We start from the raw sequence: 70,490 nt of genomic DNA on the forward strand, positions 1-70,490 counted from the left end.
AATGCACTGGTTGGCTTAGGAGCCGTAACTGGGTAATTCATTTAGAAGTTGCACGCCAGTACAGAATAAAATGTTGTACCCTGTCAAAAAATATGATTATGGGTCCCAACACAATGAGGAATGATTTTTGAAGACTTTTTTTTTTAACCAGATCTTATTAAATCCCTCTGCAGATGTTACCAAGCAATGTAGGTGTTCTAGGATCACACTCGGATTCCATTTCAACCACGATTCCATCAGTATTCTGGGGATTTTGGGGATATTCATTCCCAGCAGGAAAGAGGATCAAACAAAGTGATCGTTTTCAATATTAGACTGAAGACGTGAGCTCACTCTGCAGCTGCATTTCTGAAAGTGATGAACATTAATGGCATTTCAAAGACTATTTTCACCTGTCATTTTAAAAAGAATAAACATTTCATTATTTTCCTTTTTGCCATGTAAATATCTAATATCTCTTGTCATGCCGTGATTTCAGCATTGTTTGGGAATTTCCCCTGAAGAAGCTCGATCTTGCAGAATCCTATTAAGCCTCCAGACTACATGAAATCTTTGGCTTTGGAAAAAGGTAGCGCCACCTCCCCCCACCCCCAACTGCCACCCCCACTTCCCCACTCGCTTCAGCTGCTACAATAATAAACATCGGCATTCCTTTCTTTATCTGGTTATCGAGACTATCGGAGACGTTGCCAAAATGAACCTTTTTTTAAAAAAGCGTATATGATAAGAGTGTGCAGATAATGATTATAGACACACGTATTTATCACATCTTGTCATTGTGGCTGTATTTACCTGTAAAACTGAGCGATAGCTCAGAGCCAGGGATTGGCTGGGACATTGTAGGAACTTATCAGGAAAGGGAACAATCAAACATATCTGCAACAGTACAAGTTCTGATTAAAAGAAACATGTTGAAGTGGAAATAATTACGGGATGCGGTGGGCTCCAGTATCACTGTACAAACTGACACAAGTGATTGAAAAGAATCTCCTTCAAATAAATCCAGGGCTCGTTAAGACGTCACCGACCTAAACTGGATCACAGTGAGGATTAAGTGCTGCAGATTAAAGCCTGCAGCTGGTTCTCGCTAATCCTTCGGAGGAAGTCCGCTCAGACTTTAAAACGAGTGACCTCCGTCCCCACCTGCTGGCTGGCTGCGATATCCAAGATAAAGGATCTGCCTGAAATCTTCTCTTGGAGAGGGAGATGCAAACGCACAACTTTCCCTCTCACGCCACACTGAGATCTGACCAGCCGAAGGTTCTCCCCCCGTCCCAATTTGAGCCAGATATCATACTGCACAAGGTTTTGTTGAGGCACCTGTGTTGATTCTAACAGATGCTGGATAAATAAAATGGCCTTTTGTGATGGACCTAAATGTGTCTTTGGACTGTGGAAGAGAACTTCATGCAAAGACAACTTAGACTGGTGATCCAAACTTCAGATGTTCTATCAGGTGGCTGCAATTAACCAGTAAACCAGAACTATTATTGGGGAAAATGCCCCAAAACACAAAATAATCAGAATTGGGACTCTATTTGACTACCTCACCCACTAAACATACTGTATCCTGGTGGGTTTGAGAGCTCTTGTGCAAGATCAACAACCAAGAACAAACCTCATCCCAGCTGATTGCCACCAGCTGGAGAGGGGGGAGAAGGTCCCAGGTGGGCTGCTCCTGCTCCTGATGAGTGGGGGAACCTGTCATCTCCTCACCAGGATGGAACGAAAATGGAGCCATACTCTTTAAGATGTCTAAATAAAATATGACGTCTTGCTGTAAAATCACATCTTTTTAGATGTGTGATTGTGGAAGTTACATTTGAAAAGTCTCTATAGAAATGCATCCCTGAACTAACATAATTAGCTGCAAGCTAACTCCATGGAAGCACGGTGACAGCATCCCCCCACCCCGACACGCCAACACTCATCTGTGACCTCTGGCGGCCCCGCTGCTGTGTTTACTGTAAACTGAAGCGTCCTACGTGCACCCCACAAAGGATCCCGCCGCCTTTGTTTCCCAACTCGCTCCCAGGAGAGGCTGTGAGGTTGAAACGGAGATATGAGCGGCTAGGGTTACCTCTGTAATGAAACGTAGCGACGCTGCCAATCGTGGCAACTTGGAGCAACAGCGCTCGGCCATGACTGGAGCACAAGGGGCAGCAGGCATGAAAGAAATCCATGAACCGGCCAGTATCCAGTGTTAGCCAGTGAAACTGAGCACATTGTGATGCGGATTAGCCTTCCTTTCTACTGCAAGGATTTAATTTAACTCTAAATCTAACATAAGGTTAACATGAAAGAGCTCTAAATTAAATCAAACTGAATCCATTTTTGCTTACTTTAAAAAAAAATAAAAGGCTTTGCACTTTTATGGAGGCTTAAACATTCTAGATTAGAGGTTTCACTTGTAGCATAAGATGTTCTGTTGGCATAAAACTGCAGTTTAAATCTCTCATGCATGTTGGAGTTTTAATGAAAACAAACTGTAATAAGAGAAATCCTTCAGTGACCTGTCAGGGAAGGCAGGTTAATGTTGGCTGTTGGATCGATCCCCTTGCAGAAGATTTATTTGAAGTCTGCTGGGCGTCACCTTGACCCGCCGCTGCCCTACAAACACCACAAGCTACAGGCTCCGCGTGTGTGTTTGCGCTTGTACCTGTTCCGACACAGAGGTCAGCCAGTCAACTAGGTGCTGAGGGAACAATTTTTCACAGGCTTTGATTTACCCGTGAGTAAGTTGACAAGTATGCTTTCAAAGTCCAGTAGTCTGCGGTCCCAGCAGACCACCACAAAGGAGTTAATCCCCTCTATCACAGCCAGCGCAAACACATTAGCCACACAACATCAACACGGCACTCAAGAGCCCCATTGACAAATCCTCGCTGCATTTTCAATGAATTCAGAGCTACGATGGTCCTTTCCCAGCAAATGAGGGAGCGACAAATACTGAAATTGAATTGGTTTTAAAGAAGCAAAATGAAGTGTGTGCAGGTTAAGCACGGCTTAGATGAGATTTCTCACCGGACAATTTGCACTGTTCTCTGCATTTCCTACCTCGAACTGCTCTGTTGGAGGTTCAATGAAGGAAGTTTTATTTTGAAAGTCACCCCGGCGTTGGCTACCTCGACGCCCACACGTGCAGGACGCCTGGGGAGTTGAACCAGAGTGTCATAGTTTGAAATCAATGATCCAGCAGCTGTATTGAACATGATGGGAGCGAGAACATGTTGGCACAGACTCGCGAGGCCCGTCTTCCCACCTCAGCAGTCTTTTCCACATCACTCACGCTCGCTCTTCTTTTTGCGTGTCGACAAACTGCACCTGAGAACTCGAGATTTTTGTTGGTTTTGTACACAGACGCCGTTTAAATCACATTCAGAATTTATCGTGTCTCTCTGCAAGCGTTATTAAAAACTCAGTCTGGCGAAAATATTACAGGAATGTATCAGAGGGAGTGATGGGAGTAATGTTTTTGTTAAAGTTTGCTGTCTAACATGTTTACACAGCTACACCAATTTCAATACAGGCACGTAATATGCAATATAATACCAGAAATTATCAGCAGAACTGACTGGTGATAGATTACAATCTAGAGATTCTAAAGAAATGTGGAATAGAAAAGCACCTTTAGATCTTCTTACCATGGTCTTATGAACCATGTTGTATATAGAATGAGTAAAAATTTGGTGCTACCGGACGTCCAATTGATGAAGGAGGCAACGCTCCGGTGGCAGGTAAAGGCAGGACTAAAATAGATACTGATTGATGGAAAGAGGCAGCTTTCCATCTCTGTTTAGGTTGGTTTCAGTCTAGTTTTGCAGTGAGGGCCAGACTGTAAACAATTGCTGGACGTTCTCCTCTTGTAGCCAATCCCATCCTGATACTGTGTGACATACTGCCTCTCTGTTTCTCCTCCAGCCCCACACCTTGCAATGAGGCCACTGAAAAGTAGAACACCGATATAGCCGCTAGCAGTGTGAATTAACACAGGACTCCTGAGAGGATGTCATCAGTGGCACAATGGGGGAGTGGGCAGAGGGCCTCGGGCCTCTGTGGGGGATGCCGGCTCCCAAGCAGGAGGCCTGTGGACTCCCAGCTGTTCAATGCAACATGCTGAACAGTAGGGGGTCACCCTGTGTTTGTTTAAAACTAACAGGAGTCCCATTAAAGCCCTGACTCCCCTCATTTAGGATTGCCATGGGGACACAAAGGACAGCCCTGGGAAGCGGCACGTTGCAAGGGACACCAATTATTGAGGCAAGGACACAGGCCAGCTTGTTCGTGCTCAGGGACATGTCAACTCGTTGGATGACCCCCTCCGTCAAACCCATTGACCAGAGCGTACAGAGAGGCATCTTAATTGGTGTTGGGCAAACAGATTTTGTCACAAAGTTGCAAAGGAAGCTAAGTAGCTGAATGTTCACATTGTCCAACCCCTGACCTGAGATTCAGGGGCCATTCTGAGACATCATTATGCTCCATTACTTTGAGTAATCGTCTCAGACTCATCCTATACTGCAGCAGGGAATCCAGGACAGCAATTAAATGCAATGACAATGACGTAAATAAAAAATGAGCCCTTTTCTTCTTGTACAATGATACGATGGTGGCGAGGGGTTACATTTGGCACAGGAAGTAGATGGTGGGACCTTTGAGATGCACCATATTGAGGGTTTTATCGACCAAACGGGGTCGTCTGACGTGTCTTCTTTGCTATAATCTGCCTTGCTCCGCTCCACTTTGACAGCATCCCGTCACTGGACCCCTCTCTTCCCTCCCTCTCTGCCTCTTTCACTGGGTTTTAAAAGGGAGTCTGTTGGAGGGAATCACTTGACATCATTAGTTTTGGAGAGCGGCCACCATGGCAGGGTTGCTTGTCTTGGCTCATGAAAACATATGTCAGATTAGCAGCAGAGGACGTGTGTTTCGACCCCAGGTGAAAGGTCCGCATGGGTGTTTGGGGTTTTTACAGTTTCCTCCTGCTCTTCATCCCCTCAGATAACAGCACAAGCTTTTATGTATGTAAATGATTCAAATCGACCCCTCACTCCCATTTAATGATTTCTGCTCTGCAGTTAAGAAGTTTTGCATAAACATGAAAAAAACAACTGTAAAATGATACTGACTCTTCTATTCATTTATCAGAAATATTTTGTCTTTACCCTACTTGTTAAATGTGTGTCATCATTTTCAATTAATTTAATTTAATGTTAACACAGTCCTTGTTGGAATTTCAGTTTTTCATCATCTAACCAAAATAAGGTAATTTTCTGGTTCGCCAACTTTATTCTCTGTAATACGTGAATAATAACACACATGGATTTAGTAGTTGGAGCTCCAGTCAGGCAGAAATCCACACTTTTGATGATGATTGAAGTGTGGAAGGTAGTTAAAAACAATATCTCTGGGTTTTTGCAACCAGCGATGAGGCTTAAAAATCATCACTGTGTCCCCACATTACTGGAAAAAGGCGTCACAACTTAAAAATTTGGCCTTGATAGAATCAAGCGGCTCCAGCCAATTGGTGGGAAAGTGCTGATTAATTGTGTCGTAGCCCTGTGAGAAAGTACGCCCAGCGCAAAGCACTAATTATGGGCCTGAGAGAAAAGGGGGCAAAACTCTCAACAAAGGCTCATCTCATATCTCAAGACAATGAGGAGCCCAAAGAATGGCAGAAAGGAGAAGTTAATGAGCTGTGTCACCTGGCATCTGTTGCTGCTGGGACGAGCTCAGCCTCTCTGTGTGTGCATGGAAAAGAAGACGAAGTTTTTGATGTCTGCTGCGACGCTGGTTGTTCCCTCAACACCCTGCATTGCAGCAGGTAAAGGGCAACAACCTTTTCCTCACTTTATTTGCATCCTGGAGTCCATGTCTTTCTCACACATACACAGGCTGTGGCTTTTAATATCTACTTATTATGGGAGAAAAACAACTGAATTCCAAAGAGAAATGTCTAGCGTCACATAAAATTGGAGTCCTTCCCAAAACCATCGCTAAGTATCATCCACATCCACCTTTTGGAATTTTGTTGTGGAAACAGCTTCCAAATGTGCAACATTTACACGAGGTGTCAATGTGTACAGATGGAGATATTCTCTAAACAATGCATAAAATCATAAATTAAATCCTATCTGAACTGGATTAGTGCTAAAGAGGGATGTTTTTTTGGTTTGGCCCCAGTGTTGTGAATAATGACCCAGTTCATATTATCCAAGGACCTCTAAATGTGTTTTCATAACTTAAGGTGGAAGCTGGATCAATTCTGAGTTTGAGTGATTTGTCTGCCCATTTCTTCTGTTGATATTAGCCTGAATGTTTCTCCACTGTGGTTCTACGGTACTTTGGCCTGGAAAAACACCACGGCGACGTTGAGTTTCACGCCGATCTGAAGATGCCATCGCATTTATTCAGTTTTGATATGAAAATGGAAACATGGCCAACACTTACCTTACGTTTGGCCTTCTGGGAGAATTGTGCTGTGGAGAAGTCAGAAAAGTTCTGGCTCGGCAGAAACTTCATGATGAGGAACGCTGGGAAAACACGACTCAGCCGCATGTACAAAAACACAGAATCGCAGCGTTGCCCCGGCGGATTTCAGTCCTGGGAGGCGACTGGTCGGCTGTGGTTTAGCATTCTAGCATGAATGAGACGGGTGGGAGCAGAAAGCCTGTTTTGACAGCAATTGATGTGATGTGAAACTGCCTTTAATGACACGAGAAGCACCTCAAAGTCTTGTTTTATTTGGCATTTGAGATTTGTTTTTCACCAAAACTGACAGACAATTTCAGTAATATTGTGAGAGACAAAACGTGTTTTATGCCTCACACAGAGCACTTTTCTGTTGACAGGGCTAATTGCTAAGTGTGCGGTTGCTGATCCTCTGGCCAAATAACCAATTTTGGTCATTTCACCAAAATTTGTCTTTGAAGCCGCAGAGTTTTTCTTTGAATTGATGCTGGTTGCTGGTCATACTGTAACCATTGTGAATGGCTTCGGGACTCTGAGATTTTTCTAATAATAGAATAGAAACTACTTGGCAAGCAGAGCTGCATTTAAAGATTCCACCTCCTGTGAAAGGGGGCTGGCCTTTGCAAAAAGGGAATTCTATGTTTCATTTTGAAGTTATTGGTCCAGTTCCAAGACCATCTAGCCTCCACTGATCAAAGGTCGTCTCAGAGAAAAGCCTAGCGGGAGGCTTATGCAAAAATGTCTTCTCCTTGTTGCGAACGCTCCGAAGCCATTGGCGCTCTTTTAAATGCCGATATGCTGTTTGGCTGTGCTTGGTCAAGTTTGAAGTATGTGGGTGTGGAAAAAAAAAATAACAAAGCTTTCTAAAACTGCAATTCCTCCACAAGGACCCTACTGATTTAAACTCGCAGGACTTCGGAAGGAATTTTAAAAATGGTCAGAATTATCTCTGAGAATTCTAGATTGCTTTACTAAAACATTTATTTTTCTTTAAACACACAACCGAGTCTAATGTGAGGTTGTTTGTCTTCAGATGTTGGCTGTGAAGTCATCAAAATAGCATGACGCTTACATTTCATTTCTCGTAATTCCCAATATTTGCTTGTTTTTCTCCGTAAGCTCAGTTTTCTTGTGCCCATGAGATGATGAGCAGCTGAAGGACGGTGAGATGAAGTTGATGTTTGTGGTAATAGTGCATCTCCGGGGCTGTAGGTATCCCGGTGAGGAGCAGAGTGGAGGAGGTGGGCTGATAGCGTTGCTGGGAATTTAAACAAAAGTATTTTTTTCTCCCTCAAAGCCGCCATCTTTCAGTCTGACAGTTACTGTAAACATCATTCCTGCACACAGCATCATGAGACATGCTATTCTACATTCTTTGGATGCTTTTAGACGATGGGAAATGTTAAATATTTCATGTTCGATCCAATAGCTGCTGGAATTTTTTTTAAATGACTGCTTCACTTTTTATTTTTAAGACTAAAAAAAAAATGGTATTAAAATTACTTCTGATTATATAATTTCATCGCGATAAAAGACAAAATAAATTAAACTGATTTTAAATTTACATATGTATATATCTTCAATCACATCTGACCTTATAACACATAACAGAACATTCACCAGGTCAAAAACTCAAGGAAATAATTGAAAAGGTCCTAAAGTAAAACGGTGGCTGTAATATAGAAAATAAACAATAAAAACAATCAAACATGGTGGTGAAATAGTGTCGTCATCACCTCAGAAATGGAGGTCGCTGACAGACATTAGAAACCTCAAAGTTAAAGGTTAATAGCCTTTTTGATTAAACATACACTAATTATTTGCTATAAAGCTCAAACCCTTCTCACTTATCATATAATGTCATTTCTGGGTTGATGCACTGCAGCTTCTGACACTGAGTTAATACATGTTGTACAGCATAATGTTATTTTTATAACTATGCCATGAATATCTCAGCAGTGACACAAGCCTTCAGTCACATTGCAATCTCCTTGTCTCAATTTAAAAAGCCCTGACCTTAAAAGTAGCCCTCACACTTTGGGTTTGTATATAAAAATGCATACCTTGGCAGTATGTGGAGAAAGGAATGTACCAAAGGCTACCTGCAGCATTTCTCTTTTAGGCAGCGTGATAGTCTGTGTCCACATCATAAAATTCCAGTTCAGGCTTTCACAAAAGAAGGCTTTTACCCTCCTCCACGGTGCAATAAAGACATAAAATAGGGCTTTCTTTAAAATATAGTCCTCATTTTATTAACAGAGGTCAAATAAAACTCACATTTTATTTACAAAGGGAGGCAATAAATATCTTAATAATAGTCATAAAATTATTTTTGCTTACATTTGTTTTGTTGTTTTTTTTAAAAAAAATCATAAATGTGTCATGTTGTTAGTAGCAACTCATACAAAAAGCCTGCCAGCTTGGCAGGTGAATAGATACTACGGTGAGGAACAGAGGGCTGGTGGGACTGGGAATGGGACGTTCCGCTCTGGGATTCAGACGCCACTGCTGAAAACGTCCCTGCCGGGGTCGTCCGTCTCGTCTGAGGAGCCGTGGGTCTATAAAGTGTTTAAAGTTGCTTCGGGCTACAGTACTCCTGCATTTCCCCAGACGAGCCGTTTGACACTTTCATCCAGTGAGAGCGAAAACTAGAGGCGACGGGATTTTGGACAGTGAAAATGAGAAGAGCCCAGATGGGCTTGAGATTACCACAGATAGAGATCAACCAAAAAGAGATCCAATAAAAGCAAAAGAACAAAGGAGGTAGAGGAAGTCTTCAAATATCATAACTAGTTCACACTCAAGAGAATCCGTTTCCTGGAATTGCTTGAACACACGTGAGGAAGAACTGTCCAAAAGGGGGGGTCCAAAGGTCAGGGGACAACATCCACACCCCAAGAAATCACCAGAGATTGCGCTGGTGTATCTTCACGGGTGCATTTCGTGTGTTTTAACAAGACTAAAGCCGGGGCTGGTGCCTGACTAGTCAAAGCATGTTGTGTTTTAGCTGAATCACAGGCTGCATGGAAATGTCAAGGAAATCACACACAACACTCCGAGGGTTCAGCGCATTCCTGGAGCCGCGAGAGAAGCCGAGGTTGAGAGATGTGTGGGGGGGGTGAAAACAAGGAGGAAGAGAAAGGGAGAGACCTGTAAAAATATTGCACTCAAAGCTACAGTTATCCCTGGCGGTCGCGGCGTCACCTGCAGGCCGCCACCTCGCTCGCTCGCTCGCTCTCTCTCTCTCTTACTCGCTCTCTCTCTCGCCGTTTTATCTCCATGGTGTCTGATTCCAGTGGAAAGTATGGGATCCTGTGTCGTGAAGGGAAACACAAACAAAAACCGACAGGTATTCCAATAAATCTCTAGTTGGCTGATTTTTATAACATTGCGTCAGCTCTCGCTTCAGCCCTCATTGTCAAAGAAAAGCGTGCCTTCAGCACCGCAGTTCAGACGCGGATGTCGACGAAGGCGACAGAAATTCTTTCAGAGGTCCTTTAGTTAATCCAGTATAAATAACATGACAGACACGTTAGCACGATGACATCAACCCAGAGGAATCCAAGAGTTGGGAAATACTCCTCCTGAAATACAAAAATAAAACATCTTTGACTCTTCCGTCGTTCTGTCTCTTTACAGAAGTGACGTCTTTAGGGTGATTCACTTTTAAGACGACGGCAGGTTTGCAGATACAGTTTAATTTAGTGCTGTCCCACTAGTCCCTCAGTTCCTCTTGGAGTTGGCTTTTAACCGCCGGGCCCTTCGTGTCCGCTTAGTTACAGGCGTGAAGCGAAACTCCTCCAGCGGGTCCACCCGGCCCTTGGGTTGGCGCTTCATGAAGTGAACTTCCTGCTGCTTCTGCGTGGTCCGTGAACCTTTCTTGGGCCATCCCTTCCTGTTGAACCCCAGGTACCAGCCTTTGTACTTGGCCGACACCAGAGCCGTGTAGTTGTTCTCCAGGAATTCCTCAACAAAGACGCACTCTTGCTTCCTCCCATCGGGCTAAAAATGAAAGAACAGCAGAACTGGAATTATTAACATGGAAATGATCTTGTATTGTTCTTTGACTTTAGAATTATGTTTTAATTGCCAAGTTCAACCAGCATCACCAGTTCAAACCAGTACTGTTTCCCTGTTAGCTTCGCTCACAGTAGAGCTAGCTTTCATTTGAAATTGAATTCCTTTAGAGAATCCCATTTTGTTCCACAATAAGAGTGATTTAGTTGGAGTTAGCGTTGTTAAAAGATGACTGAGATTGAAAATGTGTGAATTTCCACAGTGTAATTATCACCAACAACAAATCGCTCGTGTACATTTTCCTCTGGGGAATCACACGCAGCCATCCCACACTCGGGGCCACCTGGTGGGACCAAGTGATATAATTGCAGTGGCATTCCTCCTAAGTGACCATTAGTCTCTCAATGCATTGTGGTGATTGCAGTCAGTAATTGACTGATCGAGTGTCAAAGGAGTAGGCTGATTACGTAATGGAAGAAGGGCTGCGAGTTATCAAAGGGGTTTTGTTAGGGTGTACAAAAACAGCAGGGGAAAGCAGATCTGTGGCTGGGTTCACCTCAGCCTGGATTAAAGGGTCTCTTTTAATTTTTCATATTGGGAAGCAGCGACCAAAATGCACTCACCCTTCCGACAATTTTTCCCTTCTTGTTCATGCAAATGTAATGATCGCTCTCTTTTCCTTTTATTCTGATGTGGCTCCCGAATGTTTCTGTCTCCACAACAAGGAGAGCTGCAAAGGAAAATAAGGGTCAGTTTTTAGTTTTCAGCACGCGTGGCTGAATCTGGTTGGATCATCTCAAAACTTTAAAGTCTGTGATGCTAAACATTTCAAATATCAATTCATAAGGTAAACACAACTTTATTAGCATACCAATAGCTCTAGTGTATTAAAACAACAATGGCACTGTCGCTTTGCTCTGACACAGCAATAATCCACTTTCAAGGCGCATCCTGCCGCCTCTTTTATTCCTCCAGCCTTCACCACCACCACCCATCCTAAATGTTAACCCCGGTAAGGTCACCTTTGTCTTTGCTCGCCCCTCAACCAGCAAAGAGATCTGCCAAACATTTGTGAAGCGGTTATGTGCCCCTCGGGATTAGGTTTCAAGTTCCCTTTAGTCTGTGCTCACTCAATCAAAAAGTTAAGATGATCCATTTGTTTAACACACAGGGCCATTCAGTAGCGCTCAAGGGAACAGAGGGGAAAAAGGGGATGGGACGGGCTCGAGGGCAGAAGTAACTACCCTCCTCCTTCTCCTCCTCTTTCTCTCCACCACCCTTAAATCCAACAACAGGAGTGGGAAGGAAAGCCTGTCTCAGAGGTAATTCTGAGGACCTCCTACTCATGTTGGGGAACTAAAGACAAGCACTTCTTAAGCGGAAAAAATAGTTTTGTCAGTGTTCATACGCGCTGTCCTGCAGTACCGCCAGAACTGGTGGAGGCAGCGTTGCAACCAAAAATCCAGGTTAAGATGCTTTCCTCACTGTTGAGGAGCGCTCTTATCATCGAACGCATCAAGCAATTTCATTATTTAATCTCCTTCCACCTTGATTTAAGTAGCGAGTATTTAAATCGCAACCTGATTCGTGCGTCAATCTGGCTCCAGTTCATAATCGAATTGGTTCATCCTCCGACATATGCCCTCACTCAAACAGCGCACCTTGAATTATTCTGCCATTATTTAAACTTATATACATGAAAACACAGCCTACTTCATCTGTGTTGTCGGAGCTAAAACGTGGGAGGTGCAAAAAAGCCGAGAATTCTGCAGTTCTGGGTCTAAATTACAGAGTTTATCATGTTAAAAGCCTTTAGAGAGACCCAGAATCAACAGGCATCATTTTGGATGGACTGTTCTTGTCCATTAGATGAATACATATGCTGGAGTAACGCATTCAAAGAATGATAACACTCATGCTTGGCTGCACTGTGTGAACTTTAAAGGTCAGGAAGCTCTACACTAAAGCAATATATTTCCCATGTGCCACCTTGTGACCTTCTGATGCGAAGCTTCGCCGACTGACAGTGGATTAGAGTGAGGAGAGGCTCTTCCTTAGCATTATTAGCGAGTGCAAAGGAGTTCACAGGTGCCAGGTACTGCAGCTGGATGGGGAGGAGGGGGAGGAAGAGGGAGGCAGGAAAGGTGGGAGGAGGGGCAGAGGATAGAATTGGCAAGGCCTCATGGGAAAAACTGGATCTGCTTCCACTCAAGCTCTAACAAGCAGCAAGGAAACTTCGCCTCGGCGCATCTGCGACTGAACACATTTCGACTCAGAGGTATTCGAGACCGGCAATTTTCAAGTCGTGAGTCAGCTGTTATGAGCAAAATATCTTCAGGAAAGCACAGCCCCCAGTACTCGCTGGTGTTTGCGCCGTGGCATCAAAGGGCTCCACTGACCATCAATTTACTCACCCGCCAAGTTTGCTTGGATTCGAATTTCTGAACAAGTCGGCGCAGAAAGCAAAGGGAGCGCAGAAGTTGGCGGAAGCGTAAAACCGGAGTGGAATTTGCCACCTTCAAGTTAGCACAAACTACTACCAGGATGCATCCAACCCTGGTTTGTCCCAAGGCCACGTTAAATGTAAAAAACGCCATTAACTGTTATGCCAGCCAAGCAGCCTGTGGCTCCTGAAACGAACGTCCTGCTCCTAAGGTCAAGTATGTGACCTCAAAAACACCTCTAAACGAACAGGAATAAAAGCAAGAGTGAGCGTTTCCTCACCCTGCTGCAGCCAAACTATACGTAAGTGTCAGGTGAGATGCACAGGAGTTCTCCCATACCATACTTGCCCCCATCATCTCCATTGGCGTTGATATTCTTGCCTAAGATCTGTACGTGCTTCCCCGTGGTCCTGCTGTAGAGCTGGTAGATCCGAACCTGCTTCCTGCTCAGTTCGTCAGGGTTCTTCGTGTGGTTCTCGATGTAAAACCTGAAATCAGCAGAGCTCTGCTGGGCCTCCTGTCGGGGAGGTGGGAGGAAACAGAGGCAGAAAAAAATCCAGAAAAGAGGAAAAGACAGATGGTTAAAGATTAGGACAGCACAGGTGTTGATAGTGACATATGCAGTTGCTTTTTTCTTTTTTTATCAGAGCGGTTTCTGAAAGACGGTGCTTCAGCGGCTTAAACAAAACCTGGTGCTTTTGGTACTTCATGTTTTTCTTCTTGCTTTTAACAAGCACATTTAGACACATTGTATTTACAAGCTGATAAGTCTCCTGCAAGATGTGCTAATTAGATCATAGTTTCAGCGAGATGGGGGGGGCAACAACCCAGAACAAGTGCAAAGCCACAACAATCTCTCTTTGCTTGCACAGAAACGGTGTGCTGCAGGCAACTGGGAGACCTGTGCTCCATTTCCTCAAGCCACTAGCAATTATACACCTGAAGCATCCAGACCTGTTGCACTATCATCAAACAAATACCTGCCCCGGGCCAAGTGGGGTCCATAAATTAGGAAGCCCGGCAGTCGGAAAACATGACTAAAAGTAGAAAAGCAGCAAAAACAGGACGTTCTGATCATATTGTCCAAAGCCACCTTCCAGGGTTTGCTAACCTGCTGTTTACGAGTCACCTTAGACCTGACATAAAAACAGCGGAAACGGTGAACGGCGTGTCCGAAGACCTAATGTGTCACACGAACATGTGAAAGAGCGAGAGGAAAGGTATACTTTCAGAAGCCCTGGAATCTCGCGTCACACTGAGATCCCGTTTCTGCAGCTGTACGGCGTGGTAATTGCACAGTAATGGCTTTTTATGTGGCTGCTCTCAGGTGGCTAATTATATACACATTACATACCCTGAGTTCTTGTTCTTCTGACTTCAGTAAATTAATGACAAGCATTATGGGAATTTTCTGCTCCAGAAGAGCCATTCCTTAAACTCGGGGAGTTAAAGAAAATGCGCAACTTGTTGCAAACCTTGCCGGGTCTGTAATGTGGTCTTTATCAACCAGGTGCTGTAACAATGATGCACTAATTCAGGCACTTAAATCCTTTGAAGAACACTGCCAATGAACCTTCAGGCCCTGCACACCATCCCCCAAAAGAGATGATTTAACCTCCTGAAAATCAAAGCTGATAGTCAGTTTGGACAGCTTTTTCCAGGTTTTTAACTAGAACCTTCAGATGCCCGGTAAACTGTAAAATCAGACAGTTTTTGTTGGCTCGTTGGCTCGTTATGACATATCTGCGTGAGAAATGTGGACCTTGGAGGATCCATCCCCTGAACTGGGACACAGCTTCTGTATCTTGACATTTAGGAAACACGCCTATAATATTACTTTTGGCAACTGGCACTTCAGAGAAAGTGCAGGCTGGATAACGGAACGCCGTCTCCTTCTGTTACGACTTTATGGATGAATCCCAACGCAACCGTCCATGGCCACCACATATATGTGACACATTGGTATAATATCTCAAGATGTTCTGGCTGAATACCTGAAGGCCCTGGCACAGTAACACCAGACACTCCACAACTTTAGCGCCTCATAACTGGTGTAGATGCCACGTGTACAGTGAAGACTGAGGAGTGCACACAGAAGCTTCCATGCACGATGGCATGGAGGACATATCTGAGGTGTTCCTGCTTCTGATAGAACAAAGACGTACTGCAGGAACCTGAAGCATCAACAATTCAAGCAGAAAAAAGAGGCTTAAATGCAAAGAGCCCGTCGTAGCAGCTCATCATTGATGATTTTGTCGTGCTCCATGAATACCTTGGTTTAGCACAGGAAGTCCTCCATTTCTTTAAAATCACACTGCTGGGATGCGCACGCCTTTGTAATGGCACCAAGATCCTGGAGGGCCGGGCTCCAAGTTGAGACTTTTTGCCCAGGACGTTTGCTGCCAGCGCCTGACCGACGGGTGATCTCCACAGTGGGAACGATGCAAATGTTGGCAGCCAAAAGTATTTCAAGTCTAAAGTTAACTCAACATTCATCCCAGTGTTTAAACTGAAGGACACACAACAGAAGGATGCGTCTATTCAAACATCGTCTGTTGTCACATCTCCCTCGAAAACAAATCTGTCGACACCGACGAGCGATCAAAGCGCCAACGTGCCAACAAAACGCGGCCTAAGTGGGCTGCTGTTGGATTTATCCCAAATCTCCCCATCTCTAAACAAATACAGAGGTGTGTTGGGTAGACAGTCGCACTTTGCATCAAGGGAAAGGCAAGCCTAAGCACATGGCTGAGGTGAACGCTAGTGACAACAGCTTTTTTTATCCCACCGTCTCCGTTCTTCAAAGACGCGGCATGAAAACGGATATGGTTGAAACTTCAAAAGTCTGGCACCCGTCTTCACCCAGGAAGCCGAGTTGTCGCATCCATCTTAGATACACCTTGCTATCTGCTTCACAGACACACACTCAGACGGGGCCTTGCACACACACGCACGCCAATGTGGCGAGGCCTGTTCCCGTATTTTGGCAGTGCATTCAAAGTGAACCTCCGGCTGTGGTTACTGCTGTTGTTTTTCCTTGTGAAATCACGACCGCAGTATGACATGCAAGAGCCATTAGCGGCGGGTAGCACAGAGGGCCAGCAGCTCGGAGAAGAGGAGTGACAGGAGGACATTATTCCTGCTTTTCCCTTTATCGCCTTTGATCATCAGCCTGAAAGCACTCAAGCAGCCATTTCATTGGTTTGATAAAATGCCTTTATCTAATCTGACTCTTCCGCTAAACCACAACAAACATGCCAATCACATAGAGAGCAGACATCACAAAATATGATTCATCAGCACAGCTCATGTGAGGAGAGCTTCCATGCTCAGATTTACAGGAGACAAAGGACCCAAACAACCCTGCTGATTTTGAATTTGAGAGCTGCTTTTGGCGCAATAAATTGTGTTTTTATTTGCAGGTTAGCAAACTTTCCACCCAAAGGGTTTGTGCATAAATGCTTTTTGACATTCCACTTATTAGAGAATGCCAGTTTGAGTATTTAAGGAGACATCCACATGGATTTTCACGCCACCTGATGATCCGGTCACGTCAGCTCAATAAAAACTGATCAGATGATAGGTGGAGCGCGCCCTCATCGAAATCACTGCGCGCAATTAGGCGAGTGGATGCCTGCAAATCATTACGCTTCAAAGTGAGACGCAACCAGTAAAAAAGTGCAGGCAACGAGCGCCAAACGAGCCCATCTGCTCCGGGAATTAACTGCAAATATTTATTACAGCAACTCTGCTGTAAAATACCCAACCTGCTACCAGAACTCCACATTAAAGGGAGGAAAACCGGTCTGTGAAAGAATATTGGAATAATTCTCCCCGTGTTTGTATGAATCGTAGTGTACATTTATTGGGAATATCTCATATGTTTAGGCTGCGACATACCTGCATATTTCAGTAAAATAATTCCTTTAATTGCCTTTTTAACTGTGAGCATATTTCACATGTGCAATATTGGAATGCAGTTTTGTTTCATTTTGCTGCGTCTCCGTTTAATTGTCCTTTTATTTTAGTTCACTGTTTTGCTAATAAACATATTTCAAAATCTTTGGAAGAACAACCACGAATGTTTAGGGAAATAAATCAGACGCTGTTGAAATATCCTATATTTAAATAATATTCTAAAGGGAAAAAATCAAAATGCATTAATATTCAACTGAAAGTGAGATGACACGTACCTGAAGCTGTAAGAGTACCAGAAAATGTAAAGACCTGAGTGGAGAGAAAGAAAGAAGAGAGAGAGGAGGGCAGTGAATCACACAAGCAATTACACGAAGAACCAACGCAGCCTACCTGGATTAAAGCAACGCACAAATATGAAGCTTTTGGCGACTTCTGTTGGCAAGAATGTCTGAGATTGCATGCAAACGAAAAAGTTGTGGAACACTTACACGTATATGAGCCTCGAAGGCAGCAGATACATCTTGGCTTGCAGAAATACACCTGAAATACACCTGCTTCCAGAGATTCGGGAAAGGTTTGGCGAAATCGCCCACCTCTCTCACTCTCTCGTCTCCTTCGCCTTCGTTTCGCTGTGCGTCCTTTACGCACGCTCCGAGTGTAAGAAGACTGAATCCCAGTTTGAAGATAATTCACTGGAGAACAGCAGGGGAGTCGCGGTGAACAACATTAGGTGCTTCCTTGTTGGGGGCGAAAGTATCCACAAGGTTTTTCTACTTTTCTCTCGCTCTGCTCAGTCTCCTCCGCTCCCCGAAATCCCCCCGGCGTCTCCGAAAACCAGTGCCAAGTGTGGAAATGATACAGAATCAAACACCGAGGAAGGGTCCCCTCTCGGAAAAATATCCTCCGAGTTGTGCGCACCGAGAGCCAATCCTGCCGCTGCAGAGGTCCCTCAACTCCGTCCGGATACCTGCGGGGGACTCCGACACCTTGCACGGCTCATTTTCTAAGTGCTGCGGTGAAAAATAAAATCAGGTTCTTCCACCGAGCACAGAGAACCACTGAAAGTGTGAAACTGTATCCAAGTCCCAAAGTTAAATCTTTTCAAGCAAACGTTGAAAACGCAGCAGATCCCTGGAGAGGCTGAGGGGCTGCTGATGGCGCAGCAGTGCCTGTCAGTGGTGTTTGTGCGTCTGCGGCTTCAGATTTGGGCACAGAGAGGCTTTTTTGTTGTTGGTGGGTGGAAACATGTCAGCGGTTTGCACCTGATAGGGTAATCTCGGAGAGAACATCAGCTTTCCATGTGTTTTTTCTGTCGGCGGGCAAAGCGCTGCGCAGAGGATTGCGTTGATCGTATTAATCAATTTAATTATTTCTATTCAATTATAGACAAACAAACTCCATTAGTTGGGCTAATTTGTCGCAGAGTCCCATGTGACGGTTTCCCTTTAACGCACCCACAATCATTTCACCTTCCGTAATAATTAAAAAAAATAAAAAATCTCTGTGAAGCGTCAGAGAAAATGAGCCCCGCTCGAGGAGCCCCAGAAACTGCTGCTCTGCCCTGTTGCTGCATTTTTAACTGCTGCTACTTTGTGGATTGGCCTCGGCTCTGCCAGACAGCATTCAAATGCAGGTTGCTGCCGAACTCGAGTTTATTCATTAATGTGCTATTACTTATCCCGCATTTAAATGAAAGAGGTGCGAATGTGTTTATGAGCTGCCAGTAGTAAAGTGAGCCCACATCCCTGCTGCCATTAAAGAAAAAGAAAACCTTTGTGGTTGGCCTTTATTGTCCCATTAAAACAGGATCCTCAGCATTCCTCTTCCATTCATATTTAAAATCATTCTAAATGATTACATACATAACTTCCCATTCTGGGAATTTCAAAGCGTCTCCTGTAGGGATTGGAGTGGAAATTAAAGGGAGTGTTTGGCTAATAGACAGTGAAATAAAGACAACAAATATCTGGAAAATTAATTTGTGCCTTTTTATTTCCAAGTGTTTGTGATTTATACTGACACATCAGACCACAATGTGATTTGTACTTCAGTACAATGGTGGATGAAGCTGGTTGATGTGGGTTTAAGATGTGATTCATGGCTGCCTGCCTAACAATAAAGGTTTGATCCTGTCAACCACAGAGCGCTTTAATGATCCCTGTTATCCAACCAGTGTGTAATGTAATTTTAATGACTAATTTGTCTGCCTAAGGGAGGGAAATCACATCAAAAACAGAGCAAACACTAATTATAGACTCTGCTGATGATCAAATAGGGTTTCCATTAGCTCCCCTTAGAGGAATACTTCTGAGTCCACCTGACACCTGATTCATGCAAGGCAGGATGATAAACAGCAACTGAGCAGCTCGCCGCCATCTTCTGCACGCGTGGGTCGACCTTCTCCGAGTGCGACTGTGAACCCATGACTGATGGAAGAGTGCCGCACCAGGCCCAGATGCGAGCAGAGACCTTCGATTCCTACTGCTAATCCAGCCAGGATTCCAGCGTTTTATCTTTCTCTAAACTTGGGGGGGGGGGGCTGTGAGAAATGATCCAAAGCTCAATTTAGCATGAGTCACACTGGCTGCAGGCGGATCGGACACATCTCGCAAAAAAAGAGAACCAAGTTTTCATTTTGAAAGCACAAAATGATTAAAAATATTCCTACTTCCCTGGTGAACGTCAAGGACATGCCCTCATGAATCCAATCAAAAATCTGTTTTACCAAACGTGCAAATACTTTTCTGCAGCATTTCATTGTGAACAAGCAGGAATAAGAAACGACTGCGCTGCAAATTTGATAAGCATCAATTTTCTTTGTTCATTTTGTCCCCAGCGCTTTCCAGGCATCGATACAAATTCAACTGGCTCCCACTGTAACAGCTGTTAAAAAATGGGACATTAAAAAGAAAAATAGGTGTTTTTGTTTCAACTGAATCGGAGAATTTCTGATCATTGTGAAGAATAAACCATCCTGCAGAGGATCAAAACAGCAAATAGATGCTGAAGCTATGACAAAAGCATAAAACGGCCAGGGATCAAACACAGAAAGCTGCTGGTCAAGCATAACAAGAGTGAGCTTTATGAATGGGGAGAGCTGTTTCACAGTCCAGTTTCTGAGGCTGGGGGAGGAGGAGGAGGAGGGTTGGGAGGGGGGGGCAGCCACTCAAGAGTTGGGATAGGGTTACCCACAGAGATTAGCTGACAAGAGCGAGGGGGTGAGAAAAACAAGCAAGTGAGTTAAAGGTCTTGGTTTACCTGGCTCGCCGCGCTTGGCAGCCATTGAAAGTGCTTCTCTCATTCCCAAACGCTGCCTGAAGTGTCCCGCTGCAGGAACGGCCGCCGGCTCGGCCCGCACCGCAGCACATCTCTCACTTTTCAGCCGAAAAAATGTCTCTCGCGCCGCTGTGAGGCTCCTTTCGGGGCCTTTGAATTCGAACCTCATCGGGTCCGCGCAGCTATGCGTGTCTGTCTGCAGCAACGAGGAACTGTGGGAACGTCAGAGAGGACATCTCATTGAAGCTAAAGGAGGAGGCTTCTGAGGACGGGCGAGTGCTCGGCGGTTCAAAGGGCCCTAGCAGCCATTTAGGACCTGACAAAAGAACTTGGCAGATCAGTAAGTGAAGCCCAATGTACTACATTAGTGTCAGGACCCCCTCCGCGTTCCCTCCCACTTTGCACTTTCATCTCTGACACGGACATATTGACTTAAAGGAAAGGAGGGGTGCCGGGAGGGAGGGGAGGTGAGTGTCAGCGGGGGTCATAATGTGTCCCATTCAGTTCTCAAGGTGAGGCGATTAATGCAGAGGGGTGACCACTGACTCATATGTGCCACCCAGAAGCCTTTTTTGTTAACTAGAAGTCACAGCAGGAAGAGTGTGTGAGAACTTAAACAGCCCATCCAGAAGGTGCAAATTCAACCGACTCTTGTGAATTCTGCTCGACCCGGAAATTGGATCCAATGGCAGCAGCCGGAACGTCAGGGCGGGATCCGTGAGGGGTATCTGCGAGGCCAGCGCTCCATCGCTCAAAAGGTCAACCCGTGTGTCACCAAAGCCGCTTCTTTGTTTGGTTTAGTTTGTTTAGAAGCGGCTTTATCTTGTTGACACATTCGATGCCAATGATCGACACAAACGGGAACTATTGCTAACTATTGCTAGCGGTAGCGAAGCACGTAGCATCTTTCATCTGCGTGCCACCGATAGGACTGGTTTTGCCAACTAGAAGTCAAGTGTGTAAGACCCGAGCAGGACCCCCCTCTTCCTCTCAACTCACTGAAGTCAACCTCACCCCATTAGCAAACCCTGACCCCCCCTCTCTAAACACCCTCGCCGTGCCCTTCTGCAGGCTACTGAAGTCCACCCTAACGTGGGTCGTAATGGGGTCGCGACACCTTGACATTGTGGAGGGTGACAGTGAGAGGAGCCAGAGGACGGGGAGCACACCGGCTACCTCAGGGACCTTTCAACTCTCACCTGAAGCGGAGGAGAGGGCAGCAAAAAGCGGGAAGTGTTCCAGTAATTTGTCCTCCGTCACACATTGTTTGCATGGAGTCATTAAGGCCCATTTAGGATTTTGCCTTGAAGGGGAGAAAAAAAGCATTTTTGGGTGCAGGGGTGCACTAATGGGGGGTGGAGAGGGGGTGAAAGGTGAAAATTGAAGCGCTGCTCTTCAACATCATCCCTGAGCTGCGAGTACAGGCAGAGTGTATTAACGTTTCCACTGACTTCAGTTGCCTGTTTGACATTAACAATGATTTGCTCCATCTCATCCAGCGGGAAGTCTCGAGTCGTCCAAAAACATAAACACAAGTGCGGGCTCTCCTGTTGCTAACACGTGGAAGAACTTAATGTGACTACATGCGTTTTGAAGACGGTGTTAAACTGTAACGGCTTGGACAGATTCTTTGGCCATTGCTAAGCACGGAGGAACCAGCCAAATTGTGTCACCCTGCTACAGCTGGATAACAATCAGCCCAAAGACCTGATGTGTTGGAAAGTTTTTGGCCGCTGTTGGACAGATAAATGTCAAGTCCCTTGGACGAGCAGAGGCAATCACGATGTTTCTGTTCTCAGACTTTTGCTGCGTTCATGACATAATAAGCTGCCAGATCTGGGCGGACTGGTCACTAAGTGACGCAAACGAAATCCTCTCATTTCACTCTGGTTTGAACGACTCCAATTCCATCGTGTTGCCACATTAAGTGTGTTTGTTTGTAAAATGCTGGGACTCTCAAACTGAAAGTGTGTGATCAGTCCCCGAAAACACCTCGCTGCCCTGCTGGGTTTTAAAGCCCCAGGCTGCTGATGAATGGCAGGCTGTTTTTTAGGGCTCCTTGATGACAACAAAGACCCCGAGCAAATTAAAAATGAGCCTGAAAAGCAGGTTTGGAGAGGTGATGCTTTGCAATCGAAAGGATGTCGAAGGCCACCAAGAGTGTGACCCGGACTCCCTAATAATTTGATGAAGACTTTGAGTTTTAGGTTATTACCTTCACATGGAGGGTGAGAAGAACTAAGTGAGTGTTCAAAGGCGAAACCTGTCAAGTCCTTGTTTGTCCGAACGTCGTGCCGTCGCGGAAGAACTGACCACACAAATGTATCGGAGGTGGTCACATTTACTTTTACAGCATTTCCTATTTTATAAACTTTATGGACTCATTGGATGTTATATTGACACCAATTATTGGCCACCTTTTCCCAGACTGATAACACACATGGGGAATAAATATTTTACTGAGCCAAAATGTGTCCTTTTAATGGTTATCCTCTACAGCGTAGTTTTGGCTTTTAAGGCCTCCGACCCGATCGAGAGCGAATCACAACCTCAGTTAGTTTCACCCAGAAGGTTTTTACAAGTACAACCCATGAATAAGTTGCAGCTGCCGCAAATACGTCTGCATTTCTCAGGTATGAAAGTCCCTGAGCTCTTGGAGTGGAGCCCCTTCTTTGGTAAGCTAGCCTGAACCTGCAATACCAGTCATCCTAATCGCCGAGCCCAATCCATTCCCCTGTCTAGCACCTCTTCTGAGGCCGCTCGCCCCTTTGTTCTGACAATACACAAACGACCATTCAAATGGAGGGACTCTGTAATCAGTGAAATACTAGCCTCTGGGCTTTGTCGAATAGAAAAAAGGAGAGGGAGAGAGAGAAAATCCATCCATGACCAATCAACTCTAACAACCTGTCTGGCTTTTTTGTGCAGATGTTATTTAGCAAACAGGAGGGGAAAATGTGCCTGTTCCAAATGTAATATTGACAATAGGGGAACCAGGCTGGTACCTCCACCCACCGTGAAAAAGGCAGGGCCCTTCCACACCCTTCCAGCTTTGATATGGATGATGATTCCGCACCGGGTTACGTCACCAGGAACTACATTTAAGCAGGTGTGAAAGATAAAATGTGATTGATGCAGGCTGACTGTCGAGGCACGCTCAGGTCTGCTGTTCAACGCCGTTTGGGGATCATTCGTGCACTGAAACAGGGGATAAATATTTAGATTTCAATTTATAGAGGATTATAATCAATTCATCCATGCATTTTTTACATGCATACAGTTCTTAAAGCGTAACTCCAATTTGGGTTTTGTAGTGATGGTATTAAATTTTGTGTGTGAGTCTTATTGTGACCTGACTTCAAGGTTTTCATCCCGTCATGTTGTGCAAAAGACACAATGATGTCACTAAATCTCATTAGGGGTCTCGGGGGCTTTCCAATTAACCCTAAACACCACAACTTACACTTGTTACTCTGAAATATTCATGATAATAAAATTATTAATTCCTTAAATACCCAATTTTCAGTCATACTGAGAAATGTTGGTGTGTAAACTATTAAGGCTAACGTTCACAATTTTGGCATAAACTGTTTTTTACTGCGAGGGCAGTTTTTACTGCTGTGGCTCATTTTTTTGTGCTTTTAATGAATGAAAGAAAAAAAGAGAGAAGCTTAGCTGGAAGCTGTCAAACCAGTAAATCAGGCTCCAGCTGGCAAACGTGTGCTAAAGCTCTAATAACCTGATGAATAAGGTCAAATGTGATAAACAACAGAAAGATCGTTGATTTCACCTCAACTTCCGCTTCCGACATACACTCAAAAAAATCTGCCCAAATCAACCGACTGCCTTGTTTGTTTACATTTTGGTGCCATTGATTCTGCCGTGGCGTGCCAATAATGGCCCACGTACCTCAGGTTGCTGAACCTACTGGCACATTTTATCCTTGATGGAAGTCGGGAAAAGATTGCAGTTTGGGTGTAAAGAAGTTCAGTCATGTTGTGCGTCCTCTTGAACGTAAAGTCTCGTACGATCCCCCTTATCAGGAAGCCGAAACGGCGGGTAAGAAGCCCGACAGAGCTCAGGGGCTGAATTCATTACAGATATCAGGTTCGAGATGCTTGGGAGCTGACAAATTACCTTGTTAACCACACAGGTTTGACTGAGGCATGTCTGTCAAATATGCACTAAAAGTGGCGCCTGAGGCCGGAGGTGATCGGACAGACAGGGAAGGCGTGAAACAGACAGACGTGTCTACAGTGGAGAAAACGCCTCTCCTGTGGCCCATCTGCTACCACGGAGCGGCTCAGACTCGGGACTGTTGTCGATGCTTTTGCAGACTCGGGCAAATGCCGGCGGCGAGGCAAAGAGCCGAGGCCAGGCGAGCTCTTCATGACGACTGCCCGAGCCTTTTAACTCCTCCACATCTGAACCTGACACTCACAAGTTTCTCCTCTGCATGGGGGGGGGGGGGGGGGGCGACGCGAGTCTGTGGGCAGAGGAATGCAGCTCACATCTCTGCCATAGCAGCCGTCGAGGTATTACACTCGCGTGTTGGCGCTTGTCGAGGTGTGCGCACCTCCCCCTCCTGTATTAATAACCGCATGTCGTATTGCTGTACCGACCAGGCGGTGCTTCACTAGGCCGGGGTTTGCTTACGGGAAGATAGATGATGAACTCCCACACCTCTTCCTCTAATTTCCACAATTACTTCCCCTGATGTCTGCCTCGCCGAAGCGTTCCCAATCCCTGCGTGAGCAACCCCTGCACATCATCGCGCCGGCCCCTCCCCGCAGATGTTCCCGCTGCCAAGAACAGGCTCGTGAGGGCAGGAAGGAGGGCGAGGAATTCATTTATCAGTGGAAGAGTTCATAAAAATAACTCCAGACTTTTCACATCGACGCCGCAGAGTTCGCAGGGGGAAAAAAAAGGAGATGCACGTGGAAGTGTTCACATGAACGCATGGCGGGACGGCCGACCTGTCCGCACGAGGGGTCGCCACTAAGATGGAGTTGGCTGTGAAATTGCAGCGAAAGAGAGGCCTGCTGGTGATGACAATGACGGCTTCCTTTCTGTCTAATATAAACATACCAGCAGGATCACTTTTTCCCCCGGGGCAAAGCCATTGTTGCAGTTTGAAAGCTCTCCGAAGGCTTGAAACCTTCCCTTGATATTTCCCCCCCCTGCTCGTTTATTTGCTTGTATCCAGGTGACGTGCCAACCTGTCACATCAAGCTCAGACGGCCTTATTCCCTCGGAGCAGAGGTCAAAACAATTGTCACGGGAGAGGTGGGCGGGAGCGTGCGTGTCTCGACCACAAAGCGCCTCCCCAGAGACGGACATTCAGTCAACCGAGGCCGAGACAGAGGTTTTGACATCTGCATCAGTCAGAAACGCAGAAAGTGAGACTCTGATCCCCGAAAAGATTGAGGTGGGGGTTTTTTTTCATATTGCTGGGTTAAATGAAACCCATCTGGTTTACGTCAGGACACAGAGACGAATCATATCTGTCCAAATCAACTTCTGTGACATTACATGGCTGACAAGCAGAAGGTGAACGCCAAAAGTTATCTTTCACTGCCACTTGGAGCCGCCAAAGTGCAAATCTAATTTTACAAACTGTTTATTTTCCAGTGCAGGCATCCCTCATTCTTAATTACAGCATCAGTAGTTATAGCGGTGGCGACACTCTAAACCTCAGAATTAGAAAGTATTATTAACATGGTCTCTGAAGGCACTTTTTCTCATTTTTTCCTCCCCCAATTTGAACCACAGATGTGTTAAAAGTCACATATTTCTGTATTGTGAGGCAGAAAGAGGGCGTAAATGTACGAGCCTGCAGAGACACGACCTTACATTTCTTTTCCACCAGGTTTGAGCATTAAAGAAGTCTCCTTAATTTGGCTTCCAGCCTGTATATAAACCTCAAAATGAACCGAGGTTGACTCAAAAACAACACAAGCTCTGCAGATCGGTTGGTAAAACAACGCCGCAGCTGGAATGGAACAGACGAAGGACGGCGACCTCAAATGTGAGATCTGGAGTACTTTGTGGTTCCCAAAACTGGAGTTGTAAAAGTGCAGGGTGAGGCGACGCGAGTGGGGAGGTACGGTCGGTCTGACAGTGGTGTTAGTGTTCCCTAAAGGCAACTTTAAAAAGGTTGCATAATCCGTGGAAAGACTGCACAAGCTTTGAGAAGGACTGACTGACACTTTTAAGACGTCTGGAGAGAAGCGTGTGGAGCAACAGTCTTGGCAACAGCACAGGGCCGTTTTATGAAATGGAAATTCGTAGCTTAATTGATGCTAGTTGATACAAGCCGCGCTAACAAAGGAGGTGATGAAACGGTGACGACGCCAGTCGGACTCTTTTATTTCAACTCTTCACCGTCGGGTTTCTGCTACTGAGAAGAACGGCGCTGAAAAGAAAGGGAGAAAAATGGTAATTGGAACCTTTAATTTAGTCAGTCAAATGAAACTCGGGCTCGTCGTTCCAGTCGAGTCCAAGTCTGAACTGGAAGCTGCAGCCACGTTCACATCCTCCGCCCACATTATCGCCAACCCACGCAGATGGCCGACGCTGTCGGCGCGAACTGTCAACGGCCATCTCAAAAGCTTACGTGCACGCTAATCCAGATCAATCTCGTAACTAATTACCTTTAGCAAATGTTTCCATCTGATGGAGCTGGCACGTCATGCAAGTGCTAATGGACAAATCCCAGTTTACACTGTACCAGACAGCTTTTACCAGTATGTCAGTGCCCCATGGTGGGTCGTGATCGTACAACATTCCTGGGAAATAAAAACACACTCACCAGACGTGTCACACACACACTGAGCGAGCATCGCAGGTGCCGACACGTGTGTTAGCATCTTTCAGTTGCTGCCAGCGAACGCGGAGGCTGTTGGCCGGCGTTCCGGTCCACCCAACATGGACGTTTCTTCAGGAGAAGTGCTGCATTTGTTTTTTGCCATCTTTCATTGAGCTCGTTTTTATTTTGGGTGGGTGTGGGTGGGGGAGAGGGGGGAGGGAATTCCCAGATGCCTCAGTCATTAAGTGAGAATGTTGCCCTGTTATCCATATGTGAACCGTCACTTCCTCGCGGCAAAAAATGAATTTGGCAGTGAATTATTGGCCGAGTCGCACGACGGGTAAAAGCGTCATTAATTTAGGTCATCGTGAAGTCTCACTTTGAAGTTAACGCCAGGCTCCCAGAAAAAAACTTTAAGCTATTTCTTCAATAGCTTTAACTTTCAGACAGGTTTTGAAGCGACAGTTTTTCAGATTTACACCCTGTGGCACATTTCCAGTGATAGTTTTGACCTGCTTCTTTTCCAGGTGAAATAACCACAATAAGTCTAACATTCATGCTAAAACTGGGGGGAAAAAACCAATACACGCGACTCCAAATCAGCTGAGACTCGTTTTATTTGGGTAGATTACAAGTATTACAAAGGAAATTGGATGTTTTATTTGTCTCCACAGAACTTAAATGAACAGCCACCATCCCATTTGAATATTTGTTATTTGACCAAAAGCACTTAAAGTCAATTTAAACTGAAATGTCTCATATTTCACAAGTATTTCATATTATTCACAGAGTATTATCAATTAAAGAAGTTGTAAAGTAACACCCAAACATCCGCCTAATACAGCAGCAAATTCACGATGTGCTCTTTGATTTAATGTCCTGGTTATCTTTCAGAGGGAAGTCTATGGGTTTTGGTGTCGTCACATTTCATTGCTATTAATCAAACTGTCAGATTGTAAATGTATTCATGGTCTGATCAAGAATCAGCTCGGAAAGTGGAGAATTTACAGAGAGTTGGAGTAAAAACAATAAAATATCAAAGTTTAAAACATTACTAAACAAGAACACATCATAAACATAAGAAATAGCTTTAGCTGGGGCGGATTAAGGACATAAAAGTAGAATTCTTCAGCTGCCGAATGGGAAAAAGAAAATTATTTACAGAAAATATGAAATGAGTCAAAGACGCTAAAGTCTGCGATGACGACCAAGATGACAACCTTGTGTAATACCACATGTAGCCTTGGGGGGCGATGGCGAGTCGCTATGATGGCAAAATAGCCACAACAGAAATGAGCCGACATTCAGGTCTTGTTTTTGGACCATGACACAAAAAATAGAATTAAGTTCAGATATTCCAGCACTGATAACAGATTGACACTATAAAGATTTCTTTGTTCAAAAGTAAACAAGATAAAGAACAATGTGAAACGCCTCGAACGCTGCGCCCTCGCCGCCGGGAGCACGTGGCCGATAATTAAAGGACACCTTTTAATGATTGAGTCTTTTACGGCGAAGGAATTTCAAACATGTCAAACGAAGGCTGAATGTTGCAATATGATGAGTTCAAGCTGGGATGCCAACATTTGGCTCGTAAAAAGCATCGGTCTAGACCATTAACGCGTTATAAAGCCAGCAAAGGTACCGTTATTGTCACCGCAGCACTGACATACAAGAGTGCAAACGATTACGAGGTTGACTTCTTTACGAGGTTTCTGTAAATGACGTCAGCTCCCTTTGATGCACGTTCGATATATGCCTGATGATTACGCTGTAATAAATTACAGAACGTGTTGATCTCTGGCCTGTAAAAGGGTTTCAGTACATTAAAGAATACAAGGAAAGCTGTTAGTGCCACATCTTTAATGTGCTCCTTGAACTTGTTAATGTATTTACTTTAATGTTGCGTAGGCAAAGGAAAACACCAAAGCCCGAACATCTGGATTTGGTTTTATGGAGCTCGTAAAAAGCTTCAGAATTCTCGAGCGTTCTCTTAAGAAATTTTTGCATCGCACAAACTCAGAATATGATATTAATGGTCCAGGTGGCAGGTTTGTAATATCAGCAGGCTGCTCGGGTCCATCAACAATCTACATTTATAGCATTTTAAAGACGGAAAAACTTTCATCTAAAACACCGATTCGCTAAAAGACGGACTTAAACTCTAGATTGTTGGGCAGATATGTGGCTCCGACATCTTCAAGGCATTTTTATGAACAAAAACAACTTCAAATGAGAATTTCAAAAATCTCAACAAACGGATTCAGAATACTCTGCAAACATTTGAAGCAAGCTAAAAAAAAACAACCAAAGTATGTGAAGCCAAAGAACGTAGAGACAACAAACTGGAGTAAAAATCTACCGCTGGAGTTCTCACCGGGGGACTGGGACCCGTCTCTGACAGTGGAGACATTTAAAGGCACATTCTGCAATATTTCCCATTGCAGTTCTGATGTGACAGACACAGGATGGAATAGATGCGAAGCACCTGAAGCCACGTTCAAATTCCCACCTACAACATTCCAATCTCCTTTAAAAGCAAAGGAGGGGACGTCACCTGCTCGCCGCTGCGCCGATTTCGCTAATCATTTAGCGATGCCGACACGCTAACGAGGACTCCAGCTTAATAGCTGACGTGTGTGTTATTCAGACACGTGTTGCCTGCCCCTAACCGTTACTCTTTTCTCATCGCAGCAGCTGGATCGCGCCGAGTTTCAGTCTAAACATGAATGAATTTGTTAGCGATTTCCAAACCAGCTCCAGGAGGTGCTTCACATCTGAGGGAAGAAACACCACCTGAATCACAAAGAGAATGACTGTGTTCCAGAACTCTCCGAGTTAGCGGAGATGACATAATAAGGCCGTGGAGGAAATGTGGCCGACTGTGCCTTTAAATGTCTTGCGGGCTGCTTCAGAGCGAGAGCTTCGTTACTTCTTCTCAATCTTCAGCGACTGTACGAAGGCCCAAAGGTCCTTGACCACCTGAGGAAGAAGCAGAGATGAAATCATCCAGATGAAGTGCGAGAGGACACATGAGTCACGACTACCGCGGCGCGCTCCCGCCTCTGGGAACGCCGAGCGTGGACGGGGGCTGTCGGGGAGCAGCGAGGGGTTGGGTGGGGGCAGCAGTGCATACCAGAGTGTATGACTAGGTGCTCCAGGTCTGACAGATCTCAGCCTGGGCTGATGAAACCAAAGCGCTTGCACAGATGTTTCCACACGCTGGGATCAACAAGCTCTCACCAACACAGGCCCACCCCTCGGCGGAGCTTTCACCTGCCCCCGGCGCGACAGTTTGATGCTCTAATGTGATCGCCATCGACACTTCGACACTTCATCGAGGGAGCTGCCAGGAGCGGCTCTGCAAAACTAACATGCAGGTGCTCTTTTTCTCCTCTGACCTGACAGGCGGCATTAAGGGAGATTTAAGATTGAGACCGTATTTTTTTGGGGGGGTGGTCAAAGGCCTTGAATGCGAGCGAGGCTGGTACCATCGACATACCAACAGTCCCTTCATTAAGGCTACAAAAGACACACAATCCCGTAAATCTCAGGCTTGGCAGCTTTCCTCCCATTCCATCTCCCGACGGCCCGCCGACACACACCGAAGATAATTCAGAGCTCCGCCTGGGCTGGAGAGGCGTTTGAAGCGTGATGGACGGGAGGAAAAAAGGATCCATCCAGGCCCAGGCGCAGTTGATCCTGGGTCCAATAACAGCCGCGGACAGTTTTCAGTGATGGACCACAAACATTAATTACATTCGACGTGCTTATTTTTCTGTAAAAATCATCTCCTGGCACAGCTGCATGCAAATAGGAGCATTTCTGCAGCTTCCCTGATCAATGTTGCGCCGGGGAAAGAGGAGGAATCGGTCAAATTTTCCCCGCGGCTCAGGTTCTGAACTTCTCCTGATTGATAACAGCTGCTGACTTTTTGTCTGGGCCCAGTTAGAGTTGTTTGATCCACCTGTTGGACTCACGCACAGATGCTATGAGAGCGCTGGATCCGTTTTATCACCACTGATCTGAATTAAACAAGTCAGGAGAGTCGCTTCTCAAATTGGTGACGGCACCAACAAGTCAGGAAGGGGGAAAAAAGCAAAGTTTGCTTTGAATTAAGAGCTTCTGAAATCCAGACCACAAAGTCAACTGATGCCTGGAAGAGCTGCGACGCTTCCTGGAAGCTAAATGCTAAAAGTTTGGAACCACCTTCTCAACACCATCGAGAACAGGAGACTTTTGAACCACAATCCTTCATAATTGGGAAACAGCACGTGTTGGGAAAAGGCAGGAAAATGAAGAGCGAGCCACTCACCTTCTTGTCTGTGATTTTGAAAGAGCTCTTCACAAAATTCTCAAACTTCTGCTCGGTCTTCGGCAGCGGTTTCCCCTGAAGAAAAGAGCCCATTTGATCATCAGCTTAAGCGCATCTCAGGCATTCAATTAAGAGCGGCAAAAAGAGGGATGACAGCCCTACCTCCTTGGCTGCCGTTGACAATTTGTTCTTAATCTCGGGCAGAGAGGAAGATTTAGACGGGCCGGCCTGGGCTTTATCTTTTCCTGGAGCAGGTGTCTAGAAAAAAATATAGGGGGCAGATAAGAAGCAGTGATGAATGGGTCATATAGAGCGATCTGTCCAGGCTGCAGATAAAACAGGGAAACTTTCCCATTATTCCCGATTGCATCTTTATTTAATCAGGGACAGATTTGCACAGCTTTCTGTTGAAATAAAGACAACTTTTTAGAAGCGAATCCATTTGACCAGCAACAAAAGCCCGTCTGGGCCGCAGCCCTATCGTGACCCATTTAGTCTGGGTCTGTGTTTACAGCCTTGGCCTTGGCAACCAGCTGGAGGCAGATAAAAGCAGCCGAAAGGACAACAAATTCTAGCCTAATTACGCCATCTTTTGTTTTTACAAATACATCAGGTACAAATTAGGTTTTTATTGTTCACAAGCAGGAGAGGACAAGCCCCGACTCCGCACCGAGGAACGCCGAGTGTTTTTCAAATGTGGTTTTTCTTTGATGGTAAATCTTAAACCGAACCAACGCGGAGGTCAGAGTGCGGCCGATGGTCCCGACTGCGTTCCTCAATAAAAGTGAAAATGACAATCTGCAACCCAGACGGGCCGATGACCAAAGAGAGACCTTCTCCGCTCAAGATTTAAGCCTGTTTGGGGCTAAACGCGTCAGAAAATAACAGCGTTGGGGACGTTCCTCAGGAAACCCGTCTGTCGCCCTCTGGATGAGGGCTGCGGTACACGCCAGTCACCCCCCCCCCCCCCCCCCCCCCCCAGAAGACCTCTGTCCCCGGGTGAGACAGGGCGGACAGTGCACATCCTGGTGAACACAACAACACAACGCGCGCACACACCATACGTGCAAAGCGGCTGTTCCGCCAGCCCGAGCGTGTTGCTACATGTGCAGCCAGTATGGAATCCGGTGAAATTGCAGGGTCTCATTGATAGCGAGAGAAAGAAGCGGGAAACAGCGTATGAGGACAAACTGAGTCACAGCATGAGGACGAGTAGACGCACCGGGTTTAATAACTGGTCCTCTTTTAATGGCGGGGCTGGCCTGCGAGTTCCCAAACAACAATTCTGTCCACGCCCTGATCTGCGTACGCGGATGGTGTAACACTGATCAATAAACGCCACGTGCTTCCAGTTGAGACTTCAAAACACCGTCGGGACGTCCCGCTCCTACAAAACAGGGACAGGCTGTTAAAAGCAGGTGGAGCGACGTCTGAAAGACGCAATTATCTGTCCCTGTCCCCAACAGCGGTGCAGTTTATGGCGCAGATCAAAAGGCATAAAAATCCATCCGCGCTACAAAAGAAAAAAGGAGCGCATGTGCCGTTGGCTGGGGGCCAGACAAATGTGCTGTTTCTTTATTATTTATGGGGCAGCTCTCGACGTCCTAAGGACAGCTGTGGACATGAAACAGCTGATAAAGACACAAAGCAAGCAAAGCTTTTTCATCAGCGCCAGACGCTGATTACAGATGACGCGGGACGCGGCCCTTAATCGCACACACGCTATCATTTGATGCAACATCTTGTCTTCAGCGGTCGCGACGCCTCCGCTCAGCAGGTCTGCGCCGGGACGGTAATTGTCATTTGTCCGTGCGAGAGCCTCGGAGGCCGGCGTCTGGGTGAAGGCCGGCTAAATTCTGGAACATTCCAAATCCGCTCGGGCCCTTTTGCCCTGCACGTCTGGATCTGACCTGCCTTTGCGGCGCGTGCTACACATCTGCGCTGCCGCGTGGGTCGTTTCCTGAAGGTTCCTGTCCTTCATCACCCCGACTGCGTGGTCATCTACTCAGATGCGACCTGTTGACTAAGCAAACTGCTTCCTCCGGTTCCACAGACACCATGTGGTCATCCTTTGGGTTACGTGCTGCACGTGCGAAAGCCCGACTGACTGATGTCTGGAGCTCATTTGTTGGGCTCCGTCCTCATCCTTACAGGAATAACTAATGATCATATGAGACAGGCACCTGCTGAAACACATGTCAATCAGTGGCTAAAACAATGACTCACAGCCTGGGGGAGAAGTGGCTTTATGACCAACTTTATGACCGTGGCGTGTGCTTGAAAGAATCATCCCTAAACCCATCAATCAAAACACCCCAGCTGCGAGATAAAGTCATTTCAGATCGGCGGCGTTTACCAGCTCGTTACGAAAGACGGTGCAGCGACATGCTGGGCTGAGAGAGGTGAGAACTGGCAGCAGATCTGAGGAGCCCGTCTAATGACCAGTCACCTGTGTTTAGTAAAGAAAAAAAGACATCCACGCCCGCTTCCTCTCTCCTCTGGGGCATCTGGAAGCGCGAGCCTCACCAGACATCAAACGCTGGTAATGGGAGCAATTGGGAAAAGGTGTGTCCAGGAAGTGAGGGGTGTGAAGAGGTTGTGGAGAGGGAACAGTTGTTGTGCAGAAGTGGAGAGGGCCAGAACGTTAAACAGGCGGGACGGTTTCTGCCCGGGTTAGCTGCCCGTCGGCTAATCCCCCAGAGACACGGCGCTACGTCTGGACAACCGCCGCTGCTCGGTTACTCTCCCACCCTCCCGGAACGCCGGCTCACCGGGGAATTCGCCACTATCTCACCTCCACTATCCAGCTGAACCGGCTAAAGGATCACACCCATTTATTTTCATTGGAGAATTATTGAGGTGTCTCAAAGCTAACAGAAGAAACTTTTCTAACACACTCACACACACACACACACGCAAGCGCACACACGCGCGCGTGCACGGTGGAGTGGAGCAGATTATTTGGTTGCAACAAAGGGCGGAGATGTTAGGGGTGGCATCAAAGGGGTCAGGCCACGGGGTCACAGGTTTAAACCTTCCCCCAGGAAACCCGTTTAGAGGTCAGGTGTGTTTGCTTAAAGAGTGGCAGAGTTCAAGCTGTGGGCTTTGAGAGGTGGCCGTCGGAGACATTCCAACTGAGAAATTAACTATCAGCTTGAGCTAATTGCAATGTGGTTTATCACATTCCTGGCAGAGCAACGACCCGCCTCTGCACTTCTCTCTTTTTTGGATTGTTTCAGGTATAAAGGCTGATACTGACAATCTGCTTCTTTGGGGCCCTTTTTTCTTGAGATTTGGAGATTTTGAAAGGTGCTAATGTCTAAAACTTGTCTTTTTTAACACGCAAAGTGTATCTTTTTTTTCATGAAACTCAATTTTCTTCTTCTTTTGATGACTTTAGAAGTCATAGGTCTTTCATTAGAGGGAGAATTTTAGCCTTTGACTGGTGCAGACCTAATTAATCTGCCAAGAAAATGAGGCTCTGGCCTTCTACAAAAAAAAGGAACGTTTCCAAATAAATTTTAAAACAACGTAGACAAACAGCAGGAGCAGGCCGAGGAGCGTGAGAGGAACGTAAAGCTTTTCTTACCTTCATCTGAGGTTTGCTGGACGATCCTGACGGCTTCTCAGCGGGTCCGTTTTGTTTCACTGGAGTTTTGCTCGTCTTCTTCGCTGAAGAGTCTGGAATCTAAACGAGAACAGCATTGATGAATCAGGTCCAGTTACTGAGGATTATGCTGAGAACAGCACATTTCAGGACCTCCTGGTTGCAAACCAAACGTGGGGGGGGGGGGCGTTAAGGGTTCTTGAGATGAAAAGGTCTGAGAATCAATTCTTCAATAGCAGGAATGTCAGCACACTGTTGTGCTTCTCATGCTGCGTAGAACCGTTATCAACCCCAAAATAACTTCTTAGCTTTGGTAGCCGAGTTGCATTCTTCTGAAAACTCGGACATCAAAGCCCTGAGCCCCAGTGTCGTTCCCATAAATTAGAATCGGCACATAACGATGATGCGAACCACATTTGAAAAGCATTTTGCAGTTGAAGTTAATTTTCTTCAGAGCTCTTTGTCATGATGCGTTCGTGGTGCAGTCATTCCCGCAGCATGGTTGTAATAATAACAACGCATGTGTGGTCTTCTTTAAAAAGCAGAGATGACAAATGAATACAGCCTGTAACAAGATGCACGGAGGACAACAACATCACGTCATTGCCGGTTTTAATGACCTGCAGTTTGAATTAATATCATAACGAAACATAACTGCGAGCGAAGCCGCGGCTTCGTGAGTTTCCCACACTGGAGCCCAAACTGTCAACTTTGCCACCTTAGATGTAATTACCATGTAATAGCTGAGGCAAGTGCCTGCACTTCCTGAGCACCAATCACAGGTATTCAGCCTGGAATGGACTACAAGTGTAATTGGCTGTGTTGACATAACTGCTACAAGGTAATTACATGTTATTTCCTCCAGCGAGGCCTCGTAACACAAGCGGCTGGAGGACGTTTCCAGGCCGTGCAGTTGCAAAGTGTTTAAGCAGCCAATTTACATGAACTGTAAAATATTAGACACCAAGCACCAGAAGAAGTCCAATTCCTTTAGTTCAGCAGCAAATCATGCTGCTAAAATGGTTTTATTACAAGGTGGAACTGGGAATATAAAGTCAGATTTTTACAAAGATGAATGCAATTAAAAGTTGAGCCAGAAAGTCCAAATCGGCACGACACTATTGCAATTTATGGTTGTGCAAAGGGAACATTTGACAACTTCTCAGAATCGCATCATTCTGAGAATAAGTTTGGATTCACAGAATCATCTGGCTGTTCTCGGACAAAACGATCTCAAGACTTGTTATTTGAGCCCTCAAAATAGTGTAATTTAAACGTAGTGGAGCCTTAAGTAGCGTCTCATGTCACAATGACTCGTCTTAAATAGCGTGACTCGGACCAGTAAGTCCTAATTAAGCTAATAATTCAGATCTGCCATCTAACTTTGCTGCACGCGCTCAAACACGAAGGCTAAAAATCAGGTGACGGACCCGAACCCAGCCGAGCGGAACGGCCCGAGCGTGCAACAGCACTCCTAAAACACAGCTGAAATTTAGCCGTGTCCTCAAATGTCCCATTATGATTCAATATGTCTCATCAAAGAGCAGCATCTGTGCCTGACCAGGCTTCCATGCCAACTTTCCCAAGGAGAAAATACAAATTAGACGCTAGAAATAGAGATTCTGCTGCCTGGTTGGGCACCAGCCAAAAACACGGGTCATTAGTTAATTATCTGTCTGTACGAGAGACACGACAGGGAGACGGACGTGATGCCAGGAGCTCCGATTTTGACTTCAGGAGGACAAAAAAAGAGGGGGGAAAAAAAAGACAACCTGCTTAATTTCAGCACCTTTGTTTGTAAGGGCTGAGATGGGATGTGAAGGAGTGAGAAGAGAAAAGCCAGGGAGGAACTGAGGGGAGGACAGAACAGAATAAATCAACAGGTGACAGAAACGCTCAGCTGTCATCTGAGCCCGAGGCCAGATTGGCGCTCACGGCGCAGGTATGTGCATCTGCCCCGCTTTGATCTTCAGCCTGGCACAGTTCGCACTACAGCCTCTTTAAAACACGATGGCGGGGGGGGGGGGGGGATCGCAAACAGACACCAGTGAGAGAACGAGACAGACGTGCGCACACTCCCACGCAGTTGCAAATGCGCTAACACGCAAAACAAGTGTTCAAAGGCAGCGGCCAGGTGCACAACTGAAACGGCAGGAGAGGAGATAAAAAGCAGCAATCACGTGGACGGCGGGATGACAGAGGGACGGAGATATGCAGGGCTGGAGAGGAATGAGACATCCTCCCCACAACTGGCACACACACACACACACACACACACACATTTCTGCTCAGGAATTAAGGTTTACAGAGTTTTACAGTTGTTGTTTTTTGCACGCACGCACGAGGACGTGCACGCTGAACTGTTTACAGCACGTTCACCCCTCTGACGGCGCGGGTGCGTGTAAAGGACGGGAGGATGCCATCTTGTTGGTGAGGCAGAATTCAAGCAGATTACAGAGGAGAAATCCGATCATTACGCCCGGCGGACCCTGTGTTTTACTTGTGGAAAACAGGTGGGTGCATGAGCCGACAGGATGGAAAAGTCTGTTTGGACGGTCAGCGAGTGCAGCGATGGGAAGGGCCCCTCTGAAATGGAGCCCTGCTAGCGGAATACGCTCCGTCAGAGTTTAAATGATGCAAGTGGGGAGTGGGCAGAGTGAAGCAAGACGGGAAAATTCCTCTCGTGCGTGCTCACGTGCGCAGGCCTTGGCTACTCTGACACCTGCTGGTCAACTGGGAACACTGGGCGGATTTTGTCTTGACGGACAAAAGTCACATGATATCAATCCCATCACAAAAAGTGCATTTTCAATTAACACTGGCAGATTAAAAATTCCTTTTCAGGCGTTTCTCAACACAAAAGAGATCAAAATGACGGCAGCGTGTGACCTGCAGTGACTTCAACAAGCAACAGCCTGTAAATAATAACAGCACTCATTCAGAAACCTCCCACCAGTTTCCAAAAGGGTTTTTCCCCCAGCAGCACTAAAGCTGACTCACTTTTTTGAGCGTTTTCTTCTGTGGTTTCACATCTCCATCGCTGTCATCATCTTCATCACTATAACGAGAGAAAGAAAAAGCTCATTAAAAAGTTGTGAACTCATAAATATGTATTAAAAAAACAAAACACACTCATCGTCATCCTCTTCACTGTCATCTTCATCGTCAGAATCCATCTTTAGTTTTTTCTACAAACAAGGTTCAGAATTCGTCAGAAACTTGAGAAACAGCAGCAAAACAATCTTAACACATATTTCAGTTAATAGTTTTAGTTTTCTAATTGAAGGCAGATCTGACGCTCAATGATTCCAAGAACACACCGATGGGGGCTTCTTCCCTGACACCAGATTTAGAGGCCGCTTCACTGGTGACGTGTTGTTCTCCTCCTCCTCCTCCTCCTCTTCACCATCTTTGACTCCTACAGAGAAAACTGTGATTAGTGAAACTGCAGAATAAACCATGTTTTAAACACTTTTACAGGGTCAAATTTAGACCAACTGCGGAGCCTCATCCTGTAAACATCTTCTGGATGTGCTCACCTGTATTGTGCAAAAAGTGAATACTCACGAATAAAATGTTGCCCGCTGATGTGAACTGGACCAGAACCGGCCTGGAGACGGAAGGTAACAGGAGGCATGATCTCAAACCCACCTAAACTCATCTGGGCCGGGAAGGGTGGGAAAAAGTTGACAATAAGAAGGTCATTTGGAACCTCAAAAACATGAAGCCAAATTCCTCATGATGTGCACTCACAGAGGGCATGATGGATGGTTTGAGGACGGCCAGTGGTACTTTGGTACTTTTTCCATCATACGTGAGACCTTCGATTTCCACCATGTGGAAATTGTCTTCAGCTTCCGCCCCCACACACACCTGCAACAAACCAACACAGCTCAGCGTGCAGCACTCCCTCCAAATCACAATGCACTTGTCATTAATTTATTCGGTTTATCCTGTTAAGAGTGGCAGAATGCACTAAATGAGCACAGAACCCACAAGAAACGACTGTGCGGTTTGGTGCACAGGTGCACAAGCATTAACAAGCTCGGTGGACCGTTGCACGGTGAGAAAGAGCGTTTCTTACTGCTTTGAGTGACAGCTGCTGCTCCGTATCATCGTCTTCCACGTCAATTTTGAACTCCCGTTTGTCAGACTTGAGCGTACACCCTTGAGGAAAACGGCATATGCAAGGTATAACTAACCGAGCGTATGTAATTGTATGTAAAACAACATACGGGAATGCAAAATACTGTTTACTATGCAGTTTTCTTCTTGCTGTGGTGAGGTATCTCCCATCACCCGTGCCCTGTTTAGCTAGCTAACAAAGAGTGGGCAAGATAGCATGCCATTTTACGTTAGCTAACTTTGCTCCTAATGATAAAATTCTGCTTCTGCATGATGACGTGCAAACTAAACGGACTATACGACCGATCAAATAGAAGTCCGTTATAGTTAGAGGGCTCACCAAACAAATAGATTTGGGGTCTGCTCAAATCTGAGAAGTCGTCCTCCATCTTTACAGTGGTGGCTACACTTCCGCAAACCGTTGTGATTGACATATTCCTGAGCCAATGGATGGGCAGAACGCCCCCCGAGTCGGTAACCATTCAGCCAATAGAAATTGCCGTTTTGCGGGACGCTATACGCTGACGTTCTAATACTTGAACGCTAGGTGGCGGTGTCGTTTAAGGTCATTCATTTCTAATGCCTGGTTAATTTCTACTGACGGAACGCTTTAGTTTACAGTAATAAAGGAAGAATTATGAAGTGCATACATAAACAGATATAATGTAGTCACGTTTTAGTGAATTAATTGCTTCCCTTGCTCTTCATAGTTTTTTGGTTTTTTTCAATGATCATTGCACATTTTTGAGATGTTTCCCTTATGCCCACCACTTAATCTTAAGACTGAATAAAAAAAAGGTCATTGGACAGTAATATTAAAAGCCCAGCCCAGGGGGCAGCTGAAGTCTTTTAAGAGTCTTCTGTGATTATTAAAAACACTGAATATAAAACGGAGAGCATTAAGCTAAACTCTGGATCACAAACCGGCAGCTGTGGGACAAAGAAACCACCATTTGACCTTATTTGTCTTAGTCTCCAGAATGAGAGAATACATCTAATGGAATTTAAAGCAAGATATTTTACATTATGACATGTCTTTTTGACCTTAGCCAGTACTGCGTCAAAAGCAGGCCCCTACAGAGCAGGTGTTGAGTCACAGGACCTGTATTGAAGTAAAAGAATGAGCTGTCACCGCGCATGACTGAAAAACCCAGGACATGTGCTCCACACTGCCAGGACGAGGATCCATTCTCACGACTCGCACGGCATTGCTCAACACGTTTGCTTTGCACGAAAACAGATTCCTGCAAAAGTGTGTCGGAAAGATCGTAAACACTTCTCCATTTTTCTCAAATGTGATCGCTGGATTTCCAGCATGCAGACCAGCCAAACAAAACTAAAACCAATCCAAGTCAGCTATTTCAGGCGGTTTAAATCAGACATGTCGGCTGTCGTGTCAGCTCGTTGCTCCAGTGTCCTGAGAGCAAAGGCTACTGAGTCAACATGCTTCATTGTCTGCATTATTTGACATCTACTCAGAATTTGCAAACTGTACAGATGAGCGCACATCAAAACATGGGCTGGAGACTCATCACAGCAGAAGACAAAACGCTATAATGCATCTGCCAAATGTAATCTTCCAAGCAGCTAACGGAGCGTGAAGTTATTTTAAAGTCAGAGCCTCGTAAGCCTTTTATCAACAAAGGCTCAGGCACTGACACATTAGCAACAGTTTAATGGGCTGTGTTTGCTTTTCAACACAACCCGAACGCAGCTGTCCAGGTGCAAACCAGGCTGGAGAAAACAGCCCATGGCGCCGATCTTCCTGTTGAATTCTTTGTCCAGCACAGGCTCCTTCTGGAAACTGCCCTCATGCACTCGACTCTTGCACGCTTCTCTGTTGAACGCAGCTATAGTTTTACTTTTAATATATACGCAGTGTGTTTACAGACGATACGTATGTCCTATGTTGTGTTTCTGGCTGTTATTATAGAAGTCAAGAGTGGGCCAAAGGTGCTAAAATAGATGACACTTGTCCACGCTGTCATTAGAATTCATCACAAATAATGCAGAAGCTCTGCGTTTGTATTAGCCTTTTTTAAGAGCCGATTAGCCGGTTAGCCTGGAGGAGACCAGTGTTTCCACACAGCACCACAGTTCCTCCAGTTAACACGACACCGGACGTCCCGCTGCACCTGCACCAGACCTCAAACCTATAGATTCAAAGCATGAAGTCAGTTTATTCTAGCAGGAGCTTTAGCAGAGAACCTTTCAGCTCCCTGAAGCTAACGTTTACAGTCTGAAGGTCAGCGTTGAATGTTTGCTGCTCCTGTCACATCCAATCAGATGACGGGAGCGGACGGAGCGTGACGCAGAGCTTTTGTAGTCAATCGTTTCTTTGTGACCCCTGCTCAACTCCCAGCGCCTGATAGGAAGTCTGATACCCCCCCCAGCCTCCCGCTCCTGTTCATCTTGTGCGGTGACATTTTACTGGATAAGGCCGGCTGTTTGGAGCAAAGGGGTGGAAGCACAACAGAACCATGTCGAGAGAGGAGAGCGATCTGTAAGCACCTGTAGTAAAACACAAAGCACGGTTTTGAAAACAGCCACGGGAGGAATTTTCCTGGAGTGGGCCAAGTCACGTCTTCAGGGCGGCCGAGACAGCCAGATGAAAGGTGCAGGGGGGGGCTGAGGAAACGGGGGTTACCGAAGCGTCACCTGGAGCTCTGCCTGCGAGTGACAGGATCTCAACTGAGCAAGACGGCCCGAAAACCCAGAGAGCGCCATGTTTTCCAGAGCTGGGGGGGCTGTTGCAGACAGCTGTTCCCAAATTAACGGTGCCACAATTGACTGGTGGATCCCACTGAGAGAGCGTATGTAAGCGGCCCCCCCATAAAGCTACACGGGAGAGGAGGCGGCGGCGGCGAGGCCCAGATTCTGTGCATCTTCTGATCAGGAAGACTCATTCACGGCCAACATGAACGATGCGTTTACTGAGCTCGGAGATAGGCGGCGGTGTTTTTTTTTCTTTTTTCCTTTGTTATGACTCGAGCGATGAGCATTACGTGATAGCGGCGATAAAAATGTTTAGGGCTGGTCGGTGTCTGTGGCCGCGATTCAGCCAGACAACAAAGGGAGAAGAATTCCTCAAAAAGGCGTGGGTGACGGCTGCTGGCGGCGGTGGAGCTTCGGCTAACGTGAGCGCGCGGCCGCCACTTTTCCCGACTTTAGTCCAGCGTCGAGTGTCAATTGGAAATGTTTTGTGCAACTTGGAAGAGCAAGAGCTCGTAAACTCTTTAATTTGAGGAACGTGAGCTGCCAAAGGTCCTGGGAGAGTCCGTTTAACCGTCGTGAATAATGCAAAGAGGACGTCGCAGAAGGTTGTGGGTTCGACTACAGGAGGAGCTTTTTTATGTGGATTAGTCACCTTCTCCAAGTGTGTGTGTGTGTGTGTGTGTGTGTGTGTGTGTGTGTGTGTGTGTGTGTGTGTGTGTGTGTGTGTCTGTGTGTGTGAGACTAAGTTTAATTATTTGGCAATTTACAAGTGTTGAAATAGAGTGATTATAATTAGGGTGTTTGATGATGATGATGATGATGATGATGAAGGTCTCGGGTTGTTTTGTCCGAGTCCGTTTGCTTTCCCGTTGGGACGTGAGGCTGACGTGCACGACGGGACCGGATCAGGAGCTGTCGATGTGTAAGAAACACCGAGAACATTGTTCGCGTCACGTCGGGTGTTATCGGGGTCAGAGGTCACGGGGTCGGTCACAAACATTGCTTCATGAGAGCGGGGGGGGGGGCGAGGGTACCGGCAGGGCTTGTACCGCCGCCAGTTCCAGCAGGACAAATTTAAAAACCAAAACATCGACTCACACTTTAAAGAAACCCGGATTCCCGGTCGTTTTTACGCCTCCTGCAAAAATGGGCGAAATGAAGCAGAGCGACGAGGAGAACGAGCCGGCAGTTGCCTCCGCTCTGCTTCTAATTTGAGCTGGCATCGGTTTTCAAACCTTTATTTATCCGCTGAGGACTTTCGCTGAGCACTCTCGCTATTTTTACGACGGCACCCCTCTTCACATTTGCACCTGGGAGCCGCGTTCATCAGAGTTTATGGATTTTTTAAAAAAGATACGGTTCCACAGATGCACTTTGATGGTAGCTTACCTTTGGGTGTGTTTGAAATTTTATGTGTAATCACGGCTAAAGTCCCGCGAGGCTAACGGCGGCTCGCTAAAATCGTAAAGTATTATTGCGCGGCTTTCATAACAGTGACAGGAGGGGGGGGCGGGGGGACAGAAGAGAAGGCAAGAAAAACAGAGAGGTGTGTCGTCTTTTCAAAAATCACAATATCATTTAATATAAAACACCTTTAAATTGAACAGGATGAGGAATCCGCCATCAGGAGCGGCGCCGGTCAGCTGACCCCGGCGGCGGGCGCGTCCCAGTGCACACAGAAAAGAGCTGAAACATGCATCTACTACATCGTACAAAGTCGAAAGCGAAAAACAGGAGGTCCTTTATTTTGTTGCCGCTATCGGCAGAGTCTCTGAGGCCTCGGGGTGGGGGGGGGGGGTCCAGAGGCAAAGGGGGTGGGGGTGTGGGGGGTCAGTCTTGATAGTTGGACATGTACAGAGGTGTCCGTTTGAGTCCCGGCACTCGTGGAAAAAGTGCCCTCCTCTCTTTTAGACTGTCAGCTGGGGGAAAAGCGGAAACGTGGTGTAAGGCAGGAAAAGAACGACTCAAGATATTCAGATATTCATGACAGTTCTGGTCATTTCGACGCAGCGGCGGCGCCGCGGCGTCCGCGCGGCGCAATCGGACTCACGCCGCTCCAACACGTCGCCGGTGACGATATCGGACACGCCCGAAACAGACCGGAGAGATTCCGCTCCCATCCATTCTGATGACATTTCATTCCCAGCTTTCTCCCTCCCTAAATCCCCACCCACCCCAACACACACACTCCCACACACACACTCACACCACAGAAGCCACAGAGGTGACGGAGGTCACCTTATTGTCTTCTGCCCAGGGCTGCAGGTTCTGCAGGGCGTAGAGGGAGGAGTTGGCCAGGCAGAGCGGGTCGGGCTGCAGCGGCTGGCTCAACGTCTTCTGGAAGGCTTCCTGCTGAAGCTGCAGCATCAGCCGGTTGGCCTGCTGCCTCTCGGCCTCCCGCTCCTCCGCGGTCTGTCTCCTGGGCGGATCACGGAGGCCACAACGAGAGAAGAGGAGAGCGTGCCGTGAGACCAAACGCCGCTTCACCACCTCCATTTTTACACGAGCAACATCTGACAGCTCCATTAACGGCTGATCGTACAAAATCAACAGCCGTGGGGACGGAACGGGGAAGATTTATGTGAATCTGAACCTCATCAAAGTAAAAGAAAAAGATGAACAGGGAATAAATGTGAAAGGGTTTATTTCCGATGGTTGGTGCGGATCTGATGACGTCGTGAAGGACCGACGACCCGACTACAAGGTATCGAATATCCGATGTCAGTGAACTAAAGGTCTAAAGAAGAGCGCGTTGGGGTGTTGATTCACCACCTGTGCCAGTAATTCAGCCCAGGGCCACGCGGCAGCTGATCTGGGTGAGTGGCAGCTGTTGGAGGTGAAACGTGCCTGTCGGAGCGGGAGGACGACGCACGCTGCCGCTCCCGCCTAAAGGTGAACACGTTTCTCTTTCCAAAACAGCGTAAAAAGCACAAACTGGGACAGCAGGTGCAGATATTAACATCTGCTGAGAAAACAGGCGCCCGCTGCTCTCCGGGGCGTGTGGTGAACACGCCGTGTGAGCGGAAAAGCGTGCATTTTTCCCCCCTTTTCTCAAGCTTGAAGCTCCGTGTTTAGCCGCTGACGGATGCTAATCGTGACAAATCTTCCCGTCCGTGGGACCGTTTCAGCCGCGAGCGATGCTTATTCGCCCGCAAACCATTAAAGCACCCGGGGCTGCCCCGGATCTGCCCGATAAAATGCAAATGCAGGAAATCACAGGTGGGAACACACCTCTAAAACACACGCGCGCAGCAGCCTCCATCCATTAGCCACACATTATTGTTAACAGCATTATCATAATCTGATTCCCTGGCTGTTGATTCGATCATCTTCCTGTTACTAGCAGAGTCGTCACGCAGCGACATCCCTCATGCCTCGTCCTGTCGGCTGCAGAGGCGCCATAAATCTGAAAAACTGGGACGAAGGAAAAACCAGTTACACCAATTCCCTCGTTAGCCTTGACGTCCCCTTCAGTCTTCGCCTCAATGGCTGTTTTAGAAAAACGTCCTGTTGCTTTTCTCGTCCGTCGCGATTGGCGAATTCACCTTTTGCCTCAAAGATCGCGTTTAAATGAAATTTCTACCTGTATTCGATATAAAACCAGTTCCAAAAAGCCTTTAGATGGCTAAAACATTAAAATATCATTTGGCTGTGCGTAATCTGCCTTTGAAATATGCGTCCTGTCCCTTTAACTATGAGCAGGGCCTCATAATTTGATTTCCTACTCATTTACCTCCAAATGGCTATAAACAACGGTTAGAATGAAGTGAGGCTTGTGTGTGTGTGCGCGTGTGTGTCTTCATGACTTGGCAGTCAATTCCTCCTGTGAGAGTTTTAGTATTGCTTTGGACAGCAGCTTTCTAAAAGGCCTTTCAGGAGGTTCTGGACTAATTGTGCTTGGTCAAGCGAACTGGCCTCCACTGGCGGCTACGCTAAGCGAAGCCGTGCTGCTCGACGGCTCGCACGCTCCAGCCGCGGGCCGCTTCGCCCGCACACCGAGCGTTTTGGATCGACAGGTACGTTGGACAGCTGTCGATTTATGCCGAGAGAAAATTTGGAAGAGACTGTTCGGCTTCTGGAAAAATCCACCAAGGCCTCTTTCGTTGTGCCTAATTAGCTCACAGGGGAAGAGTTAGCAAAATGGCGCCTGTAAAAGAGTTTGAACTGGTTTACAGTCGCCGAGGGCCTCGCTGAGGTCTTACCGCCATTTTGTCCTCCTGTTCTGAAACCAGGTTTTGACTTGTGCGTCCGTCATCTTCAGGGCCTTGGCCAGCGTGGCGCGCTCGGCGGACGCCAGGTACTTCTGCCGGTGGAAGCGCTTCTCCAGCTCGCAGATCTGCACCCGGCTGAAGGAGGTGCGGGGCTTTTTCCTCTTTGGCGGCGTCCGGTTCTGGTAAGGGTGGCCAATACGACGGGTCACGGAGAAGGGCGAGAGGGCAGCTGAGAAAAGGAAGTGTACCTCGTCGTTAGCAGGTTGTAGCATCATAGTCCGTGTTAGCATTAGCAACAACTGATATTTCTCATCTTATTATTTGCAGGGGTGATGGAGCTAATCCAGTGAATATTTGTCATTGTTGCAGATAATAAAATGCTGATGTGACCTAGATGACAGGTAAGGTGGGGGTGGGGGGGGGGGTGACTTACCTGGACAAGCCCCCTTTGAGAAAGGATAGTCAGCTAGTAGGCCATTGCCATCTCGCAGGTGAGCGAGCTCAGGGTAATAGCATTTGGCTAATGTCTCCACAGTGCTCCAGACGGGGACCCTGCCGATGTCTCCCTTGGGGAGGGGACAGAGGGGCCCGGTGGACCCCGGCCCCCCTGTGGCCTCTCCGACTGGACTCTCCTCTGCCTGCTCCCCTAAAGGAAAGGGAGACACAGTGAGGCCCCACATCTGGAGCACAGCAGCGGCCGCCGCTGAGCAGGCGCCGGCACACGGCGGCTAATCACATGAAGGAGGCCTGAGTGATGAGCAGCGTCCTCTTTAATGTCATTTACTGCCAGTTTCTTAAGTTAGCATTTGGAAAACGGTTTTGCTAGCAAATGAGATAACTGCTAGTTAGAAACATAAATGCCAGCCAGCGGTTTTACATACATAAATCAAGCACATGCTGCTTCGCCGGCTGGAAAATGACCATGTGAAGCCACAACAAATTAGAATTTGGCTCAAAACCTTAAAACATTACATGGTTTTATGAGATTTGGCATTTCTGACGTGAAACAAAATCCATAAAAAGTGCATCAAAATAAAACGTAAATCTGAACTTCAATTCGTCATTCCTAATTTAGGAAGAAAAAAAAAACCCCAGCCTGTCCAACATTTCACTGGAAGCAAACGAGATTCTTCCGACACACACAATAATTAACAGAACATCTCAAATGAAGTTCTACTGACACCACCAGGCCTATTTTCTTCATTTTAGACATTTTACATGCGCTCATCATCATCCAGGGTCTTTCCTCCAGTAGCAGAAGCTTCCAGCCAACATTCCCGCTGGCCTCTACCTGCAGGCTGGCTTCCACATTCATGGGGATTAATAACAGCTTATCTCCTGCATCATAAAATATCTATGAGTCCTGTCTATTTTGTCAGCCGCGGGTAAACAGAGGATCAATAAATGAAATGGGAGCATTTTGGCCCAAGCGACCACGTTGTGAGGATGAAGACAGAAGCCCCCCCCACTCACACACACACACACACACACACACACACACACACGGCGTCGCCTCCCGTCTAACAGGCTGTTTATTGGTTCGTTTCATCAGGGAAAAAAAAGAGAAAAAATTTCACCAGAAGCCAAAATAAATATGAAAATATCCGCATGCCCCCCCCCCCCCTCCACTGAGCTCCAGCGGCCTTGGAAGCTGGTGTGTAGCACAGGCGACGGCGGTTTGGGTGGGAAACAGAACCTTAGCGTCATTTGCCTGCTGGTGGTTTCCATGGCGGCCGCTCAGATCATTTAGCTGCGGCAGGTTACGGTGGGAGGAGGCGCCAGGAATCTGAAAACGATCCACGTTTCCTTTGGTGGGGGCCTGGATTGACGCTGAACGCGTTTTCCTGCAATGCTGTTTGCAGATTGCAGCTTTTGCAGCGCTCGGATGCTCCGCAGCTGCACTGGAGATGGTAATTTTATCTCCCTGATGCTCCTTTTGGGAATTTGACAAGCATCTCTGGTATTTAATCAGGATTTTATAGTGACAAACTTCCCATGGTGTTCCTGAGTCTTCTAGAAGGTGCACGCAGGAGGCCATCACTCCCCTCAACATCACTGTTTAAACCTCCTACTACTGGTTCCTGCACGTTTTTGCAAACATCTGCAGATCCACGAGAGCCGCGGAACACTGCATTGGACGGCTATTTCAGGCCGTGCACGAGCGGAATGATGGTGCAGGCGAGCACGTTCAGAGGCGACCCCAAGCCTGCAGCTGAGGCCTCCTGACCTGACAACCGCAGAGAATTCTACCCCCCCCCCCCCCCCCCACACACACACACACCACACACACACACACACACACACACACACACGGCGTCGCCTCCCGTCTAACAGGCTGTTTATTGGTTCGTTTCATCAGGGAAAAAAAAGAGAAAAAATTTCACCAGAAGCCAAAATAAATATGAAAATATCCGCATGCCCCCCCCCCCCCTCCACTGAGCTCCAGCGGCCTTGGAAGCTGGTGTGTAGCACAGGCGACGGCGGTTTGGGTGGGAAACAGAACCTTAGCGTCATTTGCCTGCTGGTGGTTTCCATGGCGGCCGCTCAGATCATTTAGCTGCGGCAGGTTACGGTGGGAGGAGGCGCCAGGAATCTGAAAACGATCCACGTTTCCTTTGGTGGGGGCCTGGGTTGACGCTGAACGCGTTTTCCTGCAATGCTGTTTGCAGATTGCAGCTTTTGCAGCGCTCGGATGCTCTGCAGCTGCACTGGAGATGGTAATTTTATCTCCCTGATGCTCCTTTTGGGAATTTGACAAGCATCTCTGGTATTTAATCAGGATTTTATAGTGACAAACTTCCCATGGTGTTCCTGAGTCTTCTAGAAGGTGCACGCAGGAGGCCATCACTCCCCTCAACATCACTGTTTAAACCTCCTACTACTGGTTCCTGCACGTTTCTGCAAACATCTGCAGATCCACGAGAGCCGCGGAACACTGCATTGGACGGCTATTTCAGGCCGTGCACGAGCGGAATGATGGTGCAGGCGAGCACGTTCAGAGGCGACCCCAAGCCTGCAGCTGAGGCCTCCTGACCTGACAACCGCAGAGAATTCTACCCCCACAGCCCCCCCCCCCCCACACACACACACACACACACGCACACACACACACACTGTGCCAAACGCTGATAAATACGTGATATAGCGATGATATGCTGGGAAAGTGCATCAGTCACGTTTAATGTTTTGACTCAAGGTTGGGAGACGGGAATCAGATCCGTGCTCAGGTTTGTCCATTAACGGGATATTCTGTCATTCCCATCCGGGCTCCTCACGGCAGAAGAGTTGCACGAGAGTTTTACCCCTGAATCTCACGTCGTCGATAGGTGTCACCTTCTCGTAGATCAGGCTGTTAATGTTCTAATTCTGGGTTCAGAATGATCAGGAATTCTCTGAAAATGATGTAAATTCTTCAGAATAATCCAACACAAAAAGCCGTGTAGAAAACAGCAACAATCGGTTGTTGCTTTCGGAGCATTCCTGGCGTATTTAAAAATCCAGATGAAAGATTTTCGTTAAAAACTGCGTTCTAACAACACTCGATCCTTCGGCTAAAATATCGTGTTTGCCACAGAATCAAACAATCCGTCTTTTCAAAGAAAAGCAGGAATAGCAAATGTGTTGCAGCGTGTAATATAATTTAGCATAAACGCATCCCAGAGTAAAACGCCACCGTGGAGAATATGTTTCTCCTAATAAAAGCAGCTCTACTTAATAACACTTCTCAGTGACAGCGCCTCCCTTCCCCACTGCGGATATTACCTCTGCAGCAATCTAATAAATATATCCGCCAAGGATTCGAAAGGGGATATTGAAATATAACATGAACATATATTGCTATTTATTACTGTATATGGGACAAAGAAACGGGGCCGAGAAGCTGCGGGTTTTTTTCTTCTTTTTGCCTGTTTTTGTCACCGCCAGCGTCAGAAAAATAAACGAGAAAATAAAAGTTCTTGTTTTAATCGCGGTTTTTTTTCTGCTTTCAATAACGATCAGACACGATTATGGAAGCAGGGAAAAGGATTCTGTGTCTCATTGTCCCCACGATTATTATTATTATTATTATTATTATTATTATTATTATTATTATTATTATTATTATTATTATTGGTGTTGTTGTTTAATACAAAAAGAACTGGTCGCAGAAAAGAGGTGTGAACATTATAAATATTAAAAACTTATATAAAATAAAATATTAAATATTTTCGTCACTTCGGCACATTATAGAATATCCAGTTTTTGTTGGAATTAAACGGAGCTTGTTTACGCAACAACACGGAGAAACTTTAAAATAATTTCAATTAAATAAGGCCGATAAAATTATGATAATCTGCTAATTGTTACTTTAACTAGAACAATTATTACTGCTATTATTAAAACTATTACGAATAATGCTGCTACAATTAATAATAAGTATTATGAGGATTTTTAAAAATGGACACAAGCTATTGAGATAAGTAAATATCCTGTGCAACTATGATTGATTTAAGCTTAATTAACCTCCAACTTCAACCTCCTGTTTTCATCTGATACATGACGTCAGTGGTTTATAAATCTAATCTAGAAAAAGAGAAGTTGAATTTTTTTACTTTTACCTTTTTATAGGAAATAGGTGTGTGTGTGTGTGTGTGTGTGTGTGTGTGTGTGTGTGTGTGTGTGTGTGTGTGTGTGTGTGTGTGCAAAGATATAAACTAGGAATTAAGAAGAGCGACTGAGAGAACCGAATCGGAACCGATCATCTTATTTACACCAGATCTGGATTAAATCACTATTTAATAATTAACCAAACGCAAAGAACGCAACGTGAATATTTAATGCGTGGATGCAGAGGTGCGTGTGGGGGCGTGAGCGCGCACATCTGTGATTTTCATTTCCACGCAGGTCATGAGAAAACTCCTCCCTCCCCGAGAATCGACTGAGCTTTAAAGGACATCAGGCACCAACTGGAGTGTTTTAATAATGTAAATATCTGCTTTTATATCTGATGCATCCGAGTAAACATGTAATAATCTGCCTCGAACCCTCCCGGGTTGGTGTCGCTTTGGTGTGAAAATACACTTTACAATGGTTAAAATAGGAGAGTTGGATAATTAATAACAGCTCATTTGGAGTCATTTAATGACATTTGTATCAATGACACTATAGTTGGGGTCGAAATTACTAAAGCAGCAGTCGGAGACCCTAATTAAAGCTCTTTAAAATGACTTTTTACGCATCGTGGATGGACGAAATTAACTATATACGAGCACATTTGTTTTGCTATTTAAAAATATATATATTTTCCTAAATTCAAATGTAGCAAAATTTCCTGTAATTCACGTTTCTGAACCGTTTTTTAAATATATTGGATACGCGATATTTTTATACCAAATACTAAATCACCACGACCTTCCAAAATTAAAAAAAAAAAGGTTTAGGGATGAGAATAATACAAGTCTTATATTTAGTAACGTGAACATAATCAGTAAGTGTATGATAATGATAATAATAATAGTAATGATAATAATAATAATAGTAATAATAATAATGATAATAATAATAATAATAATAATAATAATAATAATAATAATAATAATGATAATAATAATAATAGTAATAATAATAATAATAAGGCCTTTTTCCAGTTTGCTTTGCTATTTCATCTCATTCATCCTGATGAAAACATCCTTCATCCCTTCATTAATGGAGACTCCAACACCGATTCATCAGCACTTCCTGCTCAGTCCTTGCTCTCCTCTATCACCCGGGCCTCCTACATTAATAAAACAGATTGCCGACTAAAGCTGTGCTCTGCTCCTGCGTCGGACCGGACAGGTCAAAGGGACGCTCGCACCTGTGAGTGTGTCCAAGGTGCGTTTGGGAGGGAACAAATATCAAACATCATAACGGGGAGCAGGTGTCATGCTTTTACCTGTTAATCTGTCCTTCGCGAACCGTCTGCTGCTCTCCATCCACGGGAAGGTAAAGTTCGCATTCCCCATCCCCATCCCGGGCACCGCGGGGATCCCGGCTCCGATGCCCGCGGGATGCGTCGAAGGGGGCGGATGCGGCGCGGCGGCGGCGGCGGCGGACGGAGGCGGCATGGGCCTGTGCGCCGGCACCCGGATCACCCCACCGGCGCCGCCCGAGTTCACGTTAACGTTCATGTTCATGCTGACGTTCATGTTCATGTTAACGTTATAGGAGCCGGCCAGGCCCGCCGCCGCCGCCGCCATGGAGCAGGCCGGGTTGTAGACGCTGTTGTAGCCGTTGCTGTACACGTTGGGCGCCAGCGCGTAATCCGGGTCGGGGGTCCGGTTGGGCAGCATGCAGCCGCTGGACTGATCCGAGCTGTTGAGGATCTGGTCGATGCCGAAGCTGATGGGCTCATGCTGCTGCTGATGCGTCTGATTCACCTCCTCGATCCCGGTGTGCTCCATACTTTCAGTTCCTCTTCTCGGTGATGGACTATTCGGGGGTTTTCGGCGGCTGGATGGATTATGATCATGTAATTTGCGTTCAGGGGAATGGGCCTTTTGTGTCGGGCTGCTTTTCTTTCAGAAACATGGGCCTGCTCTATTCCCAGGAAACTTGTAAGGTCTCCAGCGCTTTCCCAAATCTTGCCATCATTTTTGTCCAGCAGTGGGATCGAATGTTCCCTAAAAGAAATGCCTCTCCGTGGGGCTTAGGGAGCGCGTATCCATCTTTCCCATCAGCCTAGAGAACCTAACAACAAGTGAATAAAAGAGCAGAAGAAGCCAGGCGATTATCCGGAGTACTCACGGGCAGAAATCCTGGATTTATTTTTGGACGAAGGCTGGCTGCGCTTTGTTCGCCTTATTCTGGCAGAAACGCCTCGCACGCACGGGGCATGATCGGGCGCGCAGGCTCGTCTCATCAAACACGCAAAAAAAAACAACCCAAAACAAACCCAAAGAGGCGAGAGGGAGACGGTGACCTCGCTGAGCTGCAGGCGTGAGCGCAGCGCGGCTCTGTCGTGCTGGACGTGGAAGCGCGTTTCAGCAGGTGAGAAGAGCCTCTGCGTAAAAGCTGCCATTCGGTCATCCAGCCTCCCTCCCCTCCCCATCCCCTCCCCTCCCCTCCCTCCTCCGTTGGGCAGTTGTTCTTCCTCGAATGTCTTAAAGAAGCCGCAGCATTGTTTATTTCCTGCAGCCTCCCGAGGTCTGAACAGGCTTTGCGCCTCTTCAATGGCGCTCGGAGGCGCGGGGTCGTTTCCAGAGCTTCGGGTCAGAACTACAGAAGCTGCTCGTTCCATTCATTCTCCCAACATCTCTCATTGATCCCCCGCAAAGAAAACAATATTTATGCTTTCAGAAAAGGCCCATTATGACCGAGACATTTTAATTTCCTGGTGCCTCTCGTTAATATTTAGAAATGTAGACACTGTCCTCGTGGGCGGGCAACACCCCGGCTGACTTTATGGGTTCTGGACATTTTAAAGTTGCCTTTCAGATGTGAGTGCAGCTGTGGTCTGCTTGATGAGATTTTCTGTCCGAATTCTGGGCCGTCTGAGAGTTCTCCTCCCGTTGGACGTGATTTGGTACCGAATCTGACAGCAGCACTTTTTAAGGCCACAGTGACCCACGGCGGCTTCCCCACTCTTAACTGGCCTCTCACCAGTTTGAATCCAAGTTTAGGGAGCAGGGATGGGTTAAATTCTTTGCTAGTGAGCGTATTTATTCATTTGACGCTACATTACGTAAAAAAGATAATCTGGGCGGACAAAAAAGGGCTGTCCAGATTTTCGGTGCAAATTCCTAAAAATCAAGGCTCAATATAATAAAAATAATTAGAAGCCACTGATGTGCTGCTGAGTGCTGGAGGGTGGAGGCCTGGCTGAGACAGGACATGCGGGGAACCGTCACCATGAGGGAGACAAAGCGTGTAGCCGTGAAAAAACAACGTCGTTACAGAGATGGACAGACTGATGATCTCACAAATAAATAGCATCCGGGGTCACATCACCAAAGCAAACCTGAGACACGCGTGCGCCGCTGATTTGCACAAATTATTTAACCTTTTTCCGCCCGGAGCGACGACGCGCCGATAGCCGAGGTCTCAATTCAATAAGGATGAAATATGGCTCATAATAAAAGCGCGACACGGGGAAAAACGAATTTAATATATCACCGTTTTATTACGCACTTATTTCACTTTCCCTGCGAATAAAGATATCTCTCAACCGCACGAGGTGGCTAGAGGGAAGCATAAAAATCAATTGCGTGGATGCGGGACCGTATCAATAACGGCGCGGAGACATTAGCTCTGTTTATGTTTGCTGAAATGAAGCGGGGACGAGCGGGAGCGGCGGACCCGCACCCTGACGCGATGATTGTGTGTTTACACAACCGGAAGATGGAAAACTCATGTCAGCAAAGATCTGGTGTCGGATCCTCAGTCGTCAGAGGAGAGATTTATTAGAGTTTTACGCAGACCCCCATTAATGTGCATTTTCTGTGGCTGCGAGAACGTCAGGATCGGGTCTTCCCGGAGCCTTTTTTGCTTGTTTAAAATGACTGTTGCAGCAGCTTGTTTGGATTTTTACATTTTACAAGTCATTTTATACAACAGTTAAAGTCCCAACAGCCTCTAAATGTATGTTATTGGAAATGAAAATGGAGTTTGATACTTGTTTAATCGGATATTTTCGAATCCATATTGATGCAGAAGTTGGGAATGAAAGAATTTTAATTAGATAATGTAGTCACGCCACAGGCCCTTTTATTTGTTGTACAATTAAGCTGCTTGTGTTTTTCTTGTCGTGGTTGGAAGGTTATCCTTCAGAAATGGGGCTAAAACACCTCTGCACCATCTCTGCCCAACACTTGATTCCCTTTGAGACTCGGCGCTCATGTTTAAAGCAGTTTCTGACATTAAAACCTCCAACTATGGAGAATCGACCCTTTCTGCGGGGTCACGTGATCGGAGTTACCTTCCCTGAGCTGATTTTTCGGTGACCTGCAGATTTTAAGGCGTGTGCATGATTGCCTGTGCTCGCTCCCGCTGACGTCTCCATCCACTCTGTTGTTTGACACCTCTCCATCTGCTGCCGTGGTGGCACTGATGTTTCTGCCCCCCCAGGAGGACGATCGGCGTTTATCTAATAAGCTATAGCAGCGAAATGTGCAAGGGCTGAAATGATTACGCTTTAAATAAAGATACCTGCCTCGTTATGTGGCGCCGTCAGTTATCCAATAGACCAACAGGAGGACCTGCCTATGGCTCCTTAATGCGCGCGTCACATGACGCACCGCTGGACTGTCAGCAATTTTACTAATGCAATAAAACCCCTTTGCCAATTAAGGACACCCCCACCCCCCATCTCTCTCTCTCTCACACACACACACACGCACACACGCACTCAATATGAGAGCTCCTCACGGATTTTGCCCAAAGGCGTTGTCTATGGTTGCCGGCTGTGCGTGATGAATCGTTATCTCCAGGCCACGCTGCTCATCTGGGTAATAAAGTACCAGCAAAGCGGAGACAAAAGGAATTTGTCACAGTTGCCTCCCCGATACATCAGTGACCTACCGGTAGGTTTCCTCCTGGTTCGGGGACTGCTGCCAAAATGAAAGACAAAGGCAAAAAGGGAGAGTCGGCACGCGCAAACTTGACTGATGACCCGGCTGAGGCCTGGTTTAAGGGTCAGAAAAGGCAATTTAAGACAAAAAAAAAGGCCGGAGTGAGATGCAGGTGTTCCGGCCTCGCAGGTGCTTAAACGCCCCAGTCAGAAGATGTTTTGCACTATTTGCTGCTGAGCAGTTGGTTAAACGGTTGGTTGTTCATCACAGGCCATGAGATAATCACGAAATGACACTGGAACCTTTAGATTAACTGATATAGTCACAAGTTTGGTTAATTTAATGGCGTCTGCTAATGCGACCGAGGTCATTACGAAGTCGAACTAATTAAAGATTAAAGTTTGATTGATAAATCAAAGGAAACGATGGTTCGCGTGCTGATTGGTGCTGAGAAGTTTCCTCCAAACTTTATAAAAGAAAAAAAAACTGTCTAGAGAGAGCAGACAGCCGCTGCGTCCGATAATGGATGTCTGGCCGCTAAGTTGTCCGATAACCACCACATTTCAACTGACATCTGGAATTAGAGAGAGAGAGAGAGAGAGAGAGAGAGAGAGAGAGAGATTAGTGTGACGAGCTCTGTCATCTTTTTCCTCTTTCTCAGGCCACATTTTGATGTTTTGGATTTCAACCGAGCTGTAAACATCAAAGACCCATCTCTGTTTCTATCAACCCCCCCTTAACTTTATTTTAAACTGCAGCTTTCAACATGCCTGAATAGACAGTAAAAATAAACACACGTACAAGTTGAAATAGTGGCAGCAGCATTAAAACTCAGGCGTCTCCTGGAGAGTCTTCATCGTGATGAAGGCAGGAGAGGACTCGTTAACAGGATTAAAGCAGAGCAGCATTATTTAGTCACAAAATCACTGTTTCCTGGGATTAAAACACTTTTAATCGTCTTTATGTCCTGAGATTTTGGGACCGTTCAGAGTCCGTCCACAACTTCAACGTTTAAATGGATGCAATTTTAGACACAGAATATGTTGGAGAGCATAATACAAAAACACAGAGGAAAATGTTTATTTTTTCATTATTATGGACAACATTAGTTAATATTACCAGGATTCACAGTCACCTCCTGTCTCCAGGTTAAAGGTCAATTTTACCCTTAATAAAGAGGCCAACAAGGCCACTAACTATTTCCACTAAGATTTTCAACAGAAATTTAAGCTACAGCACATTTAATTACAGCTTGTGTGTTTTTCTTCTTTGTTTCCATTTTAAGAAAAACCTATATTGAATTTTAGAGGTTAATCCTTTAGCAGCACATCGAGGCGTTACCAAAGTTACAATCAGAGTAGAACATATCATCTAGGGAGGCAAAACTTGAGGATAGGATTTCCTTCTTGTCGCCGCAGAAACGCTTCCTCGGGCTGATTTGTCAAAGATTTGCTGTTGAACATCTGTAATCTGCTGATTTCAGCCTGCGGCCATTTGATTTTTCTGTTTTTAAGCACATTTTTATTTAGCTGAAGACCAGCTCTTCATGAAGATCTAACAGATTAAATATCATCATTACCTCTACTGATGTGACCAGAGTATATCTCTAGTTTAGAAAACTGCTAATTATTCTTTTGAAAACAGCTCAACAACATTTTGCTAATGAAGATCCGAAATGATGTGCAGACCAGCAGGACTGACCCGTGAGATCGCGTGAGCCCTGCAGGAGGATCTTTACTGCTCAGAGTGTTGAGGGTTCCTCCAGACACCCGCCTGCACACCGAACCCTCTTTACTGAGAGTGTAGAATTACATTATTCTGCATTTGGAGGCTTCAGTCCTTGACTTCTCGCCTCCCCTCAGGGGAAAACCTGGCGCCTCCTGCCCGGATCAGACGACTCAAAACTGGACAGAGTGGTGAGGAGGGGAGGGGGGTGATGAAAGAAGAGAGGAGAAATGCAGGCTGGGACGGTGAGGATGGAGGGATGTCACGGCAGACAGCTTTACAGGTTGTTGTTGTTGTTATTACTATTATTGTGATTATTATTATTATTATTATTGACCTGCTTTTACTGTGGCGCACCGAGGCTCCGGTTGGTTTGGGGCGCGGGTGTAAATGGACACAAAAAGGTGAAATAAAACCCGTCATTTCATTACTCGACGTCAGATTCCTCTCCTCTTTTTTGCTCCTCTTCCTCTCGAATGCAGACCGATTCATTTTGCTCTTCCCAGCTGTTCGCCTCAGATAAACTTATCGATTAGACATCAGTTAGATTCCTGGCCAGGGCTTTATTGAGTAAGTTGGTGAACCTTAAAGTGAATTACAGGAACTGCTCTGGCCCCTCCGGTGAACTATTTAGTTGAATCTAATTTGCTTTGATAAAGACCATCTTTTTTATTGACTCTGATCGCCATTTTCATCTAAACTTTATTGTGACTGTGAGAAGAATGAAGAGGAGGGGACAGACTTAGTTTTAATTTTTTATTATTGTTTTTATTACTATTAGTAATAGTAGTGGCAGTATTAGTAGTTCTATAGTAGGAACGTCTCTTATTTGATTTGAGAAAGCTAGAATGATAATAATGATTGCCTTCAAATGTATAATTGTAATCTGGATTTGTAATAAAAATCGATTAAATTACGCTAATTCCTTTTTTTCCTGCGCAAAATCACAAAAATCCCCATTTTCTCTCAGAGGAAAAAACGAGTTTAATAATGATAAATACTGCAAATATGCTGCTGCCACTGACGTCTTCAATCGGCTCATTAATGGACCGATTCGATGTTTGAGCACATTCAACCGCGTAAAAGGTTAAAGATGATACTAAATAAAATATAAACAAACAAACAAACAAACAAAAAGGTCAAAGATCTGTGTGCGCAGCCTGTTTCTGGACGCCATCTCTGCTCCCCACACGCGCCGTGCGTCAGTGTAACTGGCCGTTTCTTTGGCTTCTGTCTTGTTTACAGAGCGGCCAACAGGAGCTCTAATTTAATTTCCTCCGCCGCACTGAGGAGCCACCAGCCGCCTGTCAGGCCGAGCTCAGCGGCTCCATCCCCGGGCAGCAGGCGGGAGCTGCCCCGAGGCCAATCTGGAGAGAGCAGGGGGTGGGGGGGTGGGGGGGTGATGAGGCTGACGTCTGTCTGATAATTATAAATGGATCATAAATGATACCCTCATGTCATGGAGGCCTTAATGTTAGTCAACACATAAGTTAAATAGAAGTTAAAGACATTTGTTCCGTCACTTATTTTAGCTACTTTAAACACATGATCTGTGATTTGATTTCATGATTTTCAATTTTTAGCCTCTATTATTGCCCCCATTATTAGGCCTGCTATTACATTTTACGGTGAAAGGGGGGGTAAATGAATGTTTTTAATAGCTTCTGTATTTCTGGTTGTTATTGGTGATATGAATATAAAGATGATGGTTTTAGAGCACAATTTGTATTATTTTCCAAATTTTAAAATTACAGTCGCCTTTCTTATGTTTTTAAGAGGACTGCATATTTCTATGATTCCCCTTTTCTCCAGGAATACACGGAAATAAATTGGAACTCGTAACTGTGGCAACAGCGTGTCAATAAACTGAGCTATGTGCTAAAATTTGACAGTCTAATAAAGAAAAATATGAATGTAACAGCGAAAGTAAAATAAAACAGACAATTGGTCGTTGTTTCTTTTTGTTTCTTTTTATTTTTAAAAACTATTAAATGTATCCTTCCTGCTTTCATTCCCCGGCTAGTTCTCTTTTTAATTCCGCAGATTGACTGTTAAAAGATGAATAAAATGTTTGCTTTTTGAGACTGAAGCCTCGTTCGTGTGCAAAACAATGAAATTAAAGTCTGAATTTACTGCTGCATGAATGAAAAAACAGGCTTTTGTACAGGAAAGAATGAAGCGTGTGTGTGCAGAGAGAGAAAGAGAGAGATGGCACATTAGGCCTGAGGGTACATCATTATTAGAGTGCCTGGCCTCCCTCCCCCCTGCCTCCCCCCTCTCCAGCAGGCTCTCCCTCATCCAATCACACGAGGGGCGGTCGGAGGACAAAACAGAGCCGGCCTTGCAGCAGCTTCCGCACCGGGCGCTGCGGTTCTTGCTCTCTAATTACGCCATGATACAATGCAGGGCTCCTCTGCAAATATTCCCACATAAATTCATTGCGCGGCCCATTAAAGCTACAGCGGGTGAGATCATTTACATCACGCCGGCGTCCCAGTGCAATACAGCCGCGCTGCCGGCTCTCGCAGCGCCGCCGAAAGTGCCAGGTCCCCCCGGTTGAAGGGCAACCTGGTAGGCATTAACTCAACATAATGTCTCGCAAATTAAAGTATTGCTGGGGCTACCACCGCGGCGTCTGATAAATGTGCTCTATTAGGAGGCCCCAAGCTGTGCGCGAAACAATTGATTGCTTGTTTGTGTTTTCATATGGCGTCGGCGAAACACGCGGAGTGATGGATGAGAGGCCGCCATCTCAGGTTGCCGCCAGTCGATTGCTGCTGGTGCTTTTCCCCGGCGCTTCCCTGCTTCCAACGGCAGCGCTGGTCAGTCTGCCGTGGACACACACGCACGCACACACATGCAATGCGTTTTTTTTTTATTATTATTGAGGCTGCAGTATGGCTGAGAGGAAGGGAGGGGGGCAGGTGTAAGGTGTTAAACTGCAGCCATGATCACGATGTAGGTCGCCATCCTTAATTGTTGCCTGGGCCAAGTGTGTGTATGTGTGTGTGTGTGTTTCAGTTGCTCTCAGGTGTGTTTAAGTGTTTGATGACTCCTGGTTTTGTGTTCCACCGTGATGATGAAGATGCAGGTGCATTTCCTGCTGTTTTGTTGTAGCTCAGTGAAGCATCTTTATCCTCACAGAGCTGGAACAGATCAAAAGGTCACAGTTTGTGTTAATGCCATTAAAACACTATAGTCTTTCCTTTTCCTTTGCTGCAACCTACCACCAGAGGGCGCATCAAGTTCATTTGGGCTCTTTTGATTCCGCTTTATTTACAATCTTTGGCCCAGATATTAATTTTAATATATATTAAGTATTTATATCTTTATCTCACGCAACACGCAGTCCTGTTTAACAGGAATTTCTGGTGAAAATTCACCAAAGCAGTGTCCTCAACCTGCTCTGACTTGTTTTGCTCACGGTTGAGACGATGAGGAGGATCATTTGAAGTAACAAATACAAGCTAGAAACTACAATCATCCACTTAAACCATTTGGATTCAGCAGCCCCAACACAGAATCTGATTATACTTGTCTTCCATTGGACTCTGCTGCGTGTAAACCGCTTTAGTTTGGAGATAATTCAGTTTGTAACTTAAGTAATTTTCCCGTCGTCGTTGTTAAGGCAGTAATTTTGAACAGAGATCTGTTAAAAAAATGTGTTGTTTTAATTTATTTTCTCATTATTTGTAGTCAAGCAGCCTTTGTGCATCATGACCTCACAACTTCCTCAAACATCTTGTTGATCTTGAGTTACTGTGACAGACAGATGTGAGTTTAAAAGCTTCTGTTTTGTCTTGGTCCCTCCGCTCTCCTGTTGCTCTTCTGTCTTTCCTCCCTTCTTCTATCTCCAAATCCCCGAGTCCACCCTGAGCACGCCGCTGTGTGTCGTCACCGGGTGCAAAACCCCACCACACTAATGGGATTTAAATTTGAAAAAAAAACCTGTTTTGGTGTCTTTCCATGCTTCTTTTCCGTTTTATCACGATTAAACAGCTTGTGGGACTGCACCAGTCCAGAAATGATGCAGCTTAATGAATGAAAAATGGAGAAAAAGCGAAAGCCGCATATGTTTTCATTGTTGTTGAGCCTGCTGCCGGGTGAACTGGGTGTTTTATCCTGGGGAAGCAGGCAGCCAAGGCGATGCCTGGCTGCAACGCCAGCCAAGGCGGCTAATTACATTTTCCATCTCGACAAGAATGGAGGATTCCTTCCTATGTTATTAATCATAATGAAGGGAATATAATAAGCCACCATATATCATGCTGTTGACAGTCGAAGTTTGCCATTTGCAAGCCCAAGCATTCTTCTCCTTTTAATGGCCATAAACTGAATTAATGCACGCTGGGTTCGACGTCCATAATCAATTGTGGATGAGATTTGAGCCCTTTTAGCTTCACTTCCAAAGATTCTGGATTGATGTGAGGCTGCTTTCCTGGAAATCACTGCATTTTATTTTTTAAATTAAAAAACAAAAACAAAAAAAAACTTTCTCACACACACACACACACACACACACACACACACACAACACACACACACACACGCACAGAATTAATTATTCATCATTTGATCCTGTTACAAACTGCATATTTGTCTACAGTCACTCTCAGCACTTAAAACTGTCAAACCGTCAATGTTGGCTGTATTCAAAACACTTCTATTAGTCATCAAATGAGTAATTGTATGTCCTGATATTCCAATGCTAACCCTGTTAGCCACGTCCTTTCGGGAAAATTTGGGTTGCCTGGACTAGCTTCAAATCAAAATAGAATCAAGACTTATTAAAAACCCCAAATCCCCAAAAAATCCTTTTCCTTGTGGGGGTTGAAGGGTTTTATAATCTGTACCGTGTCCTTAAACCCTCGTATCGGGTCAGGAACAAACCCTTTCTGGGAAGAAGGAACCTGAGGCAGAGCCACAGATGAGTGATCCTCTCCCTGGGACGGGCAGGCGGCACCAGTTGCTGCCCCACCCTCGTGATCTTGTACCCATCAGGCCAAGAGCTTGAATCAGGGACCAAGGCTGAAATCAGCAGGAAACCTGTAAAACCAGACGGGCCCGGCCGGTGCCGCGCACTTTATGAGGCTTAAATGTATACATGCATGAGTGTAGAGGAGCAGAGAAGGTGGAGAGCTCCTGAACTGCACTAGAATCTAAATGATCTCCTGCACGCATTCGCTGGTCCGCCGTCGCTTCCGTCTTCAGCCGTGTGCAGAGCGGCTTTCTGCAGCTCGCCACCGTTAAAATCCTTCCGCTCCCTCTTCCTGTAAAAGAGCAATCATTTCTTCATTAGCCTTTTATTTGTTTCTAACTGTTCCACTTCAGGGGTAACACACACAGTTTATTTGGGTACTCTTAATTACAAAGGGGAGATTGTGTGCCCTCCTTGCTAAAATGAATGTCTCTCTCTCTCTCTCTCTCTCTCTCTTTCCCTGCCTCCCAGTGGGCAGTGGCAGCTTACAGTTGGACTCCATCTGATTGCATTTTCTAGGATTGATGAAGTTATCGAAACACTGACCAGACTGACTTAAACCTTGTATGTGGCTGTGCAGTCCTTTACCTGTGTCCTTCTCCCTTAAGGTGAGGGGGTATACGAGGTGAAATGCCTTTATTTCCTATTTGTTAGTTTTTGAGATGTGTTTTTCTTTGAAGAAGAAGAAGAAGAAGAAGAAGAACCCCGGAGGCTACGAGCTCAGCGACGATAAATTACATTTCAGCGCTGTTTCTCTCTCCAGATAACCATTCAGGAAGTATAGCTACCTTCAGGATCTTTTCATTTTTCTCACCATTATTAAACACAGCGATAGAGCCGGCCGCCCCTCGTTGATTCAGGAATGTCAAGGTGGACAACCAGAGACGAAATGTGGCTCCCTTCCTTCCCCAGCTAAGCACGTATGTGGATCGTCTGTGTCAGATTTAGACGCAGTACTGCAGTAATCCTCAGAATAGTCACCGTAATGGTGATTTGTTTTGGGGTAATGATTCTGTCTAGCTAACCGCCGCCATTTTACATCATTCTGAGTCTTTATCTGCACACGGGACTGGAGCTGTGAATCCCTCAAGCATCTTAAAGCGTCCTCCAGCTCCACGTAATTAAAATGTTTCCGTGTCTCGGTTACTCCGGATTTCTTTAAGCGCGGGCGGCGTTTGCGCCGCGCGGCGGATAACTGACGGCGGATCAAGACGGCGAGCCGATTGCGATGAAAGGTTTTGACTGCAGAGATGAAAGTTTGTGAATTCCAAAGTGCAGCGAGGTCTCCGGTTACAAAGCGAGGTCAATCCACTTGCAGTGACTAGATTTTGGTGTTGAGGGTTATTTCAAGATTTCAGCTGTCTCGCCATTTTGCTCCATTTAAAGAGGCTCCTTTTTTAAGGGAGCGGGTCATCAAAACCCCACAAGTTCCCCACATACTTCATCACGGAGCTGTTGCAGAGGCTTGTTGGGGCTTCTGTGTGTCTTTTTTTTTTCCCTCGGTCTATCTGAAATGTGATCTTTCACATCTGCTTCCCTCCGCCGCAGCCAAAATTCCCGGCTACTGTAACTAAGGGGATTGTTTTGTTCCACGTCGGTGACTGTCCACCCATAAAAGTGTCAAGATTGAAATATCTGGATTAGGAATGAGCTCCAGCGGCTGCCATTTTCAACAGCTTGGATGAAGCGTCTCTGTCGTCGGTAGCGCGGCCTTCCAGCAGGAGGAAAACGCATTAGTCCCAAAGGGACCGGCGGTCTCCGGAAACCAGATATGGCAGTTTCATGAAGAAGGACACAAGTTAATTTATGTCAGAGCTTAGAACAAGGCTGTTGCTTCTGTTATGTTAATGACGAAGCAGGTGTTTGTGGGTTTTCAGGACAACCGGCTTTTGTCTCCAGTCTCGGTGTTTTTCATTTCCAAAGTTTATGAGCGGTTTGGGGAGTCGGTGGCCGTCGGAGCAGTGGAACAAACCCTGAAGGTTCTTGTGCAAGCAGGCACAGGTTTTCACCGCTCGCAGATGTTACTCACCGAAGGAAACGGTACACAAACAATACGCAGCCGCAGAGGCAGCGACATGGCTGAACTTTGCACGACGTGTCCGTGCACGCTGAGGGCCCCTTCTAATATCGAGGCATTCCCATCTGCCATTGTCGAAAGCCTGAAGATCACAGCTTTGGGGGAAGAAAGTCCCACCACCATCCCTTCACCTCAGAGGGCTGATGGACGGCCTCGTCTCCAGAGCGAGCTCTTCAGGACGGCATCTCTTGTCCGCGTCCTCTGAACTGAGTAGACTCTTGAAACGTCCTGTCGCCATGTTGTCCAGGCGGCGCCATTTTCATTCCAACCGAGCCGCCCTGCCCTTCCACCTGTCATCTGCGCTCTGAACGCCCCGTGGTCGACCTGCTGACAGCTTCAGCGCTCGTGGGCGAACACGTACTGTATTTAGCTGCGGTTATGCCGCCCTGCTGACGGAGTGATAACTCTGGGAACTAATTTAAGTAGCTAGTTAATGTTTCGGCCCTGGAGGTGCGCCATGACAGGGTTCATGACGACCGTTTGGATAAATCAAGGTTTTCAACAATAATCTGTCCAGTTCAGGGGGACACAGAACTGGCATGTAACGGTGTTTGTAGGGGTGCCACGTGTGGAATGTATGGAATTTCCCCCAATTTGTGATGTTTTTCATTGCTTGTATGGGCTGAATAACTACCTTATAACTACCCTGTGAGTGTCTTAGAAACATAAAAATGTGCTGTTTAGAAGGAAAAAGTGTCTCCTGAGCACTTTTTGTCCACGAGTACATTTTTTGTATATGAAAGAAAGCTACAAAAACTGCAGCCACTCAGTATATATGTTAGGATGACCTTTGACCTTCCAATGATTTCAACAGTGTGGCCAAAAAAGGATGTCTCTTTCATTAAGATTTCTTTAATTAATTAAGTCTATAAAGAAAAAAGGAAAGACCTAAAGGAAGAGGTTTGACATATAAGCACACCAGGCTTAATTTATGTATATATAGAAATATATGTGCTGTTTCCAGGTCAGGCCTTGTGGGCGCCATCAGCACTTACACGCTGCAGGACACAGTCGGAATTTCCATCTTAAATTTCAATTTGTTTCTTGCTGTTTCCTCAAGCACCCATCCTCGATGCCATAATTACATTTGGGCATAAGGAGTCGGCGGTGCTTCATTTTTGGAGATCTGGGCGCGTTTGGCTCCGTGATTCACGCTGACATGAGCGATCACAGGATAAGGCCGACCCGGCGGGACACCCACCTGGGTGTGATTCCACAAACAAAAAAGAAAAGCCTGGTTAAAGTACAAGAGCAGCGAAATTTAACTTGACTAATGAAGAAATTGTATTACATGGCAGTCTTATTCCAAATGTTCCTTGTAGGAATAATTAGAATTAGAAGAAGCAACGTTTTAATACTTGTCTCTCTGCAGGTGACACTAAATTGTCTTTGCCATGGTTCCTCGGTGAAAACACCACATATGAACAAAGAACAATTAGACGCAAAGCAACAGCATAAAGCATCTGTTGCAACTCTCCCAAGATCACAGGAGTCCAAAATAAATTTCTAATATGGTCATCAGGAACGGGCCGGGTATCAAAGTTTTGTTGGTTTTTTTTAAAACCTCCGTGCAGTTTTGTTGGTTTTTAGAGGGGGTGAGAACACCCTGAGCCACCATGGCTGCTGAGGAGATGTATAGGGTTCAAACCATTGATGTTGGCCCATAATAATCCGGAGACAAAGCTGAGGGCGTTTGGTGAAACATGAACACCACCACCATGGCTTTGTTTTCAATCGGGCCCTGATTCGTTCATTCACCAGCGTATCTGGGATCTGCTTGAGTTGCATCGCCCTCACCTTGACGGATGCTGAGGGGAGATCAGGTTAATGGTCATTAACAGTAAAGACACTCACGGCGATGAAGCCTTTCATGCTGAGATAAGGCAGAGAAATGTTGCTGCAGCTTCTGTGGCTGATGACAGTGTGACAGCTGCGTTTTGGGTGATGGAACTCATTTGGTTTCAGCACAATCCGGATATGAAGCGGCAGCCCAAACAACGTGTGAAACGTCTGGTTGGAAAGATTAGCTAATGACTGGAAACACTTTGTTCAAGACTGAAGCTAAATAGTCTGTTGGAAAACAAACTTTAGCCTGAAAGGGTTCTGCAGAATGCTAATAAATTCTACGTCAACTGGATTTTAATATGGAAACTAGGGTATAGAGAAAAAAAAGAATAAAGCCTGTTAACTGGCTTATATTAGTGTTCTTTACCCGGTTCTCTTCCCTTGTTTATGTCCACGTTAACTTATCTCAAGCATCTAGATAAGCACAAATGCAATACTTAGGGAGGAAGTACCCTTATGGGGCGATTGAGCACAACAGCCAGCATCCTCTGACTCACATCTCTAACCGCCACAGATCCAAAGACACGAGAGGGAATAGGGGCCGGAGGAAGGCGCGTTGAATTGCTCATTTGACTTATGACTGGCCCTAATCGTGCAGTCGACTAAACAGATGACGGCAGTTAATGAGGTGTGGACGGTAGTTTCTCACTAAGTGCCATCATTCACACGTTTCACGCTTGCGTAGCGTCGCCCCGGCTGTCATAAATGAAATGCTTAATTGAAAAAGGCTGGAGAGTCTTGGGCAACACGTGGACGGACGGCGTTCTTCTCGGGAACTCTTCGGAAGAGTTCTTGAAAAGGCAATTGATGGAGACAAGATCTCCAAAGCAGTCTGGAAATCTGCTATTACCTGGTATATGTGGATTTATTAGGAGGAGGCAGTTCTCCTGAAGAGGGAGGCCAGTGAGGGGGTCCACCAAGACCACCCTGACCACCCTGAAAGAATCCAAAAGCTTTAGTAACGAATCCACAGTTGCTAACAGGAAATCCACTGTTTTCTCAGGTTTGCTCAGACCTGTGTGATGCATGCTCATTTTTAATAGTCAAAGTCTCATAACAGGATCGGTAAAAGCAGCCGTGTCCTCTCTGCGATAAACGTGCTCTCTGGATGCAAATCCAGCCTAACAAGGTGGTCTTCCGACTTTCTTTAGAGAGCAAAGGCATTCTTCTCTCCTCGCGCGACCTTCGGACGATGAAGCGTTCGCATCGTTGAAGGTCACATGACGTGAAACATGGTCCCGAGCGTTGACGTGTGCTGAAAACAAATCTGCAGGTATGTCAGCCAGGCAGGAGACGGTGCACACGCGAGAAGAGCTCCTCATTTTTTGCAGCACGTTTGATGCTGCACAGTTGCTGCCTAAGCAGGCGGATCCTCTAATGAACCGACGGGTATCAGCAGATGTGGGTCTATAACTTAATTTGCCCCCTCAGCTATAGAGCAGATCCTATGGCGTGTAAGTGGTCTTGATGGATGAGCACTACAGCTCATCATACCCCCACCGTCAGCACCGGCCCCCAGCATCCAGCACCCTCTATTTGCCATCCTAGAATAACCATCCTAACTGCACATTATTTTCTTTTTTTACAATGTTAAATCCTGCTGGTTTTGCCACATTTCAACAGTTTTCTTCTGCAGTATTTCTTACAGGTGAAACTTGCTTGTAAACCTTACTACAAACCTTTAATTGGTGCCAAACCACTTTATCAATCATTCATCAGTGTGAACTGCTGCTGGCTCCGAGGCTGCGTGTTGACCTCTGGCTCGACCCCAAGTGTTCTGGACAATCATACCTCAGCCAAACTACGTGTTAGCATTAATATAGTCTGTAATTGCATGCTGCATGGGTTTGTTCTACTCTTTTCTGGGTGGGCCTGGTCCAGTTTGATCTTTCTTCCTATGTTTTGGACAGTTTTGTGACCCCTGACACTTTAGCTAAGGGGTCAGGCTGCAGGTTTTTGTTAACCAGAGATAATCCTCACTGTAACTGCACTAAAATTAATTGAATTAAGATGATCTGGCAAACACCATCTGAGGATTAAGACAGAATCTGAACATTTTGTTTCCAGCTGCAGCAACTAAATTAAAACCAGAGATGAGCGCCATCATTAAACGTCAGCACCTAGCTCACAGACACGGGCATGTTTTATTAGTATAAGTGAATTCTAAATGTGGGTGTTGCTGTGTTGCCTCCCCAGAACAATAAGATACAGTGTATCAGTTTTCAAACATGCCAAGAGGATGATTTTGTGTTGTCCTTCCACAGTGTTCCGGTACAGCGAGGGAGGATCATGGTTCCGGCATGTTGCCTCAGATTGTGCTGGTGTGAGTCAGGCCTTGAATATTGTAGTATTACCCAGCCTGTGAGAGATGTGTTCATTTCCAGATATGGTATTGTGGAAAATAGAAGCAGAAATGCAAACCTTTTCCATATTTATGTTATCTCTTTGCACACATTATCACAATACATCGATAAAACAGTAAATTTATGTGATGAGAGAAGAGTTAGCATGTGGCTAAGCAGCCATTAAAACTCTTAGTCAAGATAGGTTGAGATATTATCCTCAGGAGCTGCTGCAATCTTAATCTTGAAAGCTAAATTCTTCATTAGATGCAATGTCTTTTTATATTGATGTTAAATCCCTAAAACAACATTAAGAGTGGTGGTACTGTAAACGTGGAGGTAAATTTAAACCCACATACATATAACACACCAGAAACCGACGTCTCCTCGACATATCCGCTGTCCCTCTCAAGGGCAGGAGGCTGCGGTTGCTGGAGGGCCGAAGGGACCATATGGAGTAACCCGAGCACAGGCAGACTCGGGCCTCAGTGCGTCGGGGCACTCTGTTGACTGTTTCAACAGCCATGTTTTCCCAAAGCAAGAAAAAAGGACACTAAAAGGGGTGCTTTAAGTCACGGCTCAGTTCAGCAACCCTGTTTACTTCAGGAACCTGATCTGGCCAACTTAAAGGCTGCAGCCTCGCACATAGATGTCTTTAAACTCGTCCAAGAAGTGGCATTTAAAGTAGAAATTGAGTTCGGTTATCTGTACAAGCGACTGCTGTTGTGAAACTGTTGTTGAACGCTGCCTAAATGCATTTTGGGCTGTCGGCGCTCTTATTTTCTCCTCCCTCCCGCTCACCTGCGGATGCAGTCGCAATCAAAAATGGTAATTACCCAAGTGGCTTAATCAACATTAGAATAATTACACCATTATAATACAAGCATGCTGTGATGAATATGGCAAGCTCACGCCGTGTAAAACACGTGCCGTTTATTTGATTAACATCAGAATACAAAGATGGCTCCCCAGTCAACAAACGAGGTGATTGATTATTTGACATTTACGGAAAAGACGGCAGCGAAGCGTTTGGCATAAATAGATTTGGATCTGTTTTTAGACAACAACGGGGAAAATTACCCAGCCACAAATTTAATTAATGCACCTAATTTATGTAATGAACCCCGTCTTCATAAAGGCCACAGCTGTCTCTATGAAATACATACATTACACACACTACTACTTACTGTATGTATGTGGGTAGTCGATAAGGCTGACGTTGAGTTTCCCAGAATGCACCAGTGTTTCCAATCAGTGTATATTTTATAGATTTAACAGAATCATCATAAACCTTAAAAAACCCAGAAGCCGCGTCTTCTGTTTTCTTAAAAGGAGTTAAAACAATTGATTTCCAATTGAATGAGACCTGTGATGAGCCACTCAGATTATCATGAATATTTAAGGAGGTGGTGAATAAGAGGTATTTAAGGACTGTTTTGCTGACGTTTTGACCTTAAGTGTCTCATTTTGGAGACAATGAGGGCTTGTGGGGGGGGTAAGCCGGGTCAATAATGAGACACGCGAGTCAATTAATGCTTTAAAGTGACTTTTCTCCTCTTTCTTGCTTCTTCCTGAGTGACAGACTAAACCCCAAACACCATCTGCTTAAAAGTCCCCCTAAACTTGACCCTGCCAGCCCGAAGGGTCGGCTGACCTCGCAGCCGGCTCTCCGGCCCGTCCAGAAAGCCGAAACCTGGAAACGAGTGGAACCGTTCATCACGTGTCGGTCACCTGAATCGCAACAGGCGTCCGGAGCCGTCAAAACAAGGTGCAGGAGAAATATGGCAGGTGAGGGGGGACGAAGGCAACAGCCCATAAATCTGCCTGAGAGGTCCACAAGTGTTCTGTCTCTGCCGCTCTTTAAGATGACGGACATGAGGGCCAGACAGCACGTTACCCAGAATGCATTCCACACAGGCGTCTGAGTGAGGTGCACTTGCGCTGACTCGTAGAGAGCCCCGATGATTATGCAGGATCTGTTTTTCATCTTTTCTCACAGTTTGAGACAAAGTCTGAGAAGCCCAGGGGCTGCGGACCAGCTTTTAATTATACCGGGAAATGTTTTATTTTCTTTTATTTAAGAGGCAAA

At 45.9% G+C, this 70,490-nt stretch overlaps 3 protein-coding genes and 1 long non-coding RNA gene across 8 annotated transcripts; 1 reads left to right on the top strand and 3 right to left on the bottom strand.

Annotated features, from left to right (window-relative positions):
* Nucleotides 1-8,696: 8,696 nt before the first annotated feature.
* fgf24 (fibroblast growth factor 24) lies at nt 8,697-18,374 on the bottom strand. The gene is made up of 5 exons (XM_057043694.1): nt 17,339-18,374; nt 17,126-17,159; nt 13,272-13,449; nt 11,112-11,218; nt 8,697-10,473 (listed from the first exon to the last, which is right to left on the bottom strand). The coding sequence occupies exons 1-5, from the start codon at nt 17,368-17,370 to the stop codon at nt 10,195-10,197; spliced, it is 630 nt and encodes a 209-aa protein (XP_056899674.1). The 5' UTR covers nt 17,371-18,374; the 3' UTR covers nt 8,697-10,194.
* A 9,159-nt stretch (nt 18,375-27,533) lies between these two features.
* npm1b (nucleophosmin 1b) lies at nt 27,534-39,403 on the bottom strand. 3 transcript variants are annotated; one of them, XM_057043145.1, is made up of 11 exons: nt 39,322-39,403; nt 38,941-39,023; nt 38,610-38,729; nt 38,424-38,517; nt 38,177-38,274; nt 37,989-38,044; nt 37,857-37,914; nt 34,839-34,937; nt 31,412-31,507; nt 31,250-31,324; nt 27,534-29,916 (listed from the first exon to the last, which is right to left on the bottom strand). In XM_057043145.1, exons 1-11 carry the CDS (start codon nt 39,368-39,370, stop codon nt 29,863-29,865), a joined length of 882 nt encoding a protein of 293 aa, XP_056899125.1. In that variant the 5' UTR covers nt 39,371-39,403; the 3' UTR covers nt 27,534-29,862. The 3 variants fall into 3 exon arrangements, 1 of the variants encoding a protein (XP_056899125.1); XR_008952051.1 differs by lacking the exon at nt 27,534-29,916 and adding an exon at nt 33,606-33,788 and having other exon boundaries at nt 31,306-31,324; XR_008952052.1 differs by lacking the exons at nt 27,534-29,916; nt 31,250-31,324; nt 31,412-31,507 and adding exons at nt 33,167-33,408; nt 33,606-33,788.
* Nucleotides 39,404-43,249: 3,846 nt separating this feature from the next.
* On the bottom strand, nt 43,250-52,945 carry tlx2 (T cell leukemia homeobox 2). 3 transcript variants are annotated; one of them, XM_057043703.1, is made up of 5 exons: nt 51,822-52,942; nt 46,341-46,553; nt 45,899-46,136; nt 43,935-44,115; nt 43,250-43,615 (listed from the first exon to the last, which is right to left on the bottom strand). In XM_057043703.1, the coding sequence occupies exons 1-5, from the start codon at nt 52,327-52,329 to the stop codon at nt 43,604-43,606; spliced, it is 1,152 nt and encodes a 383-aa protein (XP_056899683.1). In that variant the 5' UTR covers nt 52,330-52,942; the 3' UTR covers nt 43,250-43,603. The 3 variants fall into 3 exon arrangements, with proteins under 3 accessions (XP_056899683.1, XP_056899682.1, XP_056899684.1); XM_057043702.1 differs by lacking the exon at nt 43,250-43,615 and having other exon boundaries at nt 43,884-44,115; nt 51,822-52,945; XM_057043704.1 differs by lacking the exons at nt 43,250-43,615; nt 46,341-46,553 and having other exon boundaries at nt 43,884-44,115; nt 51,822-52,945.
* A 3,832-nt stretch (nt 52,946-56,777) lies between these two features.
* On the top strand, nt 56,778-62,761 carry LOC130531361 (uncharacterized). Its single transcript, XR_008952083.1, has 4 exons — nt 56,778-57,442; nt 58,405-59,730; nt 59,890-59,981; nt 62,609-62,761. It is a non-coding gene; the product is annotated as an uncharacterized LOC130531361 (long non-coding RNA).
* Nucleotides 62,762-70,490: the final 7,729 nt, after the last annotated feature.

This window comes from Takifugu flavidus, chromosome 9 (assembly GCF_003711565.1).
Source record: "Takifugu flavidus isolate HTHZ2018 chromosome 9, ASM371156v2, whole genome shotgun sequence".
In the NCBI taxonomy this organism is placed as follows: domain Eukaryota; kingdom Metazoa; phylum Chordata; class Actinopteri; order Tetraodontiformes; family Tetraodontidae; genus Takifugu; species Takifugu flavidus.

Bases quoted from the DNA above. Each gene is read 5' to 3' on its own strand.
- npm1b (XM_057043145.1), bottom strand. From the start codon at position 39,370: ATGGAGGACGACTTCTCAGATTTGAGCAGACCCCAAATCTATTTGTTT. The intron at 37,915-37,988 runs GTGTGTTTTGTT...CTCTCGTTATAG, and splicing joins AGTGAAGAGGATGACGATGA to TGATGAAGATGATGACAGCG. The intron at 31,508-34,838 runs GTAAGAAAAGCT...ATTTTTTTCTAG, and splicing joins CCAGCAAACCTCAGATGAAG to ACACCTGCTCCAGGAAAAGA.
- tlx2 (XM_057043702.1), bottom strand. From the start codon at position 52,329: ATGGAGCACACCGGGATCGAGGAGGTGAATCAGACGCATCAGCAGCAG. The intron at 46,554-51,821 runs GTAAAAGCATGA...CCTTTCCTTTAG, and splicing joins CGCGAAGGACAGATTAACAG to GGGAGCAGGCAGAGGAGAGT. The intron at 44,116-45,898 runs GTAAGACCTCAG...TGATCCGCCCAG, and splicing joins AACAGGAGGACAAAATGGCG to GAGACAGACCGCGGAGGAGC.
- fgf24 (XM_057043694.1), bottom strand. From the start codon at position 17,370: ATGTATCTGCTGCCTTCGAGGCTCATATACGT. The intron at 17,160-17,338 runs GTAAGTGTTCCA...CTCTCCACTCAG, and splicing joins CCTTCGAGGCTCATATACGT to GTCTTTACATTTTCTGGTAC. The intron at 10,474-11,111 runs GTGAGTGCATTT...TTTCATTTTTAG, and splicing joins AGGGAAAAATTGTCGGAAGG to CCCGATGGGAGGAAGCAAGA.